Consider the following 72,089-nt stretch of genomic DNA (forward strand, 5'->3'; position numbering starts at 1 on the left):
TGGTTTATTATGAAATGGAATTCATGGAGTTGAAACGGAGATTGTAGTTAACAATGGTTAAGTTGTTAAGGAAGGATGTACATCATTGCGTATTAGTAATATGAACTAACCGAGTAGTACCTACCAGTTAAGATTCACACGTAATAGCTTAGTACGAAAATATTTATTTTGATTTCAAAATTCATATATTAAATATACATAAAATTTCTTCAGGAGAAATGAGTTAATACTTCATCGGTTATTGTTGCTGGTATTTCTTGGTAACTACGGTGTGTATGACGTTGATGCTCGTGGAACAGATTGTGAAGTTGAGGTTTGCGATGCGGATGTTGTTGGTGGTGGTAATGGTATTGTTGGTGTTATTATCGGTGGTACTGTTGATGCCGGTGATGCTGCTGGTGTTTGTAACCTTTGCACCATATTCTCCAAAGTCACTACCCGAGCACGAAGCTCGTTAACTTCTTCTACTACACCGGGATGATTGGTGGTTCGGACGAGCGGATGAATAAGATCCAAAATTTGAGATAGTATATTATCGTGACGAGATACTCTGGAAATGAGAGAGAAAATGGTGTCTAGAACAGGTTCACCGGTAAGTGCTTCAGGTTCTTCACCAAGAGGGCAATGTGGTGGATGAAAGGGATCGCCTTCTTCTTGTCTCCAATAATTAAGTAGGCTACGAACCCATCCCCAATTCATCCAAAATAGATGATGGCTAATTGGTTGATCCATTCCGGTTACACTGTCTTCGGAATTCAGGTGAATATCCATATCGGAATAGCTGTCAGAGTTTGAACTAGATACGGGATCCATCTTGTATAATTAGGGAGATGATTTTTGATATGAATTAGATTATAGAATTTAGTTTGGTATTCTTCAATACATAATTTACATATGTATATATAATACCAAATTCCATAAATCACGGAGAAATTTTCGGAAGATATCAGGAAAAGTTTACAGTAACAGATACGCTAAGATATGAATTTTTGTCTATACACTATTTATGCAATAAATGCAGGAAAACGTGTCTAGACTTAAGAATGATAAGCATGTAATTTTCGACAAGAAATGATAAGCAAAACTTTTAACATGCAAACACGGTCGAAGTCCAGACTTACTAATGCATCTTAACAACTATCAGTTAGACACATTCATGCAAGACCTGGTTCGCTAGGACCAACGCTCTGATACCAACTGTGACGATCGCTCCAAATCCATATGGACGAAAACGTCATTCATTGATTTCATTGTGAGGTATTTGACCTCTATATGATACGTTTTGTAAACATTGCATTCTTTTGAAAAGGCACACCATAAATGAATATTTAAATCAAAGGTTTTCGACATCTGATAATTTCTACATATAGACAATCACCGTATATAATAGTTTACAATAGTACTTCCGTTGACAATGCAGTCAAAATAAGGTACATGCTGATGAATTGGTGAATGCAACGTTTTCTTGAAAAATATGCCATATAAGACTCCATGCACATAGCTTGTCTATCATATAAGCAAACAGCGGAAGACTTCTAGGGAACCTGAGAATAAACATGCTAACAAGTGTCAACACAAAGGTTGGTGAGTTCATAGTTTGTATGTTTCGCATAATCTGTATATAAAGATGGATCACAAGATTTCAGTTGTTTCATCCAGAAACGTTTATCAAAATATTCTACGAAATTGAGCACCCTGGTAACTAAACTTAACGTATATATAATTTGTACCCTTTGTATAATCATCTTAATAATACACGCAAACCAACGTGTACGCTTCTCAAATAGCATACGCCCGTTAAAAGGCTAGTGCTCTAGCTCAGACGGGGATATCAAACCCTATGGATCCATACACTACTACTCGTGCCCACCAGTTCTTATAACTGGCAGTTAACAGTTACCAAAGCTAAAGGATTTTCGGTTCAAACTCAGTGTAGAATTTAGTATGTACTTGTATCCATTGCGTTTAAAATAAAGTGCATGTATTCTCAGCCCAAAAATATATATTGCAAAAGCAATTAAAAAGGGATCAATGAAACTCACCTTAGCAGCACATAAAGTTGTTCATCGTAATGTGACCGAAACTCGGTATATCAAATAATCGTAGATCTCAACCTAGAGAACATATGTTGGTCAATAAATGTCTATCAAGCTAGGTCAGGTCATAGTGTATCACAATCCTAATGCTCGAAATTGACATACAAAAGTTATTCAAAGTTGTTTCAAAAAGTCAATTTTGACAATAGTTCAACAAACGAGACGTACCTTATATAAGGATTCATTTACTCGGTTGGTAATATTCAAAAATCCATTTTATCAATCTCGTAAACAAGTTGTTTAAGTATTAATTGCAGATTCAAAAAGCAATTCCAATTAATGTCAATTATAATTCAGTTGACCATATCTTTTGATTCGTTCCTCGAAACTATTCGATATCTAAATGAAAAGTTATTGATTTTTCGCCAGCTTTCCAAAACATGTATATCATATACCTTTTACTCGTAATATATGTATTTAATTCGTGATCTATTATAAACTGTTTAAAGACGAAATTTAGCATACAAGCATGTATAAACATATATACTCGAGCACTAGACATGGATACACTATTAATTTATAAAAGATAAAATATAAATGCTTACGTATCAATATTGTGATTCAATATTTCAGAAAAGTACGTAGGCGCAACGAAGATGATAAACACTAGGTTTGACTTAAGAACAATACCCTTGAACATTACTCATAACCTCCATAGCTATAACCCATAGTTTTCTTATCTCTATCCCGCTCGAAAACCCATTTTGAAAGTGACACGCCCATAACCTCGTCGTAATATTTTATGTAATAATATTACTAATATTACTAATATTAATGATAAGATTAATAATAATATTAATCTTAATAATAATAATAATAATAATAATAATAATAATAATAATAATAATAATAATAATAATAATAATAATAATAATAATAATAATAATAATAATAATAATAATAATAATAATAATATAAATAATATAAATACTTACAGAGTAATATTAAGAAAAGTGTGAGAAAAACAGAACCAAAATCGATCAATTTATAGGACTTGGCGTGAAAAAGTACCTCATGCGAGTGCATGGGATTTTAGTGCAAATCTCATGCACTTGCATGGATTTTATGCCTATTTTCCATTGGATCGCATGGCCGTCAGATCCAGCTCACATATTTTTTGTTTTCTTATTTGTCGACATAATTAAATATAATATATATAATATATATAATTTAAATAATTAATTATATATTATATTAAATTCATGTGCATAGTTGACTTGTAATTTTCGCTCCGATGACTCGTACGTTGTCACTCGACTTATGTCCCGGTTCCGGTTTCTCGAACGCATTTTCGTACGCTTAGAAAACTCGCAATTTACGTTTTGTGACTCGTACCTTTGTCAAAATACAGTCTTAAATTATCAATAAACTATATCATTCAAAGTGTATCTTAAACTTTCGAGTGTTTTGGTCATTTACTTCTATAAATCATTGTCTCGCTATTTGTTGATATATATATATATAATAACAAATCGTTTTATGACCAAGTCAATATATATTTTCAACATTCATAAACACGTTTTAAATATACGTCACAAGTTATTCATACAATTAATATTCCAACTTCTCATATATATTCAAATAAATATTTAAACCAATAAGTTTAATGTACGGTATTAAACAATTAATACATTGTTACGTTTTCAAGTTATAGTATATATATATATGTATCTATATACATATAATTGTTCGCGAATCGTCGAGAACAACCGAAAGATATTTGAATAGTTCAAAAATTTTGATTTTCAGTTTTACAGACTTTGCTTATCATGTCGGAAATGTTAATCATACAAAGATTTAAGTTTAAATTTGGTCAGAAATTTCCGGGTCATCACACCATCTATCGAGGCTGGTGGGAACCGAGAAAAAAGGTGAATGTGGATGATAAGATCTTGTAACAAATGGTGAATCATCAACAACTTTAAGATATCTACAACAATATCTATTAACTCAAAAAATTAAGTAGTTGATCAATTATCAAGAAAACTCAAGATTCTGATGAGTTATTTTAAGCTCGTGAAACATATTTTTCGCGTTTTAAAGATCAGATGATGTGTACACACCACACACCGTGCACCACGTACCTCGCACCATGCCTTTAGGTATGTGCATGGTGAGTGTGTAGGGTTTAAATGTTGTAAAATGATCCAAATTGGGGTGGTGGTGACGATGTGTAATGGCGATGATGCTATTGGTGGTGGTGATTGATAAATGGCGATAAACAAGGAAGTGGTAGTGGTGATGATGCTGTTGGCGGTGGTGATTTGTGTGGTAATGGCAATGAACGGGAAAGTAGTGGTGGTATAGAGTCAAATTGGAGCTAATGAACATCACAACTGAATGAGATAAAAACAAATAGGAGCTAATGATGAAAATTGTTTATTCTAGAGCTACTGAAATACATCAGTTTATGTTAAACTTGTATTGGAAAAAAATTAAATGAATTGTATATGACTTTTAACATCAATAACATCATCATCATCATCCGACGAAAACAGATTTCTAAACCAATCCTGCTATTACAACTTCAAACAGAACCAAACCAACAGGTCTTGTTTTATCAAAATTTCCTCTTCTGCAAGTGGTCAAAAACTCAGCAATGATCACTGAGAAAGTGAGATACGAATACTTTAGGCTTTTTACATCATTGGAGTTTTAAGAAGTGACGACAAATGAAAATCACGAGGACAGTTGCCACTGCAAGGTAATTAGAAGATGAATGGAAGTGCTCTTTATTATAGCTCTCGATTCTCGATACTCAGGTTCCTAAATATCATACAATTACCAACCATTGAAAAAGCTTGTGCGATTCATGTTTGCTGCACCAAAGTAATAACGAAAAAGGTTTCATCAATAATGAGTCAAATATGGAAAAAGACAAAAACAAATTTTATAACAAAAACGAAACAACCGATTAAACTCTATTTTCATATCCCAAGCAGGTACAAATTCAAAGTTTTTTGCACAGAAGACTCATTATTTTTAACTCTTTATAACAATTTATTAAGTAATCGACTATTCCAAAACCACTTGCCGAGTACAATTTTTACCAAATTCAGTAATCAAAAGAAATATATATTGAATTTTCTTTTGGAACGGCGGTTAAGAGTCAGTGACGGGGTCCGAACGTGCTGTCGAAACCCACCCACCCGATCATTTCCTTAGACGAACTATAACAGTCCTACCGCCCCACAAGAAGAAACCCCCCACGACGAATCCAAATGGGCATCGCGTGTGGTAAAACCCCCTTGGGTGAGGCTCAAACGCATAGACGTCTGAAACCTCTTGGGCTCATGAAATAGACGGGTAACCACAAGAGAAATATTTTGGCAGCACATGAGAGTCGAATCCCTGACCTCCGTTATGGGAAGTCAGGTTTTGCGATTACTTTTGGAATACTTTGTTGGACGGTGGTGGCTTACTAGCCACATGTTTGGTGGCTCAATTGACATTCAATGAAAGGATTCCATAAAAGTAAAGGGTACTATTTTTTTGGTAGGCAATCTACCATTTACTTTGACCTGATGTTGATATGGGTAAATTACATTCATACGTATGAATGATTGGTGGATGGCAGACTCCTTTCACCAACCCCATTTCTATTACTATAAATAGATGTACCAGATAGCTCATTCAACATCCCAAATCAATTCATTCTCCTTGTACTAAAAACTTAAATAGAGAGTTTGTGAGTAATCTCCTAATTACAAGAGATATAAAGATTAGTGTTTATCCTTGTAATTAGAGAGAAGTGTAATTCCTATTATTCTTATTAGTGAAACGTTTCTTTCCTTGCCCGTGGTTTTTACCCTATTGGGGTTTTCCACGTTAAATCTCGGTGTCCTATTATTGTCGTTATTTCAATTATTACTAGCGGTTTGCTATAATTCGGTGTCGCTTTTCTCAACAAGTGGTATCAAGAGCTAAGGTCTAATATCTAGTGTGTATTAATCTACTTATCGTATGCTCTGTGGTTGCCACGGGAGTGGATCGTCCACATCAGAAAATAAGTAAGATTATTTTCACTCGATAAAAGTTTCCGGGTACTATTTCTCGGAAAAATAGTATTGTCGAAAAGAAGATTGTGATTATAGCAATGTCTACGAAATTCGAAATTGAAAAGTTCAACGGGAGTAACTTCTCGTTATGGAAACTAAAGATGAAAGCTATCTTGAGAAAGGTTAAGTGTTTGGCGGCTATCAGTGGACGTTCCGCCGAAGTCACTGATGAAAAATGGGAAGAGATGGACGGCCAGGCTATCGCAAATCTTCATCTGACACTAGCAGATGGCATTTTGTCTAGCATAGAAGAAAAGAAGACGGCGAAAGAGATTTGGGATCACCTCGTAAAATTGTACGAGACCAAATCACTCCACAACAAGATATTCCTTAAGAGGAAACTTTATGCGCTACGCATGAATGAATCTACTTCAGTTAATGAGCACATTAATTCTTTGAATACTCTATTTTCTCAACTCGCTTCATTAAGTTGAAATATAGAGCCAAAAGAACGTGCTGAACTTTTACTTCAGAGTCTACCTGACTCGTATGATCAACTCATTATTAACTTAACCAATAATTTTCTCTCGGAGTATCTAGTCTGTGATGAAGTTGCGGCTGCTATTCTAGAAGAAGAAAATCAGCGTAATAACAAGGAGGACAAACAGGCCGGTTCACGACAAGTGGAGGCCTTGGTGGTGTCAGGAGGGAGATCAACGGAACGTGGCCCAAGTGGGAGTCACAATCATGGTAAACCGAAGTCTAAAAAGAAGAAGACCTATACATGCTACAATTGTGGCAAGAAAGGTCACCTGAAGCAGGATTGTCGGAGTTTAAATAGCTCAAATCCTCAAGGAAATATTGCAAGCACTTCAGATGATGGGACTGCTTTGGTTAGTGAGGCAGTGGTAGCAAATGAAGGCAGAAAGACATTTGTTGATGTCTGGTTATTTGACTCGGGAGCTACTTTTCACATGACCCCTAGAAGAGAATGGTTCAAACAATATGAACGTATCTCAGGAGGATCTGTATATAGTTGCAATGATCATGAACTAAAGATCATTGGAATTGGAGATATCATTCTGAAGATGCACGATGCTACAGTTCGTACTATTCAAGGTGTACGACACGTGGAGGGTTTGAAGAAGAACTTATTGTCTTTAGGACAATTGGATGATCTTGGTTGTAAGATGGTGATACATGAGAAGATCATGATAATCAAGAAAGGCGCGGTTGTACTTATGAAAGGAGAAAAGGTGGGTGTTAATTTATACATTCTGAAATGCGAGACGGTACAGGAATCGGAAGCATCTGTTGCTTCGAATAGTTCAAGTGATAAAGTTGCTATGACATGGCATCAAAAGCTTGGACACATGTCTGAACAAGGTATGAAGATTCTTGTTGAAAGAAATCTTATTCCTGGTCTTACAAAGGTATCGCTACCTTTCTGTGAGCATTGTGTAATCAGCAAGCAGCATCGCCTGAAGTTTAACACATCAAATTCTAGAAGTAAATTGGTTCTAGAATTGGTTCACTCTGATGTGTGGCAAACACCAGTTCAATCCCTAGGGGACGCAAATTATTTTGTATCATTTATTGATGATTACACTAGGAGATGTTGGGTGTACCCAATCAAGAGGAATGCAGATGTGTTTGAGGTTTTCAAAGTTTACAAAGCACGGGTCGAATTTGAATATGGTAAAAAGATCAAGTGTTTAAGGACGGATAATGGAGGAGAATACACTGGTGATGAATTTGATAAGTTCTGCAAACAAGAAGGTATCAAAAGGCAGTTCACGACGGCATACACTCCTCAACAAAATGGAGTGGCAGAGCGGATGAACAGAACCTTGTTAGATAGAACAAGGGTGATGTTGGCAACTGCAAGCTTGGGAAAATCATTCTGGGCAGAAGCAGTAAGTACTGCCTGTTACGTGATAAATTGGTCACCATCAACTGCAATTGAGTTGAAATCACCGATGGAAATGTGGACTGAAAAACAGTTGATTATTCTGACCTTCATGTATTTGGAAGTCATGTGTACGCAATGCACAATTCTCAAGAAACGACAAAGTTGGATCCAAAGTCCAGAAAGTGATTGTTCTTGGGGTATGCTGATGGAGTTAAGGGGTATCGCTTGTGGGATCTCACTGCCCACAAAGTAATCATCAGCAGAGATGTTGTCTTTACGGAAGACAAAGATCTTAAAGATGTTAGCACTTCAAAAGAAACTATACCGATACAGGTCGGTAATGAATTTCATAAAGATTCTTCTGAAGCAATACCAGAGCACGAGGAAAATCAAGTAGTTGTTGATGAAGCTCCAGCGACTCGTACTTCTAATCGGGAAAGGAAATGTCCAGGGTGGCACTCAGATTATATTATGGAAAGCAATGTTGCATATTGTCTTCTAACAGAGGAAGGAGAACCAACAGCTTTTCGCGAGGCAATGAATCATTCAGATGCATCTCAGTGGATGACAGCTATGCAGGAAGAAATTGAAGCTCTTCATAAAAATCAAACATGGGAACTTGTGCCATTGCAGAAAGGTAGAAAACCTATTGGAAATAAGTGGGTGTATAAGATCAAGCGAAATGACGATGATCAAGTGGAGCGGTATCGTGCAAGACTGGTGGTTAAAGGATATGCTCAGAAAGAAGGTAAAGACTTTAATGAAATATTTTCTCCTGTGGTTCGACTTACAACAATTCGAGTAGTTCTAGCGATGTGTGCTACATTTGATTTGCATCTAGAGCAGCTAGATGTGAAAACTGCATTTCTTCATGGAAATATTGAAGAAGAAATTTATATGCTTCAACCAGAAGGTTTTAAACTACAAGAAAAAAAGAACTTGGTTTGCAGGTTAAAGAAATCTCTGTATGGTCTCAAACAGGCACCGAGATGTTGGTACAAGAGATTTGATTTTTTCATAATGAGCCTTGAATATAACAGACTTTATGCAGACTCTTGTGCATATTTCAAGAGGTTTGGGGACAATGATTTTGTCATTTTGCTGTTATATGTAGACGACATGTTTTTTGCAGGCCCCAACAAAGATCGTATTAATAAGCTGAAGGCTCAATTGGCTAGGGAGTTTGAAATGAAAGACTTGGGTGCCGCAAACAAGATTCTAGGGATGCAAATTCACCGAGACAGAGATAATAGGAAGATTTGGCTTTCTCAAATGAATTATTTGAGGAAAATCTTGGAGCGTTTCAATATGCAAGATAGTAAGCCAATCTCAACCCCACTTCCTACTAATCTCAAGTTATCCTCCGTTATGTGTCCTAGCAGTGAATACGAAAGGAAGGAGATGTCTCGCGTACCGTATGCATCAGCAGTGGGAAGTTTAATGTTCGCAATGATATGTACAAGACCAGACATTGCACATGCAGTGGGAGTAGTTAGTCGGTACATGGCGAATCCTGGTAAAGAGCATTGGAATGCGGTAAAGAGGATCCTTAAATACATCAAGGGAACCTTAGATGTTGCATTATGTTATGGGGAACCGGAATTTATTGTCAAAGGGTATGTTGATTCAGATTATGCAGGCGATATCGATAAAAGTAAATCTACCATTGCATATGTTTTCACACTTTGTGGTAGAATAGTAAGCTGGGTTTCAAAACTGCAGTCAGTTGTAGCCACGTCAACAACAGAAGCAGAATATGTAGCAGCTACTCAAGCTACTAAAGAGGCAGTATGGTTGAAGATGTTGTTGGAGGAACTCGGGCACAAACAAAAGAATATCACTCTATTTTGTGACAACCAGAGTGCCTTGCATCTTGCAAGGAATCCAGCATTTCATTCAAAGACAAAGCATATACGAGTTCAGTATCACTTCGTTCGTGAGAAAGTGGAAGAAGGAACCGTGGATGTGCAGAAAATTCATACTGATAATAATGTGGCTGATTTTCTAACAAAGTCAATCAACCGTGACAAGTTTATTTGGTGTCGTTCTTCATGCGGCCTAGCAGAGACGTAATCAACATCACCGGCAAGGAAGGATTATCGTGTGAAGATTGATTTGGTTACAATCAAATCTTCAAGTGGGAGATTGTTGGACGGTGGTGGCTTACTAGCCACATGTTTGGTGGCTTAATTGACATTCAATGAAAGGATGCCATAAAAGTAAAGGGTACTGTTTTTTGGGTAGGCAATCTACCATTTACTTTGACCTCATGTTGATATGGGTAAATTACATTCATACGTATGAATGATTTGTGGATGGCAGACTCCTTTCACCAACCCCATTTCTATTACTATAAATAGATGTACCAGATAGCTCATTCAACATCCCAAATCAATTCATTCTCCTTGTACTAAAAACTTAAATAGAGAGTTTGTGAGTAATCTCCTAATTACAAGAGATATAAATATTAGTGTTTATCCTTGTAATTAGAGAGAAGTGTAATTCCTATTATTCTTATTAGTAAAACGTTTCTTTCCTTGCCCGTGGTTTTTACCCTATTGGGGTTTTCCACGTTAAATCTCGGTGTCCTATTATTGTCGTTATTTCAATTATTACTAGCGGTTTGCTATAATTCGGTGTCGCTTTTCTCAACATACTTCATACTTTATATGGAGTTTCCACATAAGAATTCATAATATAGAACTTGCGAAAACTTATGATTGACCTCAAAAGTCAAACTGTATTCTTTTCATATAAGAAAAGGGTTAAGAGGCTAACCTTCGATGCTAAATGCCATGGCTGGCCATAGAAGTTGTAGCAGAAACGGTGATAATATACAACTTTACATTGTTGAAACACCTCAAGAGACCATCATTAACATATAGGTAACCGTGAACGTGCAATGCTGCAATCGGAGCCCCTTTTTCTCCCACCAATATAATTTAAAGAAATCGGGAAAAACAAGGAAATGTTTTATTTAACAGGTTTGACTGGAGAGTCTTTTATATGTTCTGACACGATATCGGAATCACTTGGTTTTGATAACTCGTTTGATGCTTCCTTCTCTGCCTTCTTCTTCTCTGCTTCTATTTGCTTAAGGTTTTCGTCATGTGCTTGATTGAACATTCTCACAAAATTCCGCAAAGTTGAAACAACTGAAAAGGAAATGGTAAGATGGATTTGTATGTCTAATTGTTGGTGCAACATAATTACTGTAATTGCACGGAATTAGCATATTAAGATGCTCAATAAGATCTAAAATAGCAAAATAGTAATACCATGTTCATAAGGGCAACGGGCTGGATCCTCCCCAAAGTAAAGAATTAAGGCGTCGACATTTTTACCCTATAAAACAATGTCAAGTTACAATGAAGATTGGAAATTAAAAGTTCCGAGAGACAAAATTAGTCATACCACTAAAGAGTACAATGAGGCCAAGGACCTAGCTTCACTTTCGGCTGTACAAAGAAACTCCTTTAATGCCTAATGGAAAAAAAAGGTATGCAAGTTATGTATCGATATCGATATAGTTATGCAAATGAAACAATTAATTGGCAACAAGTTTCATCATTATTGATACAAATATACAATCATGCAATTTTCTCTGTAATACTCCAAGATACTCTTGGATTACTAAGATATTTTTTTTTTAATAAATAAAAACTATGCATTATAAGTACACAAACTAGTTTTTGACCCATTTGAACTGTCCAACCCATTTGGTTCAGCTTACTTTTTTTTTTTTGGACAGCAGTTCGGGATCACCCTGGGGGACTAAACCACCCACGCGTTCATCTCTCGCAGTTGCATAACCCGCCCCCAATTGCTGCCCAGGAGGAAACCCGGCCCAATCCGAGGGCATGGACAGTAAACCCACCCCCACTGCCTCCACAACGCGATGTGCGGAAGGCACCCTTGGGTGGAATTCAAGGGTAAAGGGGCAACCTTGTGTGCAATGTTGCACTCCACGGAAGTCAAACTCATGACCTCTTGCTAAGAGGCCACTACCACATGAGCTACAACGCAAGGTTTTCAGCTTACTTTATTGCTCATATTCTGCATTTGACAGAAGTTTCACTAGTTATAACATCAACGGTTTATAAATGCAGCCTCACCTTTCGAAAATTTTCAGATACAGGACCATCATTTTCAGACGTAGACAATTCTTGGACAACTTTCTCGAGTCCTTTGCTGATAGCTTGCATTTCCTCTGCCAGATATTTCAGTTGTACCTGGAGATAAATATTCAGTAAATCTGCCTGCTCTTGTATCCATCTAAAATATGTGATCGAAAAACTAATTTACAAAAAAAAAAAAAAAATTAAAAAAAAATAATCACCTTTGATGCAGGTTCCAAGCTATCAAGATCCTTTGAAAAATCAAGGAGTTCAGGTAATTTGTCATCAAGCACCTAGAGGTATCCATCAGAGCTAGCATGAACAAAAGTGAAAATATGTAGACAATTGCATCTACTTCTTAGTTTTTTATTTAATATTTATTTTTTAACTTAACTGAACTGTTACCAATCTAGTGTTAAAGATGGGTTGTCCACTTGTCCCTTAACAGTAGACAACTTAAAAGTGTTAAAAAGTTTCACGGTTTACGTATTTAAAAAAAGGTGTTTTGGATTAACAAATACCTTACAAAGATAATGCATGAGAGTCATTTTAGCATTCCTTGCTGCACGAGTATCTGTAAGTTTGAGGAGGCTATCAAGTCTGAAACCAACCGCAGCACCTAACACAACAACCAAAATAGTATCTATCTTTTAAGTCAAGAATTAAATATCAAAGAGCTATGAACATGTAGATTTTAATCATACTTAAGGGTTCAACATGTCAAGCTGATGAGACAAAAAATGGGTTGAAAGAAAATTGATCTTGTTAATGTGTATTGTTAACATAACAAAACTTAGATCATATTGTACACTGAAACTGGAATATTGTATGATATGATTCTTAATTATATTTGACCCGTTACCCAACCTGCTCATTTTGCCAGGTTCTTAATGAGGTTGTCAAATGAAATTTTTTTTATCAATAATCTTGCTTCAAAACTATTTTGAACGCCTGCATGAAGCAAATAATGAAAAGTATACGGAATGTAACTTGTTTACGAAACAATTCAACTATCTCATCACATTTGTTTTAGAAATGTTTAAAAGAACTATAAACATTTTCCCTTAACGAGTAAATTAATAACATACCTCTTGCTGTTCCCTGGTTTAAAGCGTTTCCTAGCGTGAGAATTGTTTGCATGACCCGTTTGAATTTACTGGAACTCCTAACCTGATAGAAGCAACACACACAAAAGTTAACTAAATTATAATTTTGTTAACATTTGTATTAAAATAATAGGAAATAACTTGCCTGTTCAACAGCTGAATTTACTGAGTTTAGGCTTTTCCTTAGATCATTAACCTAAATCATACGAAAGCTAGAGCATTACATCAAAAAATCCGTAAACTATAAAAACCAGAAAAAAGTGTATGTAACCGTTTTTTTTTTTTTTTTACCTGTGACCCAAACTGTAACTTGAAAGAGAAAACTCGGAGCTTAGATTCTGTGCGTGGAACTTTCATTAGCTCCATGAAGAACTGTTACGAAAAATTAATGTACGCACGAAATGAGAGACTTAGATTACAGACACAATTTTTATATGCTGGTCTTAGTCCAGTAAAATCGTAAGATAGGCATTACAAACCTGTTCACATTTTCCTAACTTATCTGTCTCTCCTTTGTAGCCCTGAGATTAATTTAAACATGTTACTTATATTGCGAATAAATGTTGTTAATATATTATTCAATGAGATTTTAAATAAATAATGAAATGTAAAAATAGTCGTGTGACCTTTAGCGTTTCCATCTCTTCCTTTGTAGGACAAAACTTAATGAGGTTTTCCACCTGATCAGCATCCAGTGCATTTTCATCTAAAGCGAGTACGTAATCCTGTAATGTTTATAAATAAAACAATTTGAATTCATACCTTTTAGATCAATTATTTGTTATTTTCAGAAATGCATTGTTTGTTATGAATTATGTATCCAATACTTTAGCTTACCATCAGTTCACATAATGGTATCTTCACTTTTGAAAGCATAATCTCACAGTTGTATGCCCGCCGATGATCGATCTGAAAAAATTTCCATGTGTTATAATTACATGCTTAAGTATATTTATATAAAGGTACACACTCGTAGGCGTAGCACAGAGTGAAGATAATATCTTTACCAGTTGCACTTTTTCAGGTTTATTAGCTATTGATGCAGATTTTGATTTTGCAAGTCCCTTATCTTGATTCGGTAGTGCTGCTGAGAATAGATTCTCGAGTTCTTTTATATCAATTTCTGGAGTCCTAATGTAAATGAACAATAAAAACAATGAGACCAACAAAGAGTAAGTGTTAGTAGAATGTATCATCTTTTATGACCATGCCTTTATAAAAAAATAGAAAAAAAATAGAAAAAAAAAGAATGTACTCCGTATCATTTTTCATTTAAGAAAGGATAACTTACTTGACAGCTTCACCTGATCTTTGTGTTTCAGCCCACAAGCTTCCTTGAACTGCTCTTGTTAACTTCAACCAATGTAAAGGCTTCAGTTTCTTCCCTTGTTGATTTTTTGACATCGCCGTCGGTAGACCACGCCCTCTACCTAAAGGTGGTGGTGGTGCCGGAGCTCCCGGCAAGCCTCCTCCTTTTGATGGCGGTGGTGGTGGTGGTACGCCACCTCCCTTTCCGTTTTGATTAGCGGAAGGTATCGGAGGAGGAGGAGGTGGCGCGTTTGAAGCGGCATTAGGACCCGGGGGAGGTGGTGGAGGAGGCATTGGTGCTGCAACTCCATTGTTTGTACCGGGCCCTACAGGAGCTAGCGGTGGTGGTGGAGGCGGAGGAGGAGAGGGTTCATTAGTCTTTTCCGGTGTCTCTTTTAGAGATAAAATTAGTGGCGGCGGTGGTAGTGGTGGCGGTGGCGGTACGGGTGTATAAGATTTGGTTGTCCCTGTTGACGTTTCTTGTTTCTCTTTCATAACTGTCGAAGGAGGGGATGGTGGTAATATTGGTGGCGGAAATGGTTCGAGTGTCTTTGACGGCTTCTCGTTTTTGGGTGTCATTTGAGGAGGCGGTGATACTGGCGGTGGTGGAGATGGTTCGACTTTCTTTGTTGGCTTCTCTTTTGTGGCTTCAGTCTGAGGAGGTGGTGGTGTTGACGGTCCAACTTTTATAGTAGGCTTATCTTTTGAAGGTGAGGTCGGATGAGTCGGCGATCGTGGCGGAGTGGTCCCGCCTCCCGGAGTTACCTTTTCTTTCAAGGGTGGAGTTGGAGGAGATAGTGGGGGAGAGTACGGTACTCGTGTACTTGGTGTTTGTGCTTTAGGGGATTTTTCGTCTCTAGATGGTTCAACCTTATTATCTTTGTCCTTTAATGGCGAGATAGGTGGAAGGACGGATGGTGTGAACGGGGACGGGGACCGAGTGTGAGGACTTGTTTGAGAAGCTGGTTTAGGTGGAGGAGTTCTAGCTTCGATATCAGAAGTTTGGTTTGACTTGATCAACGAAGATTGATCCACACCGGGAACTAGGTTTGTTGGAGATGTTATACTCTCATGCAAATGTGAGTCAAAGTTTCCGCGAAGGTAAGGATGCATAGGTTCACAATCCAAAAGATTCTTAGGTGACATGGATTTAGAAGAAGATATGGATCTTCTTGAACCATCAAAAGAATTCGCCTTAGCCGATTGCGTAGAGCCCTTTGGATCGGTTTCTGATGATCCGATACGTTCTTTAACCTGATAAATTTTAGATGTAAAGATATTAAGCAAATTGCTAGCCCTGATTGGAACTATTGGATGTGACTAGATTGATGGGTTGGTTACCAGTCAAAATGGTCTCCGGAGGAAACGGGTTATTTAGTAAGGGTCAAAATGGATCGGGTACATTTAGGTTTACTGACAAACATTTTTAAATACATTCTTTAAGCATATTATAGACTGTCTCTGCTTTTATTGTGATTAGATAAACAACATTATTACAATAATAAACTAAATCTTTGTTTAAAAAGACATTATGTATATAAAGACTTAGTAAGCATAGAAAGTGGTTATGAAACACAACCCAAACTGACCCATTTATAGCAACATGGGTTCAAATTGACACCTTTAGTAGTATCTACTTTGTACCTTGTCATAGTCTGACGTAGCTATCGGGTGTAGCACGTTAATGGCGGGATCAATTTTGGGAATTAGCCAATCGACACTATTAAACATCTCTTGGACTTTAGAAAACGCTTCAATAGGAAGAGCCTCCTTATCATCAAAAAAGTATGAATCTAATGGCACTACAGAAGCTGCTGCATCCATTTCGGAGAAAAGAAACTGCATATATACAATTAAATACAAAATGATTACTTTGGGTACTGTAAAAATAACCCTTTTTATGAACCGGAAAGATTTTCAGTAAAAATACCTCAGCTTTAAAGTCTTTGGGGAACAGATCATTAGCATCCCACAGTACATCAATTTCATCGCGATTAAGAATTAAAATATTTGATCTAATAAATGACGTGTTGAACATAGCACGATACACAATATTTTCATGCTCCCAGTCATCATGTAAGTTTATACATTCTAACACAATGTCACCTTGAATATGGCAATCTATATCAATTATAACAACTTCACATTCTACCTGTGACAAATAGTAAGAGGTCATTAAAAACATAGATTTAAGTCACAGTTTGGTAGAGGTGCCAAAATGGGTGCTCTTGGTGCGTCAAAACAGATTTGGAAGTGAGACAGGTAATTTTGTAAAGTGTCAAAACGGGCCAGGTTATAATGCCTGAAAAACCTTCTGTCAATTTTTTTTTTCTGACGACGACCCTTAGGGCTGTCCTTAAGGTACAAAAAAGACTTGTACTTTTTAATAACCACCATGTAAAAGTCAACCTTAAACCACTTTGTACAACATATTAATGCAGTTAACGATAGCGGGTTGTGTTTAGAATAATCATTTTTTATCTCCTTTCAAGTTAATGTTTTTATCTATTTGACCCCAGAGATACTTCATATCCAAAATCGACCCATTAATAAGTAAATTGGCAAATTTTCCTCCTCTAAGTTTTGGCAGTGATACAATCCAGGAACAGAATTAGTATCTAGTAATTAGTATTGTGTACTAAACAGAGTAAGAGTAATTAGTACCTGTTTGTAATATCGAATATTCTTACTCCTCTTTGGAGTCGAGAACAAAAGTTTGGTAGTTTTGTCACCGGGCATATACGGATCTTGTCCATAAATCCTGAATATAGGACAGCAACCACCATCTCCATCAAAATCAGGAATCATTCGCATGATTACGCAATCCAAACTAAGTGCCCGATCCAACGGTGGCCATTCGGTAGCCACGTTCCTTCTCGATACATACTGCAAATACCTCAATTGAGATGGTAAAGGATTCAACGATGAAAACAAATGTACCATCTCACAAGGAGCTTGTTTATAAACCATATCCAATGTCTTTGATTCACCCGAATAATATTTTCGGTAAATCAACAATGCAGCTAACATAAAAGCCAAAACGGGCCAACCGCCAATCTCACAATGCATTAAAAGAACATTTTGCAGCCCAAATGAAAGCCAACTTTCACATGATCTTAAATAATGATGGATCGCTTCCATCGAAAGTAATGGGCAACCTTCATAGTGTCGAGGGTATTCCACTATAGTCATATCGTGACCCGATAACGCAGAGGCTAACGGGCTTATTGTACCACCCTCACGAAAATTAAAAATAAGAACTGAAGCTTCAGGGTAATGATCTTTAAGCTGACTTACTATGTTTCCTACATAACCTTTATAGTTTTCTTCATCCCATGCATCAGTAGTGAAACAGCAATCAAATACTACACACACAGAAACAGCAAACTTTATAATAATTCTAAAAATGAATGGGAAACATACGTAATTAATTAAACTTGCATGTGTATAATAAATAAATCAAATATCAAATAAATGAATATCACAGAGTAAATGAATTACCATAAACTCTTTCTGAAATCTCAAGAAGGCCATCTGGTGGTTTCTTGTAGCACAATTTACGTAACAATGCCATTTGTACAGATCAATTTCGTTGTGTAATTCTTGATTGAAACCCTAGAAATTACAATTTAGCATATTAAACAACCAAATCATGTGTATGTGTGTTTGTAATTGTATTGCTGAATTTCGGTTAGAAGCTGGGTGGATTAATAAGTTGTGTGTGTCCAGAATGCATGGTGATCGACATATAAATCTTAATTTTTAATCACAATTGATTTGATTTAATTTTGGTTGATTTGATATTCTGTACGGTGTATGTGTTATTGTTTTGGCGTAGAAGAAAAAGTTAATAGAAGAAAAAGTTTTAAAAATATAGTGAAATAAGTAATTATTAAAAAAATTGGACATTTAAAAATATTTGTATATTAAAAAAAAAAATCAATCACCCTCTGAATATAACTAGAATATGCACTATCATTTTTTTTTTGCACTAAATCAATTTTTAATTGACAACCCTTGTTAAAGTTTTCATTGTTGAGAAAAGCGACACCGAATTATAGCAAACCGCTAGTAATAATTGAAATAACGACAATGATAGAGACACCGAGATTTAACGTGGAAAACCCCAATAGGGTAAAAATCACGGGCAAGGAAAGAAAACGTTTCACTAATAAGAATAATAGGAATTACACTTCTCTCTAATTACAAGGATAAGCACTAATCTTTATATCTCTTGTAATTAGCAGACACACTCACAAACTCTCTATATTGCTTTTAGTACATGAAAGAAAGAATTATTGATTTTGGGATACCATTAAGAGCTTGAGTTGAGCTCTTATTTATAGTACACGATGATGGTGAAATTGTAAATAATCAGTATGCAAAATGGTTGGTGAATTTGCAAATTCAAACTTGTCTTCTCAAAATTGTAGGCTACCAAACATTCAATTCCCATGTGAGTATTGACTCACCTACTGCATTATTCAACAATCTCCCACTTGAAGATTCGATTGAAGCTCAATCAATCTTCACACGATAATCCTTCCTTGCCAATGATGTTGCTTACGTCTCTGCTAGGCCACACGAGGAACGGCACCAAACAACCTTATCACGGTTGATTAACTTTGTTAGAAAATCAGCTACATTGTCGTCAATATGAATTTTCTGCATATCCACGGTTCCTTCTTCCACCTTTTCACGAACGAAGTGATACTGAACTCGTATATGCTTTGTCTTTGAATGAAATGCCGGATTCCTTGCAAGATGCAAGGCACTCTGGTTGTTACAAAATAGAGTGATATTCTTTTGTTTGTGTCCGAGTTCCTCCAACAACATCTTTGTAGTGACCCGGGAATTTCCGACCAAATTTAAACTTTAATCTTTATATGTTTCCGACACGATAAGCAAAATCTGTAATATTGAGTCTCGAAAGTTTTGAAATCTATATTCATGTATACATTGACCTTGACTATTTCCGACGATTCACAAACCTTTAATAGTAAGTAGAAATATTTACATATAAGTAACTATACATGTAAATAATTATATTATAAACAAAAATAGATTAATAAATTATTTTGTGATAGGATATTATGAAGGAAAACTTAAAACATAATTAAATATGGGGTACTTAAAATATATATATATAATATGATATGAAAAACTTATAATATCATTATTTTTATCATTAATAATCTTATAATTATAAGCATTATTACTAACATTATCATTCTCAATATATACTTGATATATATATATATATATATATATATATATATATATATATATATATATATATATATATATATATATATATATATATATATATATATAATTTGATATATTATCATTATTATCCTTACAATTATTATTATTATTATTAATATAACTAGTAGTATTATTATTAGTAATTATTATTATTACTAAAAATAATCAATCGAATTATTACCAATATTCTTATTAGTAGTATTATTTTTATTGATATTACTATTATTGATGTTATTATTGTAAATATTATTATTAGTAAGTTTGTTATTTAATTATCGGTATTTTTTATTAATAACATATAATACTTATAAATCAGAATCATATGGAGACAATTCAGTAGGAAACAAATAGTACGAAATATGTGATCCATTATTATCTGCTTTTTATTTTCTTCCTCAAATTTCTTCCCTGATTGAAACTATCTGTACTTCCTGTCTCTGGTTTGTTACGGGTCAACTTCACACATCAATTTATGAATGAATCTAGACTATTACATCGTGTACTTAATCACAGCATATATATTTCACTTGTTGCAACTTGAGAAATTTAACAGAAAAATATATATATATATTAACCGTCGGTCACCTTACACACTTTTTAGTCATAATTTGATTTCAAACGAGTTTTCAAAATTTAAAAATACAGTTGTGTTAGGATTCACCCATTCAAACTTTCTGCAAGGATTGAGCTCTTAATCCCTCATAATGAGCTTTAATTTTCGAGTCAAAGTTTTCAAGTCAAAAGTCAACAGTTTAATTCACGGCAAAATTCGTGTTTGTTCTTATGTTTTAGGATAAATTGATGATTTCTAGAGTTTGTAGGAACGATTTGAAATACAATTCATGTAGAAACTTTCTTGCAAAACAGCCTCAAAATCTAAAATCTTTTTTTTTTTTTTGTTATACCCAGCGTCGCAGCTTACTGCTTTTTTTTTTATTTTTATTTTTTTCGTGTTTGATTTAACCAAATTATCCAACTTATGTTATTTACAAATTAATTTTAAGTCTTAAATCGTATTAAAGTTCGCGTTTAAGAAATTGTTTGGTTTTGATTAAATTGTGGAGAAGAAGGTGAAGGAGATGAACTCGTTTAATAGATAAAACAAATTAAAAACTGTGTTATACCAGAAAAGAGGTCATGGACGAGTGGTTAGATGGTGTACGGGTTAGCATGAGGTCTTGGGTTCGAGTCCCGTCCGCTACAATTCTTTTTACTCAAGGATTTTAAGGGGTATACTTTATTAATTTATTTATTTATTTATTATTATTATTATTATTATTATTATTATTATTATTATTATTATTATTATTATTATTATTATTATTATTGTTATTGTTATATCTATTAATATTATTATGATTTGTATCACTATTAGTGTACCATGATTGTTATTATGAAATATCACGATTAAAATTACGGATATGTTAATAATTGTTAATACTAACTTAATATAATGAATGTTATTATCATAAAATAAGTAAAATGGTTATTATTATTATTATTATTATTATTATTATTATTATTATTATTACTAAAATTAATATCAATATTAAGCATTAGTTATTATATTGGTAAATCTAAGCATAAACATGAGTGTTAGCATTAAAAATCGTTATTATTATATCATAGTTAATAATATTACTATCATTATTAATAAACGTTATTCGTATTATATTTAGCAAAACTTATCATTTTCATTTGTGTTACTAGCATTATCATTTAAGAATTTTTAGTAATATCATTACTAATATTATTACAAATAGTATTATTTTACTGTTAGTATTATTATTAACATGATTCGGAACATACAAATAACATTCATAGTATAAAATTTTTAATAAAAGATGATATGAAAAATATGAAAATGGTTATGAAATTAAGTTACAAGAGTTATAGTTAAGAAATTGGATAATTTAATCTGAACCTCATGATAAAACTGATTATTATTAACACAAACATTATTGTTATTATCATTGTTATTATTATCACTGTTATTATTATTATTTCAAATAAATATTTCAAAGATATTAATATAATGTTTTTAATACCTAATATGGCAATTTCTAAAACATCAATATAGGATAATTATAATACATGACATATCCATTACATTAAATCCATTATATATATACATATAGTTATACAAATCCTAAGTATTTAAAATATATAAACAAGTAGTTAATAAATTACTAATATAAGAAGTATATCAATATACAAATTTGTTCAATTTCGGTTATATGTTTTAATATATATATATATATATATATATGAATAATATTTTTTTTTTGAAAAGCAAGAAGGACTTATATTAAACAAACACGAATAGTACATGGTTGACTGGTCAACCTTAACAGCACGATACATCACGAAAGAAATAAGGAAAACAAATTACATCGCCTTAAGCTAATTGCAAAGATTGCAACTAACAAAAGGGGTTAAAACTAAGGGTGTGAGAACCATTGTAGCCAATCCATAATATGACCCTTGCAACGTCGTGAAATCCAATCATATGAAAGAACTTTAACCTCGCTAAATAAAGATGGGACCGTCTCGAGCTTATTCTTGAACACCTTTGCATTTCTATTCTTCCATAGAATGTCACAAACCACCCAACATACCACTTGCCATTGATTCTTTTTATGATCCTGTGCTACACAACTGAAAGTACCATTAAAAATATCCTCAAACCCAAATATAGCCGAATTATACCCCCACAATTTAAGAACTTTAGCCCAAATGTCTTTTGCCACTTGACAAGAAAAAAGTATATGCTCCACCGTCTCAATGTCACCATCACAAATCGGGCATCTCACACTATTCAAGTCGATGCCCCGTTTATCTAACTCGAATCTTACCGGTATACGTCCAAATCTCGCCCGCCAAATAAACACCTCCACTTTTTTTGGAACCAAACCATTTCGCAACGACTCAATAGAATTAACTGCACGTGGTAGAATGATTTTGTCAACAATAACCGAACATTCCTTGACCGTATAAATGCCCTTCGAATTAAGATTCCAGCTCCAACAGTATTTTTTACCTTCGGTCACCTGCAAGTTCCGAACAGTATCACGTAACTCATTTAGTTCACTATTCATTCGGCCCATCGATGGATAGGCCCAATTACCGAGCCCATCACCCTTAAATTCTTCAATTTTGCTACTGATGTTGATATCTTTGTCGATCTCTAGCCTGTGTAGTCTTTTGAATCTGTCCTTAAAGCTTGCGTTCCCCACCCAAATGTCATCCCAAAAAGAAGTGCTTTTCCCATCCCCGATTGAGCGTATGAAAGAATTAGAGAAAGAAATCCCTAACCCGTCCACATGTTTTCCTGCATCACAAATAGAATTCCAAAGGCTAGCGTTTGGATTCCGGGCAAGTCCGTTACCAAGTACAAGACCTCCATTAGAACCATAAATGCTACGAATAACGGTGACCCACAAAGTGTTAGTTTTGGTCTTAAACCTCCACCACCACTTACAAAGAAGAGCCAAATTTTTACTTTTTAAGGACATGATATTTAAACCTCCTTCTTCATGAGGAAGAAGGATTTTTTCCCACTTAACCCATGACATTTTAGAATTAGAACCCGTCCCGCCCCAAAAAAAATTCCGTCTCACACTCTCGAGAGAATTAAGCACACAAGTAGGGGCACGAAAGAGCGAGAAGTAATAGAGAGGTAGTTCGAGGCCAACCCTGATTTGTTCAATATAGTCATATGTATTTTTACTACAAAATACATTAGGTGAGTTTCATTAATCCCTTTTTTAAATGCTTTTGCAATATATATTTTTGGGACTGGGAATACATGTGCTGCTTTTATAAATGTTTTACGAAATAGACACAAGTAATTGAAACTACATTCTATGGTTGAATTATCGAAATCGAATATGCCCTTTTTATTAAGTCTGGTAATCTAAGAATTAGGGAACAGACACCCTAATTGACGCGAACTCTAAAGATAGATCTATCGGGACCAACAAGCCCCATCCAAAGTACCGGATGCTTTAGTACTTCGAAATTAATATCATGTCCGAAGGAGGATCCCGGAATGATGGGGATATTCTTATATGCATTTTGTGAATGTCGGTTACCAGGTGATCAATCCATATGAATGATATTTTTGTCTCTATGCATGGGACGTATGTTTATGAGAAATTGAAATACGAAATCTTGTGGTCTATTAAGATATTGAAATGATTGTTATGATAAACTAATGAACTCACCAACCTTTTGGTTGACACTTTAAAGCATGTTTATTCTCAGGTATGAAAGATAGCTTCCGCTGTGCAATTGCTCATTTTAAAGATACTATTTGGAGTCATTCATGACATATTTCAAAAGACGTTGCATTCGAGTCGTCAAATTCATCAAGATTATTATTTAGTCAATTATAGTTGAATATATTATGAAATGATTTGTATGTCATCAATTTTCGATATAAAGCAAGTTTGTCTTTTAAAAAACGAATGCAATGTTTGTAAAATGTATCATATAGAGGTCAAGTACCTCGCGATGTAACCAACTATTGTGAATCATTTGTAATCGATATGGACTTTGTCCGAATGGATTAGGACGGGTCCTTTCAGTTGGTATCAGAGCGGTGGTCTTAGCGAACCAGGTCTTGCATTAGTGTGTCTAACTAATAGTTGTTTAGATGTATTAGTGAGTCTGGACTTCGACCGTGTCTGCATGTCAAAAGTTTTGCTTATCATTTTTGTCGGAAATGATCTGTTTATCATCCTTAGGAAATTACCTGCTTATCATTCTTAGTCTAGACACATATTACTGCAATGATTGCATGAATAGTGTATAGACAAAATTCGTATCTTAGTGTATCTGCTAATTCATATCTTAGCATATCTGTTACTGTAACTTTGCCTGACAACTCCCGTCGATTCCTCCGTAACTTATGGGATTTTAGTGTTATATATGCATATGTAAATTATGTATTGCAGGGTACTAATCTACATCCTATAATCTTTTTTTTTTATCGAAAATCCTTCATCTGATCGTACGAGATGAATCCTGCAACCAGTTCGAGTCCCTCAGATTCCAATAGCTATTCCGATAGTTATTCCGACAGCTATTCCGACATAGATGTTCACCTAAACTTCGAAAACAGCGTCATCGGCATGAATCAACCAATCAGCCATTATCAATTCATTTGATGGGTTCGTAGTCGACTTAATTAATGGAAACGCGCAGAAGGCAATCCCTTCCACCAACCGAATTCACCTCACAATGAACCTGAAGCGTTTACCGGCGAACCTGTTCGAGACACCATTTTCAGTCTCATTTCCAGGGTAACTCAAAAAGATTATATTCTATCCACAATTCTGAACCTTATTCATCCGCTCGTTTCGATCGACAATCATCCTGGAGTAATAAGTCAACGAACTTCGCGCTCGAATAATCAATTCGGAGAATATGGTGCAAAATGTACCAGCTTCAGCAACATCACCGGCACCAACAGTACCATCAATAACAGCACCGGTACCATCAACAATCCATGCTTCAATATCATCATCTGTACTTTGAGTATGATCTTCGTTCTACGTATCATTCTACCTCATTTATCTTCGTTCGACATGGCGAATATGTAATCTCTAAAGTTTTAGAGATTATTTATTCTAGTTCCAACCGAAAAGCAAATGAGTTTAATATCATATTAACTCATTAAATCCATGTATACATCTGAAGAAAATATATATGTATATATGTTTTCATAAAGATTGTAATTAAAAATTCTCTTGTACAAACTGTTAATGGTGAAAATATTTTAACGGGTAGGTAATACCCGAGGAATATTTAAATTTCACATTAATAAGTTATGTTGTACGTTCTTCGAATCTGTCTCAACAGTCATATACTATCCTACTTACATCCACCGATACACGTATCCGTTCACCAAAGAATAACTATTTTCATTCAAATTCAATTTCCTATTTGGATTTTGACATATCAGAATCCAACAAGTGGCATAATGAAGAAAAATGGACACAATAAAAATTGATTAGAAACAGACTAATTAACAATATGAAATTTTGTTAAAAATCCACGCTAACAAAATCCTAGCTAACTGTTAATTCCATATTACATTTTATTTATCGCAATTTAATTATCGCAATTTATTTTATCGCAATTTAATTCTCGCAATTTTATTTATTGTTATTTAATTTCTGTTATTTACTTTACGCACTTTATTTATCTTTATTTAATTTCTGTTATTTTTTTACGCACTTTAAATATCGGGACATGTATACAAGGTTTTGACATATCATATCGACGCATCTATATATATTATTTGGAATCACCATAGACACTCTATATGCAGTAATGATCGAGTTCTCTATACAGGGTTGAGGTTGATTCTATAATAATATATATACTTTGAGTTGTGATTGAGTCTGAGACATGTACACGGGTCACGATACATATTAATTAATTCGCATATTATATATTAAATTAGTGAACTGCTAACTGTAGAATAATAACATTTGACAATTAAAATGAATTAAAATATTGATTATAATATATGAAACTAAACAATTCTTCAAGTTGCCACTTGATTTCATCTTAAACTTCATTTGTATCTTGATGATTACAATCAACGTTCAAACCTTTCATGATTCTTGAAAACACCTCAATCGAGAGTATGAACCAACCGCACTTCATCTATGGAAGAAGAGATTGACGCATATAGTTATGCACCTGAAAATACTCAGAACCTGAGTAAAACATTTAACACGTATCTGTGTTAGCTCCTTTAGCATTATTAATACCCAAAATAACTTGGTAATTCCTTTCAAAGTAGCAAATTTTGTCACAACTCCAGCAAGTCAACTTCGAATTTTCATTCGAAGTAGCCTTACTATAATCCTGATATATACAATTACCCTTTTTATACCGGAGGATTCTTTTATATTCCACCACATTACCAGCAAATGTACCAGCAACCTTGTCGCTCCTTAGTTTAAATTCCTCCGACAAATCACTATATTTATCTATTGAAGTCTCGTCATGTACTCATCCGTATCTTGTAACGAGAACTGCCATAACAATTACCAGGAATCAGCAATCAGTACTTTGAAAACTCACAGCATATCTACATCAACAGTTATATGTATGACATTTATCTCTTAGAATTATGATCTCTCCTTCTGGAATTCTGAAAAGCACTCAGTCACAAATCAATACTCTAAATGTTGAAAAAGCTGAATGAAGCAGCAGAAACCATAGACAACCGTAAACGACCATAATCATCGAAAGTTGATGATAAAGAATAGTATGTTGGAAAAGCTCAGAAAAGTTGGAACTGGAAAACGGATTGAGCTAACCACGAAGGAGACCAAGGACAAATACAAGGACCATACCATATATTCAAAGAATCCAGGTAATTCTGAATCCGATGAAACCTTCAACGAATATCTTGCTCTGTACTCATGTTAAAATCTTGCGGAAAATCTTCCTCATCAACCATCGAACTTAGAAATTCCAAAATATCATCATCAATATCTTCGATATTTCTGAGGATATTTTCATAAATATTCTCGTCCGAAATTATATACCTCTTCGTGCTTCATGTGTATCATTATGTTGGAAACATTCAATGGAAAATTTAGTACCAAAAAGCGAATTATGCGAAACTATGAAGGAAGCCGTGAACAAATCACAAAGAATAAGTTTGACTTCAAAGAATCCAAATGATTCCGTTTCTGATGAAATCTTTAGCGAATACCTTGCTTCCGAATCTAAACCCTTAAGAATAAATCTTCTTCATCATCCATCGATATTAGAAATTCCAAGATATCATCGTATCTTTCATTATAAATATCCTCCATATTTCTGAAGATATTTTCATAACTATTCTTATCTGAAATCAATAATCTATTCGTGCTATCAATGTTACATCATATAGAAACTGTTAGTTTCTATATTCTGTAAAATTTCGAGCTTAAAATATGAATGTTATTGAAGTAATGTTGAGAACTGATGCATGTGTTAGTATAATATAATGACACTTGATCAACGTGATTATATCATAGTAAGTCATGCTGAGTTTTCTATTGGAACGTGATGATTCACAGATGATAACGTCATCATGTGCCATGTGAAATGTCCCGTTCTTATTGATTAAAAACGTTCCATATTAATTGATTTCGTTGCGAGGTTTTGACCTCTATATGAGACGTTTTTCAAAGACTGCATTCATTTTTAAAACAAACCATAACCTTTATTTCATAAATAAAGGTTTAAAAAGCTTTACGTAGATTATCAAATAATGATAATCTAAAATATCCTGTTTACACATGACCATTACATAATGGTTTACAATACAAATATGTTACATCGAAATCAGTTTCTTGAATGCAGTTTTTACACAATATCATACAAACATGGACTCTAAATCTTGTCTATATTTTAGTATGCAACAGCGGAAGCTCTTAGTATTCACCTGAGAATAAACATGCTTTAAACGTCAACAAAAATGTTGGTGAGTTATAGGTTTAACCTATATATATCAAATCGTAACAATAGACTACAAGATTTCATATTTCAATACACATCCCATACATAGAGATAAAAATCATTCATATGGTGAACACCTGGTAACCGACATTAACAAGATGCATATATAAGAATATCCCCATCATTCCGGGACACCCTTCGGATATGATATAAATTTCGAAGTACTAAAGCATCCGGTACTTTGGATGGGGTTTGTTAGGCCCAATAGATCTATCTTTAGGATTCGCGTCAATTAGGGTGTCTGTTCCCTAATTCTTAGATTACCAGACTTAATAAAAAGGGGCATATTCGATTTCGATAATTCAACCATAGAATGTAGTTTCACGTACTTGTGTCTATTTTGTAAATCATTTATAAAACCTGCATGTATTCTCATCCCAAAAATATTAGATTTTAAAAGTGGGACTATAACTCACTTTCACAGATTTTTACTTCGTCGGGAAGTAAGACTTGGCCACTGGTTGATTCACGAACCTATAACAATATATACATATATATCAAAGTATGTTCAAAATATATTTACGACACTTTTAATATATTTTGATGTTTTAAGTTTATTAAGTCAGCTGTCCTCGTTAGTAACCTCCAACTAGTTGTCCACAGTTAGATGTACAGAAATAAATCGATAAATATTATCTTGAATCAATCCACGACCCAGTGTATACGTATCTCAGTATTGATCACAACTCAAACTATGTATATTTTGGAATCAACCTCAACCCTGTATAGCTAACTCCAACATTCACATATAGAGTGTCTATGGTTGTTCCGAAATATATATATAGATGTGTCGACATGATAGGTCGAAACATTGTATACGTGTCTATGGTATCTCAAGATTACATAATATACAATACAAGTTGATTAAGTTATGGTTGGAATAGATTTGTTACCAATTTTCACGTAGCTAAAATGAGAAAAATTATCCAATCTTGTTTTACCCATAACTTCTTCATTTTAAATCCGTTTTGAGTGAATCAAATTGCTATGGTTTCATATTGAACTCTATTTTATGAATCTAAACAGAAAAAGTATAGGTTTATAGTCGGAAAAATTAGTTACAAGTCATTTTTGTAAAGGTAGTCATTTCAGTTGAAAGAACGACGTCTAGATGACCATTTTAGAAAACATACTTCCACTTTGAGTTTAACCATAATTTTTGGATATAGTTTCATGTTCATAATAAAAATCATTTTCCCAGAATAACAACTTTTAAATCAAAGTTTATCATAGTTTTTAATTAACTAACCCAAAACAGCCCGCGGTGTTACTACGACGGCGTAAATCCGATTTTACGGTGTTTTTCGTGTTTCCAGGTTTTAAATCATTAAGTTAGCATATCATATAGATATAGAACATGTGTTTAGTTGATTTTAAAAGTCAAGTTAGAAGGATTAACTTTTATTTGCGAACAAGTTTAGAATTAACTAAACTATGTTCTAGTGATTACAAGTTTAAACCTTCGAATAAGATAGCTTTATATGTATGAATCGAATGATGTTATGAACATCATTACTACCTCAAGTTCCTTGGATAAACCTACTGGAAATGAGAAAAATAGATCTAGCTTCAAAGGATCCTTGGATGGCTTGAAAGTTCTTGAAGCAGAATCATGACACGAAAACAATTTCAAGTAAGATTTCCACTCGAAATAAGATTGTTATAGTTATAGAAATTGAATTAAAGTTTGAATATGATTATTACCTTGTATTAGAAAGATAACCTACTGTAAGTAACAAAGGTTTCTTGATCTTGGATGATTACTTGGAATGGATTTAGAAAACTTGGAAGTAAACTTGCAATCTTGGAAGTATTCTTGATTTTATGAAACTAGAACTTTTAGAATTTATGAAGAACACTTAGAACTTGAAGATAGAACTTGAGAGAGGTCAATTAGATGAAGAAAATTGAAGAATGAAAGTGTTTGTAGGTGTTTTTGGTCGTTGGTGTATGGATTAGATATAAAGGATATGTAATTTTGTTTTCATGTAAATAAGTCATGAATGATTACTCATATTTTTGTAATTTTATGAGATATTTCATGCTAGTTGCCAAATGATAGTTCCCACATGTGTTAGGTGACTCACATGGGCTGCTAAGAGCTGATTATTGGAGTGTATATACCAATAGTACATACATCTAAAAGCTGTGTATTGTACGAGTACGAATACGGGTGCATACGAGTAGAATTGTTGATGAAACTGAACGAGGATGTAATTGTAAATATTTTTGTTAAGTAGAAGTATTTTGATAAGTGTATTGAAGTCTTTCAAAAGTGTATGAATACATATTAAAACACTACATGTATATACATTCTAACTGAGTCGTTAAGTCATCGTTAGTCGTTACATGTAAATGTTGTTTTGAAACCTTTAGGTTAACGATCTTGTTGAATGTTGTTAACCCATTGTTTATTATAACAAATGAGATGTTAAATTGTTATATTATCATGATATTATGATATATAATATATCTTAGTATGATATATATATACAGTTAAATATCGTTACAACGATAATCGTTACATATATGTCTCGTTTCGAAATCATTAAGTTAGTAGTCTTATTTTTACATATGTATTTCATTATTAATACACTTAATAATATATTTACTTATCATTTAACATAATTAACCAAGTGTATCAATATCTTAATATGATTTATATGTACCTAGTAAGACGTTGTTATAACGATAATCGTTATATATATCGTTTTCGAGTTTCTTAAATTAATAGTCTCATTTTTATGTATATACCTCATTGTTAAAATACCTAATGAGATACATACTTATAATAAAATCATGTTAACTATATATATAACCATATATATGTCATCGTATAGTTTTTACAAGTTTTAACGTTCGTGAATCACCGGTCAACTTGGGTGGTCAATTGTCTATATGAAATCTATTTCAATTAATCAAGTCTTAACAAGTTTGATTGCTTAACATGTTGGAAACACTTAATCATGTAAATAACAATTTCATTTAATATATATATAAACATGGAAAAGTTCGGGTCACTACACCATGTAACATAACTCTTTCATTCTGCTTAACTTCTGAACATATCAAGAAAATATATTCTTGATAATTTTGTTCTCAGTAATTCTGAAAATTTGACAAATCAAATCATGCTACTACCTTTCTTTTCTACCTTGTATATCATGCTAATTCGAAACTCCATATCTATGAATTCTGGACCATTACTTGCGGAAAGAAAACAAAAGCATGAAGCTCCGAAATAGAAAGGGGGTATAAACCGCAGTAAATAAGAGAGCACATTAACTATGAATGACAATAATTATAGGAGACAGAAGCAGGGACATTGAAATATAAGGGAAGATATAAAATTCAACAACAACGCAGAAATTACAAACCATGGATATTAATACGAATAACAATATAAAGACACGGTATAATTAAGATAGTATCACCCCAAGGTAATAGTAGAAGTAAACAGATTCTTCTTATGGAAGATTGAAAAGAATGATGACAGAAATGTTGATTAGAAAAATATCAAAGGTTAGAACTGGATTAAGCATTTTCACAATCTTTTGAATGTATGAACTAAGAAGGAAAGCATAGGAATGGTGAGAAAAATAGAACGGAATAGCTTAATTTATAGTGGAAATATCAGACAGACTAATCGAGGCAGATCACCATATTTAATTATAGAGATCTTAATTTTCTTACTCGCCAAAGAATCAAATCTTTTAGATTTCGAAGATTTTCTCTAAATCCCTTGAATTCCGGAATTTAACCCTGACTCTGTCAAAAGTTAAGATGAATCTCCACTTTCCTATTTCACTCTTTGGTGATAGCTTCATTCGTACTCTTCGATTAATAGAATTGTTTTATCCATATTACTCAATGATGATAAAACTCTATTTATCAACTCATAATCATCATGAAAACATTTTTATAGTTAGCCATGACGACCTCATCAAATTTCGGGACGAAATTTCTTTAACGGGTAGGTACTGTAGTGACCCGGGAATTTTCGACCAAATTTAAACTTTAATCTTTATATGTTTCCGACACGATAAGCAAAATCTGTAATATTGAGTCTCGAAAGTTTTAAAATCTATATTCATGTATACATTGACCTTGACTATTTTCGACGATTCACAAACCTTTAATCGTAAGTAGAAATATTTACATATAAGTAACTATACATGTAAATAATTATATTATAAACAAAAATAGATTAATAAATTATTTTGTGATAGGATATTATGAAGGAAAACTTAAAACATAATTAAATATGGGGTACTTAAAATATATATATAATATGATATGAAAAACTTATAATATCATTATTTTTATCATTAATAATCTTATAATTATAAGCATTATTACTAACATTATCATTCTCAATATATACTTGATATATATATATATATATATATATATATATATATATATATATATATATATATATATATATATATATATATATATATATATATATATATATATATATATATATATATATATATATAATTTGATATATTATCATTATTATCCTTACAATTATTATTATTATTATTAATATAACTAGTAGTATTATTATTAGTAATTATTATTATTACTAAAAATAATCAATCGAATTATTACCAATATTCTTATTAGTAGTATTATTTTTATTGATATTACTATTATTGATGTTATTATTGTAAATATTATTATTAGTAAGTTTGTTATTTAATTATCAGTATTTTTTTATTAATAACATATAATACTTATAAATCAGAATCATATGGAGACAATTCAGTAGGAAACAAATAGTACGAAATATGTGATCCATTATTGTCTGCTTTTTATTTTCTTCCTCAAATTTCTTCCCTGATTGAAACTATCTGTACTTCCTGTCTCTGGTTTGTTACGGGTCAACTTCACACATCAATTTATGAATGAATCTAGACTATTACATCGTGTACTTAATCACAGCATATATATTTCACTTGTTGCAACTTGAGAAATTTAACAGAAAAATATATATATATTAACCGTCGGTCACCTTACACACTTTTTAGTCATAATTTGATTTCAAACGAGTTTTCAAAATTTAAAAATACAGTTGTGTTAGGATTCACCCATTCAAACTTTCTGCAAGGATTGAGCTCTTAATCCCTCATAATGAGCTTTAATTTTCGAGTCAAAGCTTTTCAAGTTAAAAGTCAACAGTTTAATTCACGGCAAAATTCGTGTTTGTTCTTATGTTTTAGGATAAATTGATGATTTCTAGAGTTTGTAGGAACGATTTGAAATACAATTCATGTAGAAACTTTCTTGCAAAACAGCCTCAAAATCTAAAATCATTTTTTTTTTGTTATACCCAGCGTCGCAGCTTACTGCTTTTTTTTAATTTTTTTTTTCATGTTTGATTGAACCAAATTATCCAACTTATGTTATTTACAAATTAATTTTAAGTCTTAAATCGTATTAAAGTTCGCGTTTAAGAAATTGTTTGGTTTTGATTAAATTGTGGAGAAGAAGGTGAAGGAGATGAACTCGTTTAATAGATAAAACAAATTAAAAACTGTGTTATACCAGAAAAGAGGTCATGGACGAGTGGTTAGATGGTGTGCGGGTTAGCGTGAGGTCTTGGGTTCGAGTCCCGTCCGCTGCAATTCTTTTTACTCAAGGATTTTAAGGGGTATACTTTATTAATTTATTTTTATTATTATTATTATTATTATTATTATTATTATTATTATTATTATTATTATTATTATTATTATTATTATTATTATTATTATTATTATTATTATTATTATTATTATTATTATTATTGTTATTGTTATATCTATTAATATTATTATGATTTGTATCACTATTAGTGTACCATGATTGTTATTATGAAATATCACGATTAAAATTACGGATATGTTAATAATTGTTAATACTAACTTAATATAATGAATGTTATTATCATAAAATAAGTAAAATGGTTATTATTATTATTATTATTATTATTATTATTATTATTATTATTATTATTATTATTATTATTATTATTATTATTATTACTAAAATTAGTATCAATATTAAGCATTAGTTATTATATTGGTAAATCTAGGCATAAACATGAGTGTTAGCATTAAAAATCGTTATTATTATATCATAGTTAATAATATTACTATCATTATTAATAAACGTTATTCGTATTATATTTAGCAAAACTTATCATTTTCATTTGTGTTACTAGCATTATCATTTAAGAATTTTTAGTAATATCATTACTAATATTATTACAAATAGTATTATTTTACTGTTAGTATTATTATTAATATGATTCGGAACATACAAATAATATTCATAGTATAAAATTTTTAATAAAAGATGATATGAAAAATATGAAAATGGTTATGAAATTAAGTTACAAGAGTTATAGTTAAGAAATTGGATAATTTAATCCGAACCTCATGATAAAACTAATTATTATTAACACAAACATTATTGTTATTATCATTGTTATTATTATCACTCTTATTATTATTTTTTCAAATAAATATTTCAAAGATATTAATATAATGTTTTTAATACCTAATATGGCAATTTCTAAAACATCAATATAGGATAATTATAATACATGACATATCCATTACTTTAAATCCATTATATATATACATATAGTTATACAAATCCTAAGTATTTAAAATATATAAACAAGTAGTTAATAAATTACTAATATAAGAAGTATATCAATATACAAATTTGTTCAATTTCGGTTATATGTTTTAATATATATATATATATGAATAATATAGGTTCGTGAATCTGAGGCCAACCCTGCTTTGTTCAATATAGTTGTAATGACCCGGAAAATTTCGACTATTTTAAACCAAACTCTCGATACGATTTTGTATTTTCGACCATACTCGACGATTCACGAACTATTATTTGTGAATAAATGTGTATATATATATAAATAAATATAGTTAATCTAAAAATATGGGATTGTTCTGAATAATTTTATCCGACACTGATTATCAACAGAGCACGAATTTCACTCCGTAAATGAAATAGTAGACGACGGCTAACTTATCCCACGTTTTAATTCCTAAATTATATTATAATATTATTAATAATTTAAGTTTCTGTTTATGTTTACTGAATAATTGTAGATATATAAATATAAGCTTGGATGTAGATTGATGTATCACCACCACTACAACTTGTCTCTCAATACAGAGAATTCAATTACTCATCAACCTTTTTATATATTATTAGACGTTCTGAGATAGATAGATAGATAGATAGATAGATAGATAGATAGATAGATAGATAGATAGATAGATAGATAGATAGATAGATAGATAGATAGATAGATAGATAGATAGATAGATAGATAGATAGATAGATAGATAGATAGATAGATAGATAGATAGATAGATAGATAGATAGATAGATAGATAGATAGATAGATAGATAGATAGATAGGGACTACAAATAAGGGGGAATTCACGTTTTTAAATTGATTAGATTCCTATATATTACTGTTTTTCTTGTGACTCATTTGATCAACTTACCACCTATCTATTCTTATATATATATATATATATATATATATATATATATATATATATATATATATATATATACATACATACATACATATAAGCTGCATATCAATACATACAACCTTCACCCTACTCTCCCTCATCACCTCACATGATCATCATCTCCTGCTTGTTTGATCGACACCCATTTGCATTTTATTTCTTGACTACCACTACCTTCAACCCATCATAAACACCCTCATCATCTTTAAATTCATTTTATGTTCTATACAAGCGAACCGGAAACCACCACTTTTATTTAACTTCAAAACCCACTCACCATACAATAAACTATCGACCATCATATAGCTTGTCTCTTCTACATTTGTTTTGCAAGACCATAAACCGCCATCTATCTTTCTCTTCTCTCTATTCCATTAAACTTCGTAAACCATTACCACTCCACTATAAACAAATACACCCACCACCTTCAATTGCTTTACTGCCGTCTGCTATACTTTTTCTGTTTCTAGTCGACGGATCACAATAAACCATCAAAGGTTTACTGCTGCTAATTTCGTGTATGTTGCTCCTGTTTCACTGTTGCTACTACGACGGGTTTTCTGTTTACGGCCACCACAAGACCCATCACTATTCCTCTTTCTTGTTATTCTTCGTTAACAACCAAACTCGTTTTGTTTCCACTTCGGTATAGACTCAAAATGCCACTTTCGATCTCTGGAAATCATTTTCTGCTGCAGGCCAAACACATCGCACAAAACTCTATTATTATACTTTCGTTTCAAAACAAAACCCACTTTAATCGATCACCACCTTACTACTTGTTTTATATTTTTCTAAACCCATTTCACCATCTTCACTCATCACCCATTCCATCATCACCACTGTTACCATTGTTTTTTTGTTTCTTGAACCGTCACCTTTCACCCCATGAACTACGATTGTATTAATATTGTTGCAGTCGTGTTTGAGTCGTGCCAGACAGACCCAGACAAACCTCGAACAACTGCTGCTGCTCACATTTAGATTGCTGCAAATATTTTAAAAACCGAGATATAAACTAGTATATCCTATACGAAGTGTTTCTCCTTGTGGTCTTCTTACACTAAATAAATACCTATTTTGCTAGTGGGAAGGGAATAATATTATTACAATAATTGTGGCATGTTCTTTGCTTTGCTTTTTGACCGACATTTTTTTTAATATCAACTAACCCACTTGATTATTTTAAACAAGTAAGGGTGGTATGTACAGACAAGTGGCCATCGAAGGTATTTGTGATAGGTTACTGTACAGTGGGTCTCGATCGAGCAATCAGTGGAACCCCATTTCAATCATCTTAGTATGTGCACTTGTGATTAAATATCCAACAACTACAATTCTGCAATAAACACCCATTTAACTTTTCTAGTTGGGTCTAGTAATCTAGTTCGTTTGTGGATTGAAGAATTGATAGAGAAGATGAGTTGGTGACTTAATATTATTACTAACTAATTCGGTGGAGCCAGGGATAACACACACGCATATACATCTAATAAAATATGGGCTGCAAATTTGGATCGGGTTATATGTTTAGACTTGGGCCTGATGGACCGAAAATAAATAGGCCAAATTAATTTGATGAAGCCTGGAGTCTAAGAAATACGAGTTGGATATATTTCAAGGAGAGATATAATCAGAAAATTAGGCTTGGCGGGATGGTTGAGGGTGTTAGGGTACGAGCCTGAGGTCAAGGGTTCGAAACCCTACAGTTGCCAATTCTTTTTATAACTTGTTTAAAAGGTAATCTACAATTATTATTATTATTATTATTATTATTATTATTATTATTATTATTATTATTATTAAGTAAATTATTATTTTCATTATCATTATTAAACTTTCATCTTTATTATAACTACTACTATTATCATTATTTTTATTTTTATTATCATTATTATCATTTTACGAATATTAATATTAACTCTATGAAAATTACTATTAATATTAATTTTAAGAACATTATTATTATTATTATTATTATTATTATTATTATTATTATTATTATCATCATCATCATCATCATTACTAACATTAAAATAATTATTTTCAAAATTATTCGTCTAAAATATACATAAAATAAATATAGCTAAACTATTAATAAAACATATAACTTACTAAAGTAACAATTAATAATAATAAATAAATTGTTCAATTACGATTATGTGTATTAATATATATACCTAATATAGGTTCATGAATCCGAGATCAACCCTATACTTGTTCAATGACGTCATATGTATTTTTACTACAAAATACAATACGTGAGTTTCATTTGCTCCCTTTTTATATATATATTTTTAGGACTGAGAATACATGCGCAACTTTTATAAATGTTTTACGAAATAGGCACAAGTACTAAAACAAATTCTATGTGGGTTTAAACCAGAAATATACCCTTAGCTTGGTAACATTAAACTACTTGTCTATGTACGGTAGGCGCGAATCCTAAAGATAGATCTATTGGGCCTGACAAACCCCATCCCGACTATGGGATGCTTTAGTACTTCGAAGTTATTTTAAACACACCTGGTCTGGTGTACTTCAGAGGGTAAAACATGAACGTTAAGGCTTGTTACCGGGTGCCTACAACTTATAGAATACTTTTATACACTTGCGAATGTACATATATTTATAAACGGAAATCTTGTGGTCTATTAACACATTGAAATGATTGTTATGATAAACCTATGAACTCACCAACCTTTTGGTTGACACTTTTAAGCATGTTTATTCTCAGGTATGAAAGAAGTCTTCCGCTGTGCATTTGCTCATATTACTTGGAGTCATTCCTGCATATTTAGGACAGTACCTCGCAATGGGACCAAATGTTGATGACTTCGTCCAGGTGGATTAGGACGGGTCGTTTCAATAGTCATATGTATTTTTACTACAAATTACATTAGGTGAGTTTCATTAATCCCTTTTTTAAATGCTTTTGCAATATATATTTTTGGGACTGAGAATACATGCGCTTTTTATAAATGTTTTACGAAATAGACACAAGTAATTGAAACTACATTCTATGGTTGAATTATCGAAATTGAATATGCCCTTTTTATTAAGTCTGGTAATCTAAGAATTAGGGAACAGACACCCTAATTGACGCGAACTCTAAAGATAGATCTATCGGGCCCAACAAGCCCCATCCAAAGTACCGGATGCTTTAGTACTTCGAAATTAATATCATGTCCGAAGGAGGATCCCGGAATGATGGGGATATTCTTATATTCATTTTGTGAATGTCGGTTACCAGGTGATCAATCCATATGAATGATATTTTTGTCTCTATGCATGGGACGTATGTTTATGAGAAATTGAAATACGAAATCTTGTGGTTTATTAAGATATTGAAATGATTGTTATGATAAACTAATGAACTCACCAACCTTTTGGTTGACACTTTAAAGCATGTTTATTCTCAGGTATGAAAGATAGCTTCCGTTGGCAATTGCTCATTTTAAAGATATTATTTGGAGTCATTCATGACATATTTCAAAAGACGTTGCATTCGAGTCGTCGAATTCATCAAGATTATTTTTTAGTCAATTATAGTTGAATATATTATGAAATGATTTGCATGTCATCAATTTTCGATATAAAGCAAGTTTGTCTTTTAAAAAACGAATGCAATGTTTGTAAAATGTATCATATAGAGGTCAAGTACCTCGCGATGTAACCAACTATTGTGAATCGTTTGTAATCGATATGGACTTTGTCCGAATGGATTAGGACGGGTCCTTTCAATCTTCAACCATACTGCCTCTTTAGTAGCTTGAGTAGCTGCTACATATTCTACCTCTGTTGTTGACGTCGCCACAACTGACTGCAGTTTTGAAACCCAGCTTACTATTCCACCACAAAGTGTGAAAACATATGCAGTGGTAGATTTACTTTTATCGATATCACCTGCATAATCTGAATCAACATACCCTTTGACAATAAATTTCGGTTCCCCATAACATAATGCAACATCTAAGGTTCCCTTGATGTATTTAAGGATCCTCTTTACCGCATTCCAATGCTCTTTACCAGGATTCGCCATGTACCGACTAACTACTCTCACTGCATGTGCAATGTCTGGTCTTGTACATATCATTGCGAACATTAAACTTCCCACTGCTGATGCATATGGTAAGCGAGACATCTCCTTCCTCTCGTATTCACTGCTAGGACACATAACGGAGGATAACTTGAGATTAGTAGGAAGTGGGGTTGAGATTGGCTTACTATCTTGCATATTGAAACGTTCCAAGATTTTACTCAAATAATTCTTTTGAGAAAGCCAAATCTTCCTATTATCTCTGTCTTGGTGAATTTGCATCCCTAGAATCTTGTTTGCGGCACCCAAGTCTTTCATTTCAAACTTCCTAGCCAATTGAGCCTTCAGCTTATTAATACGATCTTTGTTGGGGCCTGCAACCAACATGTCGTCTACATATAACAGCAAAATGACAAAATCATTGTCCCCAAACCTCTTGAAATATGCACAAGGGTCTGCATAAAGTCTGTTATATTCAAGGCTCATTATGAAAGAATCAAATCTCTTGTACCAACATCTCGGCGCCTGTTTGAGACCATACAGAGATTTCTTTAACCTGCAAACCAAGTTCTTTTTTTCTTGTAGTTCAAAACCTTCTGGTTGAAGCATATAAATTTCTTCTTCAAGATTTCCATGAAGAAATGCAGTTTTCACATCTAGCTGCTCTAGATGCAAATCAAATGTAGCACACATCGCTATAACTACTCGAATTGTTGTAAGTCGAACCACAGGAGAAAATATTTCATTAAAGTCCGTACCTTCTTTCTGAGCATATCCTTTAACCACCAGTCTTGCACGATATCGCTCCACTTGATCATCGCCATTTCGCTTGATCTTATACACCCATTTATTTCCAATAGGTTTTCTACCTTTCGGCAATGGCACAAGTTCCCATGTTTTATTTTTATGAAGAGCTTCAATTTCTTCCTGCATAGCTTGTCATCCACTGAGATGCATCTAAATGATTCAGTGCCTCGTGAAGAGTTGTTGGCTCTCCTTCCTCTGTTAGAAGATAATATGCAACATTGCTTTCCATAATATAATCTGAGTGCCACCCTGGACGTTTCCTTTCTCGATTAGAAATACGAGTCGCTGGAGCTTCATCAACGAATACTTGATTTTCATCATGCTCTGGTACTGCTTCAGAAGAATCTTTATAAAATTCATTTATAACCTGTATTGGTGTAGTTTCTTTTGAAGTGCTAACATCTTTAAGATCTTTGTCTTCCGTAAAGACAACATCTCTGCTGATGACTACTTTGTGGGCAGTGGGGTCCCACAAGCGATACCCCTTAACTCCATCAGCATACCCCAAGAACAAACACTTTCTGGACTTCGGATCCAACTTTGTTGTTTCTTGAGAATTGTACATTGCGTACACAAGACTTTCAAATACATGAAGGTCAGAATAATTAACTGGTTTTCCAGTCCACATTTCCATCGACGATTTCAACTCAATTGCAGTTGATGGTGACCAATTTATCACATAACAGGCAGTACTTACTGCTTCTGCCCAGAATGATTTTCCCAAGCTTGCAGTTGCCAACATCGCCCTTGTTCTATCTAACAAGGTTCTGTTCATCCGCTCTGCCACTCCGTTTTGTTGAGGAGTGTATGTTGTTGCGAACTGCCTTTTGATACCTTCTTGTTTTGCAGAACTTATCAAATTCATCACCAGTGTATTCTCCTCCATTATCTGTCCTGAAATACTTGATCTTTTTACCAGATTCAAGTTCAACCCGCGCTTTGTAAACTTTGAAAACTTCAAACACATCTGCCTTCCTCTTGATTGGGTACACCCAACATCTCCTAGTGTAATCATCAATAAATGATACAAAATATTTTGCTCCTCCTAGGGATTGAACTGGTGCTTGCCACACATCAGAGTGAACCAATTCCAGAACCAATTTACTTCTAGAATTTGATGTGTTAAACTTCAGGCGATGCTGCTTGCTGATTACACAATGCTCACAGAAAGGTAGCGATACCTTTGTAAGACCAGGAATAAGATTTCTTTCAACAAGAATCTTCATACCTTGCTCAGACATGTGTCTAAGCTTTTGATTCCATGTCATAGCAACTTTATCACTTGAACTATTCGAAGCAACATATGCTTCCGATTCCTGTACCGTCTCGCCTTTCAGAATGTATAAATTAGCACCCACCTTTTCTCCTTTCATAAGTACAACCACGCCTTTCTTGATTATCATGATCTTCTCATGTATCACCATCTTACAACCAAGATCATCCAATTATCCTAAAGATAATAAGTTCTTCTTCAAACCCTCCACGTGTCGCACACCTTGAATAGTACGAACTGTACCATCATGCATCTTCAAAACGATATCTCCAATTCCAATGATCTTTAGTTCATGATCATTGCAACTGTATACAGATCCTCCTGAGATACGTTCATATTGTTTGAACCATTCTCTTCTAGGGGTCATGTGAAAAGTAGCTCCCGAGTCAAATAACCAGACATCAATAAATGTCTTTCTGCCTTCATTTGCTACCACTGCCTCACTAACCAAAGTAGTCCCATCATCTGAAGTGCTTGCAATATTTCCTTAAGGATTTGAGTTATTTAAACTCCGACAATCCTTCTTCAGGTGACCTTTCTTGCCACAATTGTAGCATGTATAGGTCTTCTTCTTTTTAGACTTTGGTTTACCATGATTGTGACTCCCACTTGGGCCACGTTCCGTTGATCTCCCTCCTGACACCAATAAGGCCTCCACTTGTCGTGAACCGGCCTGTTTGTCCTCCTTGTTATTGCGCCGATTTTCTTCTTCTAGAATAGCAGCCGTAACTTCATCATAGACTAGATACTCCGAGAGAACATTATTGGTTAAGTTAATAATGAGTTGATCATACGAATCAGGTAGACTTTGAAGTAAAAGTTCAGCACGTTCTTTTGGCTCTATATTGCAACTTAATGAAGCAAGTTGAGAAAATAGAGTATTCAAAGAATTAATGTGCTCATTAACTGAAGTAGATTCATTCATGCGTAGCGCATAAAGTTTCCTCGTAAGGAATATCTTGTTGTGGAGTGATTTGGTCTCGTACAATTTTACGAGGTGATCCCAAATCTCTTTCGCCGTCTTCTTTTCTTCTATGCTAGACAAAACGCCATCTGCTAGTACCAGATGAAGATTTGCGATAGCCTTGCCGTCCATCTCTTCCCATTTTTCATCAGTCAACTCGAATGGCCGTTGACTGATGGCCGCTAAACACTTATCCTTTCTCAGGATAGCTTTTATCTTTAGTTTCCATAACGAGAAGTTACTCCCATTGAACTTTTCGATTTCAAATTTCGTAGACATTGCTATAATTACAATCTTCTTTTCGACAATACTATTTTTCTGAGAAATAGTTCCCGGGAACTTTTATCGAGTGAAAATAATCTTACTTATTTTCTGATGTGAAAGTCCACCAGTGTGGAAACCACAGAGCATACGATAAGTAGATTAATACACACTAGATATTAGAACCTTAGCTCTTGATAGCACTTGTTAAGAAAAGCGACACCGAATTATAGCAAACCGCTAGTAATAATTAAAATAACGACAATGATAGAGACACCGAGATTTAACGTGAAAAACCCCAATAGGATAAAAACCACGGGCAAGGAAAGAAAATGTTTCACTAATAAGAATAATAGGAATTACACTTCTCTCTAATTTCAAGGATAAACACTAATCTTTATATCTCTTGTAATTAGCAGACACACTCACAAACTCTCTATATTGCTTTTAGTACATGAAAGAAAGAATTATTAATTTTGGGATACCATTAAGAGCTTGAGTTGAGCTCTTATTTATAGTACACGATGATGGGGAAATTGTAAATAATCAGTATGCAAAATGGTTGGTGAATTTGCAAATTCAAACTTGTCTTTTCAAAATTATAGGCTACCAAACATTCAATTCCCATGTGAGTATTGACTCACCTACTACATTATTCAACATTCATTAAAGAAACTCTTATCCTTATCTTATACAGTATTATATATGTTATTATTACTCCATATTAGTTATATTTATATTTATTATATTCTTCCTATATGACCTTCTAACAGCAGCTACCCAATAAGTAATCGTTGGTGATAGTAGGTGAAAGGAGTCGGTGCAAGCAAAGAACGTTGATGAAAGTGAAATCATGGGAAATAGTCCATAGGAATGTGGTCTCTCTATATATTAAAGTAAACACACTGAGTGACAAATCCCCTTAAAAATAAATCCTACCAATCCAATCTTTTAATCACCTCTTATCCTAGCCATCCATTTAAAATTCCTCCCTTAATCACGTGACACCTTAATCACGTGACAATCATGAAGAGGTAATCAGACAAAATTAGCCTTCAAAACTAAAAAAAAAGGTACGCGGTTTAGCCCTAAAATTAGGCATCGATCCATTCACTATCAGATTCAAGCAACTCATCAATTCATCTTCAATCGACGGTTCCACCACCAACACCACCCGCTCCATCGATTACATATGTTTTCTTCCGATTAATTTCTCCTTCGTTACTACCATGGAGTTCACCGCGACGGTGGCGATGGTGAAGAGGTGAGCAACAATGGTGGGGCTCTGTTTGGCGACTAAAACAAACACAAGCTAAGGTAAAATTGAGTCTATGTTTTACATTTTTTTTGTATTATTGTTCTTAGGGTTTTATATATCCGATTTATGCTCAACTGATGAAACCTTATAATTTGATTGTTGAGCATCATCCCTGGTATTGCATAATCGTAATTGTTACTGTTTAAACTTACTTTATGACATTCCTTTTTTGGATTATTTTTTTACAGGTTTTCAATTGCTTCAACATCCCTTTCGATGTTGCAGGGCTTTCTTTTTGGTTTTTAGGGGTCAATTAAAAAAAACCTCATTTGACTTATCAATAGTTTTTTGTGTTTTCTACCAGATTCATTTCATCAATCCACATGTTAACGATAAAATCATCTCCGATCTTTTTTTACCATTTGATAAACCTACATTCAAGATTATAATACAAATCGTTGTTCAGGTAACCTCCTTCGAATTATGTGTTTTGCAATTAATGATCCACCTATCGTTTGTTCGTAGTAATCGATATAGCTATAACATAAACATCGACTTAATGAACAAAATCAAAACAACAACATCAACAATTAAAATCCGTCGATCTGAAAAATAGAGTGGTTAGGTCTTATTAGGGATATCTTCATTCCGATCTATGATTAATGGATCAATAAGTCGTATGCTCGGGTTTAGTGTCAATCTATCAATCCTTTACTTTCTAATAGTCCAATAATTAAATTACGATTGATGTTTATCGATCCATTGTCGTGTCATTGGTTTTATTAATGGGTTGTGTGATGATTGACCAAGCAGGTAATCCATTTTCGTTACATTGGTTTGTATCTTTTTTTTTTCTTTTTTTTTTTTGCATTCTACTAAAATTGTATTCAACTGTCCATCTTACTGTTCAATGATAGTGCTAGGTCGTTAATTGAAGATCACCAAATTCGAAGAACACTATAAACTAAAAATCAAGGATCCTAACCCTTAAAAAAAAGGAATTGCTGATCAATATTTAGCCAGGTACGACTATTTGCCATATATTGTGTTATCATTTTTTGTTTATTTTGGTCATCGACGTCGAGTATTGTTATGCATTAGAGTTTTGTTCATAACTTTCAAAATTAGTTGATCATCGCATTTCCTTTAATCTTAGAATATAAGTTTGACTTTTAAAATTCTGTTTTGAGTTACACCATTTATTGCATACATCTAACAGCTCATCATACGTTATGTTGACTATTTTAATTTAGGAAATTATATACGGTTTTTAAATTATATTCTCTGTCATTCTTACAATTAAGGAAAATCAATTTTGATCCAAAAATAACGAAAACAGCTTCCCAAAACTTAAGCAAATTAAAAAAAATTCCTCAATCAACATTTATGGATTACATATCTTCAAAACAATTTACCCATAATTTTAGCACAATACTTCTAATCAACTGTCTATTTAAAGTGTGATCATTGGACATTTCATTCATCTTCATCAAAAAACACATTAACCGGTTAAGCATCAAGAACTACCTTTATGTCAGAAATCGAGGTTTTTACTCCTCTCAATGAAATCAGAAAAAGGTAATGATGACTACAATGTCAAAGTGAAGGTGCATTTTGTATGGAAGAAGTACTGGGTCAACAATCCAACTACTGTAGCATCACTCGAGATGGTTTTGGTCGACCAACAGGTATGATCCTTGGATTCTAACAACTAAACTTCATCCAATATGACAATTGATTAAATGATCTAATACATAGATGTTTTGTGCATTTAGGTGAATACAAATATCATATTAAGTGTTTCATTTATATCATTTTCAATTATTTCATGTATGTCTTTCCAGTATTTAAAACACCTAAATATATGAGCAATGTCAATGTATGTAGGGTAATAAGATTAGGGCGTGCATGGAGAAAGATGTAGTACGTTACTATGAACCAACTTTCAAAGAAGGGAGATTTTTGATTCTGAGTAAGTTCGTGGTTGGAGATGTTAATGATCATACAAAGTTCATTGCTAATAGGATGAAGCTGTTCATTTACAATAGCAGTATAGTAAAAAAATGTCCATATTTTGAAATTGAAACTCATCTTTTTCGACTGGTGACATACGGTCAAGTTACTGAAAGGCTCCTGAAAGTGGATGAAGTTTTTGGTTAGTTACTCTAAATCCAACACAGAGTATTCTTATTGAATAATCCTTTTCATTAACTTTCGATATATATTATTAATTATTCTCAAAAACAGATGTTGTGGGAAGGGTTGTTAACGTTAGTAAGTATCGAAACATAAGGGACAAGAATGGTGTTAGGAAGAAGTTGGAGTTTCAATTGCTTGGTCATAGGTAACCATAACAACTGTTTTACACATTGATATTTTTCTTCAAGTTAATAACATTCTAATAATACTTTGTTTCGAAATAATATGTAGCGGGGAGCTTATTAGATGTGCATTGTGGGGCGAACATGGTAATCGTTTGCTAGAAATGGCTAAGATGCATCAAGTGAATGGAGTGGCCATTGTAGCTCTCATTCACATTTGTTTGCTGAGGAATTGGGATGGTATATTTTTCACAATCCATTTCATCACCATAAATGACAATCGAAATTATGAATTAAAATTATAATTACAATAAAGGTTAGTTGTTCTATTTTTTTTATTTTTGTATGATTTACATGTTTTAGGGTTCTATTGTAAATGGATGAATGTTTATGATAAAAAGTATTTTAGGGGTCGTTGTTTATGTATACAATTTTAGGGTTCGTTGCTCATCTATACAATCACCGATTATTCGTTTTACAATTTCCTAATTCACTACTCATCGATAAATCTGGCGTAATCTGATATCCAATTATGAGTTCTTATCAAATGTTCCCATCTGATTTCATCTGTACTAAAGGTTTTATTGTGTTACACATGTATTTATGTATTACAATCTGAATTTGTGTCCCATCTTATTTGTGTCATGGAAATCAGATGCTTGATTCGCTGAATGTTGATAATATACTTGTGTTGTTTTGCTTAGGTTAACTAAAGCTGTAGAAGGTTTCACTTACAAGGGTTTTGATTCAAGATGTGTTGGTTTGGCATTCTGGTTCATTAGCTTTGAACAACGCTGCCTGTAGATAAAGAGGTACAAAATAAGATATGAATCAATTTATGACTCATGAAGTTGATGAAGCTCTTGCATCTTTTATAGACATTCTGGTATGTGCAGTGCAATCTGACTTTATGAACAACGGGTACAATTGTTGATTTTAACATTTCTTGCCAAGCTATTAGTATTTTCCTTTATGTGTTTCCGTTAGTAAAGTTGATTCTTGAAAAATTGAGGGTTTGATAATTTTTGACACTGAAATTAGTAGGCCTACTTTGACATTTTAGATTTCTATGGGGCCTCCTAGAAACATACAGTACTTTTTACACTTGAAACTGGAAGACGTGAATCATGTAATCTAAAAAGCTGCCCATTCTATAACTGATATCTGTACTTATGTGTAAAAATCGGAACTTTATTTTTTGAAAGCTAAGCAATTGGCTAACTGATATATGTATTTATGTGTAAAAATCGGAACTTTATTTTTTGAAGGCTGAGCAATTGGCTAACTGATATTTTTGTATGTGCAAAAAGATGATTTTTTTTTGTAGGCTGGGCCTAAGATTTTCCAGGAAATAAATGGTTTTGGTAATTTGAAATGAACAATGTTGGGCATAAGCAACGTAGCTTTTTTTTAATAATCTCTTTTATATCATATGATAGTGTATGAGATCACAGTTCTCAAGTTTTTAAAACCATACTCTCTTCAGGCTTTGCCAATGACTGTGCGCTGGAACCAGTTGCTTATGCATTCTTCACTAAAGCATTCGTTTTATATGAGGTAATCACGGTACCTGCTGATGCTGCTACCATGTTGGTTTGGGACAAAAGTGCTTTTATTTTTTATGGGTCAAACTTGGTAAATGTAGTTGTAGTTGTACATACACTTGTACATACACTGCAATTGCAATTCAACATGCAATCTTGATGGTAATATGGATTAATAGATAAAATAGAATGTTTTTTTTTAGTTAACTGGTAGATAAAAATAAATACTAAAAAAAATAAAAAATAAGATTTTTATTAGTGTTTACCCCCGATGTCAATGAATAATTTATTTTAATTAGTATTTCATCTCTTAATTGCTTTTAAGACCGGAACCATCATCCAACGATGGCCATCATATTTGTAATTGATGTGAGGTCTGCCGATCGGTATCAAGATGGACTAACTAAAGTTTTTTTTTTTTTTTTTTTTTTTTGCAGATGTTTTAGTGAAAAAGATTTTGCTTCGTTTTGCTCCATTTTCGCTTCTCATACTTAAGGTAAGATAAATGCTGTTATTCAGTTGTTTTTATTTTTTATTTTTTTTAGAACAGCAAGCTGTTATTGAGTTCTATTGGGTCATACTTGGTCAATGTTGCTGCCATAATCATATTGTGACTCAAAGTTGGTTATTGTTACGATCATTTGGGTTGCTGATGCTGCTACCATGTTGGTTTGGGACAAAAGTGCTTTTATTTTTTATGGGTCAAACTTGGTCAACGTAGCTGCAGTTGTACATACACTGCAATTGCAATTCAACATGCAGTCTTGATGGTAAAATGGATTAATAGATAAAATAGAATGTTTTTTTTAGTTAACGGGTAGATAAAAGTAAATACTAAAAAAAATAAAAAATAAGATTTTTATTAGTGTTTACCCCCGATGTCAATGAATAATTTATTTTAATTAGTATTTCATCTCTTAATTGCTTTTAAGACCGGAACCATCATCCAACGATGGCCATCATATTTGTAATTGATGTGAGGTCTGCCGATCGGTATCAAGATGGACTAACTAAAGTTTTTTTTTTTTTTTTTTTTTTTTTTGCAGATGTTTTAGTGAAAAAGATTTTGCTTCTTTTTGCTCCATTTTCACTTCTCATGCTTAAGGTAAGATAAAAAAAAATGATAGTCATTAATTAATGTTGATCAGTTAGTAATTCATTTATCAAGTATGTGAATGGGTTGTGTTCTTGGCTACAGTTGGTTGGTGAATCACTTAAACAGCATTTGCCACTCCAAGAAGTTTGTGAATGGATAGTAGTTTACTGAAAAATAGAGCCGAACATGAGACATGGTCATTTGATCTAAATTGAGTCATCCATAATTTATATTCCTATATTTTAGCTTTTTATGAATTCGGAACACTGTTATAGGATTCAGTCCATGTTAATTATAAAATCTTTGATATTTTGTACAACGAATTACAGTAATGTTTGATGATTTTGTCCCAAAATTGTGGCTATACTTGCATGATATTATATGGGTTGTATTTCTTAATGGAGTTAATAAAAGCAGTATCGATAGCGGTATGTATTCATTGTATTAGAAGATTGATTACTTCTTTTGTTATCAATATATATATATATATATATATATATATATATATATATATATATATATATAGTAGAATAGTAGATATTCATATAACAAGATTTTATGCAGACCATCATTTATTTTGTTATCATACTTTATTTTCACCCCTCTTATATTTACTTTGCAGGAAGTTGTCCAAAAACTAATCAAAAATGTCCTTCACAGCCTTTAAGCTCCGTTGGGAGATTAACTTCTTATGTTTCAGTTTTAACTATCACAAATAGTAAGTATTATACTGTAATGATCTGTATAGGGCCTGTAAACATATTAAGTTACAATTTTATCGAATACAAGGAAGACTATCATTGTGTAAATATCCTAAATTGGTATATGTGGTAAGACACAACCAGTAATGGCTTAACTTTGTTTATTTATATAATTCTTTATATCACCACATATGAAAAACAAAAATTCAAGGATCAACGTACTTTGACCTTCGAGGTAATAAAACTAGATTTTATAAACATTATTTTGTATTCTAACCTTTTTAAAGTATCATATATAAATCAGAACTAAACACCTTAATAAATTTTGACAACACCTTTACGATATTTACAATAATTTTTTTTGAACCGTAATATCGCCGAACTTAATTATATAACCCATTACCATTCTTGAAGCTACACAACTATTTAATATTATGTATGTCTTATATTTAGATTTGAGTCACTAAGAAACATGTATTTAAACTTCAATGACATGTCAACTGCAGGTTCCCAAATTAATCAGTTTAACAGTCAAATTAAGTACGAGGAATCTAGCTCTACTCCTCAACCTAAGCGTATGCAGGTACAAAAGACTCTACGTGCTAGAATATGCAAAAGATTAAAAGGTGCAAAACAGAATATCCTGGGATGGATCTTGCTGGAACTGTTATTGGGATTGAATTAGAGATCCTACTGTATGAACAAGTGCCTTGCTACTGTATGAACAGACCTGTTACAGGAGTTTACCAAATATTTTGCCTGTTCCTGGAGCAACACAATCGAATCAGTACGCTGATTCCAGTAAAAATTTGAAATGTCCCGTTCATATTGATTATAAACGTTCCATATTAATTGATTTCGTTGCGAGGTTTTGACCTCTATATGAGACGTTTTTCAAAGACTGCATTCATTTTTAAAACAACCATAACCTTTATTTTATCAATAAAGGTTTCAAAAGCATTACGTAGATTATCAAATAATGATAATCTAAAATATACTGTTTACACATGACCATTACATAATGGTTTACAATAGAAATATATTACATCGACATATGTTTCTTGAATGCAGTTTTTACACAATATCATACAAACATGGACTCCAAATCTTGTCCTTATTTTAGTATGCAACAGCGGAAGCTCTTAGTATTCACCTGAGAATAAACATGCTTTAAACGTCAATAAAAATGTTGGTGAGTTATAGGTTTAACCTATATATATATCAAATCGTAACAATAGACCACAAGATTTCATATTTCAATACACATCCCATACATAGAGATAAAAATCATTCATATGGTGAACACCTGGTAACCGACATTAACAAGATGCATATTTAAGAATATCCCCATCATTCCGGGACACCCTTCAGATATGATATAAATTTCGAAGTACTAAAGCATCTGGTACTTTGGATGGGGTTTGTTAGGCCCAATAGATCTATCTTTAGGATTCGCGTCAATTAGGGTGTCTGTTCCCTAATTCTTAGATTACAGACTTGATAAAAAGGGGCATATTCGATTTCGATAATTCAACTATAGAATGTAGTTTCACGTACTTGTGTCTATTTTGTAAATCATTTATAAAACCTGCATGTATTCTCATCCCAAAAATATTAGATTTTAAAAGTGGGACTATAACTCACTTTCACAGATTTTTTACTTCGTCGGGAAGTAAGACTTGGCCACTGGTCGATTCACGAACCTATAACAAATATGTACATATATATCAAAGTATATTCAAAATATATTTACAACACTTTTAATACATTTTGATGTTTTAAGTTTATTAAGTCAGCTGTCCTCGTTAGCAACCTACAACTAGTTGTCCAACGTTAGATGTACAGAAAAAAATTGATATATATTATCTTGAATCAATCCACGACCCAGTGTATACACGTCTCAGGCTAGATCACAACTCAAAGTATATATATTTTTGGAATCAACCTCAACCCTGTATAGCTAACTCCCACATTACTGCATATAGAGTGTCTATGGTTGTTCCAAATAATATATACACATGGGTCGATATGATATGTCAAAACATTTGCATACGTGTCTATGGTATTCCAAGATTACATAATATATTAGAATACATGTATAATACAATATAAGTTAGCTAGGATATGATTAATATAGATTTGTTACCAATTTTCACGTTGCTACAACAAGAAAAATTATCCAATCTTGTTTTACCCATAACTTCTTCATTTTAAATCCGTTTTGAGTGAATCAAATTGCTATGGTTTCATATTGAACTCTATTTTATGAATCTAAACAGAAAAAGTATAGGTTTATAGTCGCAAATATAAATTACAAGTCATTTTTATAAAGGTAGTCATTTCAGTCGAAAGAACGACGTTTAGATGACCATTTTAGAAAACATACTTCCACTTTGAGTTTAACCATGATTTTTGAATATAGTTTCATGTTCATAAGAAAAATCATTTTCCCAGAAGAACAACTTTTAAATTAAAGTTTATCATAGTTTTTAATTAACTAACCCAAAACAGCCCGCGGTGTTACTACGACGGCGTATGTCCGGTTTTGCAGTGTTCTTCGTGTTTCCAGGTTTTAAATTATTAAGTTAGCATATCATATAGATATATAACATGTGTTTAGTTTATTTTAAAATTCAAGTTAGAAGGATTAACTTTTGTTTGTGAACAAGTTTAGAATTAACTAAACTATGTTCTAGTGATTACAAGTTTAAACCTTCGAATAAGATAGCTTTATATGTATGAATCGAATGATGTTATGAACATCATTACTACCTCAAGTTTTCTGGATAAAGCTACTGGAAATGAGTAAAATGGATCTAGCTTCAAAGGATCCTTGGATGGCTTGAAAGTTCTTGAAGCAGAATCATGACACGAAAACAAGTTCAAGTAAGATTTCCACTCGAAATAAGATTGTTATAGTTATAGAAATTGAATCAAAGTTTGAATATGAGTATTACCTTGTATTAGAAAGATATATTACTGTAAATAATAAAGATTTCTTGAGGTTGGATGATCACTCTACAAGATTGGAAGTAAGCTAGCAAACTTGGAAGTATTCTTGATTTTATAAAACTAGAACTTGTAGAATTTATGAAGAACACTTAGAACTTGAAGATAGAACTTGAGAGAGATTAATTAGATGAAGAAAATTGAAGAATGAAAGTGTTTGTAGGTGTTTTTGGTCGTTGGTATATGGATTAGATATAAAGGATGTGTAATTTTGTTTACATGTAAATAAGTCATGAATGATTACTCATATTTTTGTAATTTTATGAGATATTTCATGCTAGTTGCCAAATGATGGTTCCCACATGTGTTAGATGACTCACATGGGCTGCTAAGAGCTGACCATTGGAGTGTATATACCAATAGTACATACATCTAAAAGTTGTGTATTGTACGAGTACGAATACGGGAGTATACGAGTAGAATTGTTGATGAAACTGAACGAGGATGTAATTGTAAGCATTTTTGTTAAGTAGAAGTATTTTGATAAGTGTCTTGAAGTCTTTCAAAAGTGTATGAATACATATTAAAACACTACATGTATATACATTTTAACTGAGTCGTTAAGTCATCGTTAGTCGTTACATGTAAATGTTGATTTGAAACCTTTAAGTTAACGATCTTGTTAAATGTTGTTAACCCATTGTTTATTAAATCAAATGATATGTTAAATTATTACATTATCATGATATCATAATGTATTAATATATCTTAATATGATATATATACATTAAATGTCGTTACAACGATAATCGTTACATATATGTCTCGTTTCAAAATCATTAAGTTAGTAGTCTTGTTTTTACATATGTAGTTCATTGTTAATATACTTAATGATATGTTTACTTATCATAATATCATGTTAACTATATATATATCCATATATATGTCATCATATAGTTTTTACAAGTTTTAACGTTTGTGAATCACCGGTCAACTTGGATGGTCAAATGTCTATATGAAACCTATTTCAATTAATCAAGTCTTAACAAGTTTGATTGCTTAACATGTTGGAAACACTTAATCATGTAAATAACAATTTCATTTAATATATATATATATATATATATATATATATAAACATGGAAAAGTTCGGGTCACTACAAAATTGTAATTCTCACATTCACAAAAGTAACTAACCTGTTGGTACAATTAGACCGTCGCATGCTGGGAAGGTAGTTTCAAATTTACTAAATCTTCATAAATATTAAAATGAACATTATTTCTTTACAAACACTCTTATAGCCTCGCGAATTCGTGGGTCCTCCACTAGTTATATGAATGAGGAGAAGGAATTACTAAAATTATCAAAATAGCCTTGTATATAAATGTGAAGTGATTAAGAAGGACGAATTGAATTGAACAGTAGCTAAGATTTTAAGTTTTAGAATATAAGGTTAAAATCATTAGTAACCAATCTATATCCTTGTATAAAATAAAAAAGAGTTAAATTTAGCTTAGTTGTTATTAGAGGAGTATTAATAGGGATTATTGACATTTGGAAATTACACATGTCAACACAGCTAAATTTAAGCTAAAAATAATAATGATAATTAAAATAATCAAACCACGTTAAATGATAATAAAGAAAATTAATTAACCAAATTAATTACTTCGTAGCTAAAATATAGAAAAAGAAAACAGATATCTTTGACCTACTGCTTTTCTAAAAGACATATTCTGGTCCTTTTTTACCAATTCTCTATAACTCAAACGAAACTCCAAAATCACGATGCCAATAAAACGAGTAATTCAAATTTAGTAATTAAATTGCTTAATATCATCAGGAACAATCGTTTAAGTAGGCATCAATAAACTTATCTCGAGAGACCGTATTTCGCAAGGAACGATAATATTATTCTCATTATCAAACAAAGAAAGATTGAAAGAAATTAGGGTAGTTAATACGATGGTTTAGTCAATATTAAAATTTTGATTTAACGATTTGAAGATAAGAATTATTATTGAATGCAACAAATACTCCGTAGTGAATTGAGTTGCAGGTCAATATTGGATGGAAATAGAGAAAGATGATAACTTTGTTAATTTATTCAATAATACCCCTTAACTAATATCTATATTATAGTTTAATCCCTCAATCTAATAGTAAGTCAACAATTACTTAAACTCTACAAATCATACAAAAGTCAACTATTCGAATCATACATATTAAGTCAATACATTCCCATTTATAATAGAGTTCATAAATAACTTTTTTCGGATTAATGAATGAAGCAGAGACATTCAAGCTTTAAATGATAAATTTATAAGTTGATATTGATATACGTGTAAAAAAAATTTGTTCCTTTTCTTTTACTACATTAAAGTTTTGATGATGACAAAACTTCAGTTTATAAATATAAAAATTCACAATAATTTTATTCTCTAATGTTATAAAATATTCAGTAACCATCAGTTTACATAATTTAATGTAAAACACTCATGAAAAAAAAAATCTATTATAATTACTATGCTACTCCGTATAAGAGAAATACAAAATATAGTTTACGAGTATCAATACTAATTTCTTACATTTTTAAAAAAATTCCTTTGCAATTAGTTGCATCAATTCAGCTCTTTGTAGACTATAAAATCAAGATTTATATTCATTTATATTTATAGATTGACTGATTTGATGCTGTTATTGAGCAGTCGTACAACGCACTGTTAGACGATAGTTTAGAGTTAGGCCCAAGTCCAATTGTGGACTTGGGTCCGTTAGGGTTTCCTAGAGTTACCTTCTGTCATTATAAATAACGCACCAATAATACAGTAATATTCAGGGGTTTATATTATTTAACATGGTATCAGATAGGTACGATCCTGGTTGATCTGTCTCATTCTAAATTTCTATATTTTGGTCGATCACCACCTCCCTTCGATCATGTAACGACCCGTCCTAATCCATCTGGATGAAGTCTTCAACAGTTGGTCCCATTGCGAGGTTCTGACCTCTATATGCCATGAACGACTCCATGTAATATGAGCAAATGCACAGCGGAAGATTTCTTTCATACCTGAGAATAAACATGCTTTCAAGTGTCAACCAAAAGGTTGGTGAGTTCATAGGTTTATCATAACAATCATTTCAATATATTAATAGACCACAAGATTTTCGTTTATAAATATATGTACACTCGCAAGTGTATAAAAGTACTCTATAAGTTGTAGGCACCCGGTAATAAGCCTTAACGTTCATGTTTTACCCTCTGAAGTACACCAGATCAGGTGTGTTTAAAATAACCTCGAAGTACTAAAGCATCCCATAGTCAGGACGGGGTTTGTCAGGCCCAATAGATCTATCTTTAGGATTCGCGCCTACCGTACATAGACAAGTAGTTTAATGTTACCAAGCTAAGGGTATATTTCTGGTTTAAACCCACGTAGAATTAGTTTTAGTACTTGTGCCTATTTCGTAAAACATTTATAAAAACAGCGCATGTATTCTCAGTCCCAAAAATATATATAAAAGGGAGCAAATGAAACTCACAATACTGTATTTTGTAGTAAAAATACATATGACGACATTGAACAATGCAGGGTTGGCCTCGGATTCACGAACCTATATCATTTATATATATATTAACACACATAATTGTAGTCGAACAAATTTATATATATATATATATATATATATATATATATATATATATATATATATATATATATATATATATATATATATATATATATATATATATATATATATATATATATTATATCTTAATTTATATATCATATATATTTAGATTGTATATTCATTTAAAATAATTAATATTTAGATAGTTTTTAAATATATACGTGATTAGTATTATACTGAAAATAAATAATTTGTTATATGTAATTATTTATATAATTAGTGTTAATACATTTATTTTATAATTTTATGTAATACTAATATATTATATATCAGATATATTTTTATGTATCTAATATTTTAATATTTCTTAAATAAATAATGTTAATAATAATAATAATAATAATAATAATAATAATAATAATAATAATAATACTTGTATAAATAAGAATATTAATAATAATAAAAATAAGAATAATGATATACCATGTTTAGTGGGCTAGTTTAAAATGCCATTTCTACAGGTCTATTCAAATGATGTAGTCCAAAAATAGATTAGTTGGCCCGTTTAAAATAATAAACCGTTCCGGTATATGTTGTTAATCCGGATCAAAAACAGATCGAGCAGTCACAGTTCTAAAGCATTCTTAGATCTTCAATCACAACCATAGTGTGTGTTTTGAGGTTCTGGTCGTCGACAAAAATAGGAACCAGAATTTGATTAACACTCGAATTCGAGGAGTGGATAGTTGCAGTGGCATTAAATCGATCGAATGGGTCATATGTTCATCAATCGATCAATTAGGTCATTGGCTCCTCCAATAAATCAAGTAAGTAATCGATTTATTAATACTCTCTAAATTTCTTTAAATTTCTCTATATTCTCTGTATTCCTATTTGATAGAACAATAGCATCAATTAAAGATGTTTTTGGTGATTTGATGATGGTAATCGAAAAAAAAAACAATTTGATGAAATGGTTCGAAGTTCGATCAGGTTAAGATGATAGTTCAATAGTGGGTCATGTTGGGTGTCCTTGTAAATAAAGATGGAGATAGATGATGGTGGTGAAAATAAATAGTTTGATTTGGTGATGGTTTATAAACCAAAATAGTAACAGTAATATCAATGGTTATGGTGGTGTTTTGTTGTGGCTGTGATGTGGTTTCAAAATAGAAAATAAAAATATAGTAGCAGTTAGTACTCGATAGCAGTAGCATAAAACAGTCGAACATTATCTTTCTTGTTTCCTTTGTTCGCAGTTTTAAAAAAAAAATGAGTACTGCAGGAGCTTAAGTTAATGGCTTCATTGTTATTGTTGCAGGTTTTTGGACCGAAAAACAACAGCTTATGCTGCTGTGTTGTACAAGAAAATGGAACAGAAATAGAGTAAATGAGCAGTTTAGTCGATGGTTATTGTGTAGGTGTTATCATGAAGAAGAGGGTGGTTTATGGTAGTCGTGGAAGGTAACCAGAAGTGGTAATGATGAGGTGGGTGAGTGGTTTTGGGTGATTACCGGTGTCTATTGATGGATAAAGGAGATGATTGAAGAAGAGAGTTGATAAAGAGGGTGAGATGGTAGATGAAGCTCTTGTTCATTCTATATGTGTGTATATATATATATATTGAAATTGTATAAAGAAACAAGAAAATAGACAAGATCACATGGTGGTGATCGTGAATGATTAAGAAAGACAACAGGAAAGGGAGAGTAATTCTAGATGAATTGATCAACTGTTGTTTTGTAGCCAAGAGATGGGTTGATGAATCAAGTCACGGGTTTGAAGAAACAAAGAAAATATAAAGATGAGGAAGATAGTGATTAGATATTGAGATATAGATAGAAAGGGATATATAACATAAAGTTTACTAGTAGCCAAAAATCAATTTGTGTGATGTAGAGTGTCGAGTGGAAGATGGTTTAGTCATTGATTGATAAAGCCTGTGTTATAGAGATATAGATATATATTTATGTAATAAAGTACTTAATATTATAAGATTTATATGTTTTGAAACTCTTGTTTGTTGACTAGTCTAAAGAAAGAAAATGAAGAATTGGTTGATGCTCTTTGTCCATATGCTTATGTGTAAATGTGTATTATATAATAGAGGTAGATATTAGATGGATAGTGGGAAGCAAGAAAAAAAAATAGAGGAAAAGAAAGATAACATAAAGTAGTCTAAATTAAATACATACTCTATTATAACGGCATTCTATAGCTGTCACTTTAAATTAAATACATAATTCATATTTAAAAGAGTTTATTAAAACGATTGTTATAGAAAGCTATAAGAATATAATTATTAGCAAATCAATTATAGGTATGTGTAAAAGAATAAAATTACTTTAAGTGATTGCTTGAAATAGAATCTAATGTCTAGCTTATTATATATAATTTCGTATTAGTTAGTATTAATTGAAACTAAATATTAGTACTAGTAAATTGACAATAAATATTACTAGTACAGATATAGATATGCTTTAATAATAATTATAATATTATAATATCATATTTTATTTTATTTTATTTTATTTTACATAATTAATTTCTAATAACAACATCATATACTACCTTTAATTATATTTCAAATTAATATATATGTATCTATTTACAAATAGTTGTTAGTGAATCGTCAGAAATTGGTCAAGGTTAAATGAATGTATGGACATTGTTTCCAAAGTTTTCTAAACTTAACATTACATACTTTGCTTATCGTATCGAAACCATATAAAGATTAAGTTTAAATTTGGTCGAAAATTTCCGGGTCGTGACAGTACCTACCCGTTAAAGAAATTTCGTCCCGAAATTTGAGTGAGGTGGTCATGACTAACAATAAAAATGTTTTCCTAACGAATATGAGTTGATAAATAGAGTTTTATCATTATTGATTAATATAGATAAAACGATTCGGTTATGTGAAGCATACGAGTGAAGCTGTCACAAAAGATTGAGATAGAGATTTAACTTTTGACGTAGTCACGGTTGAATTTTTGGAGAATAAGGTTTGTCTTAACTTTTGACGTTGTCTCGATTGAATTCCGGAATTCAAGGGTTTTAAAAGAAAATCTTGGAAATCTATAGGATTTGATTCTTCGGGATTTATGGAAAATTAGGATCCTCTTTAATTTAATGCGATTATCTGTCTCGATTGCTTTGTCAGGTATCTTCTCTATAAATGAACTTTTTTCGTTTCATTATTTTCACCACTCCAATTCTTTCTTTCTCGATCCATACTTTCAAACGATTGTGAAAATGCTTAATCCAGTTCTAATCCTTGTCCTCATCCTTACTATCACAACATTCATTCTCCTTTTCCAACTTCCACCAGAGGAATCTACTTTCTTCTACTTCGCCTTTGGGGTTATAGTGTTTTTAATTCTCTCGTGTCTTTATGTTGCGATAAACATTGACATGCACGGTTTGTAATTTATGCGTTGTTATCGGGCTTTATATTCTCCCTTATATTTCGAAGCTCCACGCTTTTGTTTTCTTTTCCCGACTCCAAGTCAAGCGAATAATGGTCCAGAATTCATAGATATAGAATTTCGAATGATTATAATGTTCTAAGCAGGAAGAAACGTGATAGCACGATTTGATTTTCAAATTTATCAAAATTACTGAAGATAGAACTATCAAGAATATATTCTTCTTGATATGTTCGGAGGTTATGTAGAATAAAAGAGTTATGTGACATGACACATGATGATGGTATAATCTACTGTGAACCATCATCACATTTCATTAGAAACTCAGCATGACTTACTGTAATATAATCACGTTGGCCAAATGTCATTATATTATACTAACCCATGCTTCAATTCCCAATAATTCATTCATAATTCATACTCAGATTTTACAGAAGTTTCCAATATAATGGAATACAGAAAACACGAAGAGGTAGATAGTTTCGGACAAGAATATTTATGAAAATATCCTCAGAAATATCCAAGATATTTATGATGATATTTTGGAGTTTCTAATTTCGAAGGTTGATGAAGAAAGATTTTCCGCAAGATTTTAACATGACTTCAGAACATGATATTCTCTAAAGATTTCGGTGGATTCAGAATTACCTGGATTCTTTGAATATAGGGTTTGGTCCTTGTATTTGTCCTTAGTCTCCTTCATGGTTAGCTCAATCCATTTTTCAATATCAAACTTTCTATCAAGCGTTCCCAACACTCCATTCTTTATCATCAAACTCTTGGCCATTAAGACCATCTACAACATGCTGCTTCCTCAGCATTTTCAAAGTTAATGGATCTGGGTCATCGGTTATCAAACCGAGGTGGTTTCAGGATAATTGTGTTTTTAGATGATTAAACGCTGATGGTAATATGGTGGAATATAAAAGGTTCCCCAGTAACAATAAAGAGTACACAAATATATCAAGGTTATAATAAGGTTGTTTCGGATGAAAAGTCGGAGTTGACTTGCTGGAGCTGTGACAAAATTTGCTACTTTGAAAGGGATTAGCAAATTATTTTGGGTAATAATAACACTAAAGGAATTAGCACAGCTACGTGTTAATCGTTTACTCAGTTTTCGAGGGTTTTTCAGGTGTATAACTATATGCATCAATCTTTTCTTCCGTAGATGAAGTGCGGCTGGTTCATCCTCTCGATCGAGGTGTTTTCAAGAATCATGAAAGATTTGAACACGGATTGGAATCGTCAAGATACAAATGAGGTTTAAGATGAAATCAAGTGGCAAACTTGAAGAATTGTTTAGTTTCATATGTTATAATCAATATTTTAATTCATTTTGATTGTCCAAAGTTAGCAGTCCAATAGTCCAATTGTCCAATAGTCCAATGCATTCATATATAATTTAATATATAATATTCGAATTAATTCAATACGTATCGTGACCCGTGTACCGGTCTCAATATTGATCACAACTCAAACTATATATATTTTTTGGAATCAACCTCAACCCTGTATAGCCAACTCCAACATTCACATATAGAGTGTCTATGATTGTTCCGAAATATATATAGATGGGTCGATATGATAGGTCGAAACCTTGTATACGTGTCCCGTTATTTAAAGTGCGTAAAAGTAAATAACAGAAATTAAATGACGATAAATAAAATTGCGAGAATGTAAATTGCGAGAATGTAAATTGCGAGAATGTAAATTGCGAGAAATAAAATGTAACCAGTTAGCTAGGAACAGTTAGCTAGGAACAGTTAGCGTGAATTCTTAACAAAATTTCAATTAGTTAATTCGTTTGTTTCTAACAGATTTTATTTTGTCCAGTGTTTTGTTCATTATGCCACTTGTTGGATTCTGGTAGGTCAAAATCCAAATATGAAATTGAATGAAAATGGTTGTTCTGCGGTGAACGGATACGTATATCTGTGGATGTAAGTAGGATAGTAAATGACTGTTGAATCAGATTCGAAGAATGTACAGTGTAACTTATTAATGTGAAATCTAAATATTCCTCGGGTATTACCTACCCGTTAAAATATTTTCACCATTAACAGTTTGTACAAAAGAATTTTTAATTACAATCTTTATGAAAATATACTTACATATATATTTTCTTCAGATGTAATCATGGATCTAATGAGTTAATATGATATTAATCTCATTTGCTTTACGGTTAGAATCAGAGTACATAATCTCTAAAACTTTAGAAATTACATAATCGTCATGTCGAACGAAGATTAATGAGGTAGAACGATACGTAAAGCGAAGATAATCGATGTAGAACGATATGTAGAACGAAGATCATATTCGAAGTACAGATGGTGATATTGAGGTGTGTGATGTTGAGGCTTGTGTTATTGGTGGTACCGGTGCCGATGCTGGTGGTACTGTTGGTGTCGGTGATATTGCTGAAACGGTTATGTTTTGCACCATATTCTCCAAATTGATTTCTCGATCACGAAGTTCGTTATCTTCTTCTATTATTCCAGGATGATTGTCGGTAGGGACGAGTTAGTGAATAAGGTTCTGAATTTGAGATAGTATATAATCATGGCGAGATATTCGAGAAATGAGGGTGAAAATGGTGTTTCAAATAGGTTCGCGGGTAAGTGCATCAGGTTCTTCGCCAAGAGGAAAATGTAGTGGATGGAAGGGATCACCTTCTTCTCATCTCCATTGATTTAGTTGACTACGAACTCATCAAACGAATTGGGGATGGCTGATTGGTTGACTCCTTCTGGTGACGCTGCTTTCGGAGCTTAAGTGAGACTTCATATCGGAATCCGAGGGATTTGAACTAGTGGTGAGTTTCACTTGATACGGTTAGATAAAGGGTTTTCAATATGAAATGATTTTCGGATAGTGGATGATATTCTAATTACATAGAATTCCTATATTTAGGATAGAAGATCCCTTAGATTACGGAGGGAATTAAGGAAACGTGTTAGGCAAAGTTTACAGTAACTGATACGCCAGGATATAAATTTATCTATACACTATCTATCAAATAAGTGCAGGAAGTCGTGTCTAGACTTAGGAATGATAAGCAGGTAATTTTCCACTAGAAAGGATAAACAATACTTATAATATGCAGCTAAGGTCGAAGTCCAGACTCGCTAATGCATCCTAACAACTATCAGTTAGACATACTAATGCAAGACCTGGTTCGCTATGACCACCGCTCTGATACCACCTGTAACGACCCGTCCTAATCCATCTGGACGAAGTCTTCAACAGTTGGTCCCATTGCGAGGTTCTGACCTCTATATGCCATGAACGACTCCATGTAATATGAGCAAATGCACAGCGGAAGATTTCTTTCATACCTGAGAATAAACATGCTTTCAAGTGTCAACCAAAAGGTTGGTGAGTTCATAGGTTTATCATAACAATCATTTCAATATATTAATAGACCACAAGATTTTCGTTTATAAATATATGTACACTCGCAAGTGTATAAAAGTACTCTATAAGTTGTAGGCACCCGGTAACAAGCCTTAACATTCATGTTTTACCCTCTGAAGTACACCAGATCAGGTGTGTTTAAAATAACCTCGAAGTACTAAAGCATCCCATAGTCAGGACGGGGTTTGTCAGGCCCAATAGATCTATCTTTAGGATTCGCGCCTACCGTACATAGACAAGTAGTTTAATGTTACCAAGCTAAGGGTATATTTCTGGTTTAAACCCACGTAGAATTAGTTTTAGTACTTGTGCCTATTTCGTAAAACATTTATAAAAACAGCGCATGTATTCTCAGTCCCAAAAATATATATAAAAGGGAGCAAATGAAACTCACAATACTGTATTTTGTAGTAAAAATACATATGACGACATTGAACAATGCAGGGTTGGCCTCGGATTCACGAACCTATATCATTTATATATATATTAACACACATAATTGTAGTCGAACAAATTTATATATATATTATATCTTAATTTATATATCATATATATTTAGATTGTATATTCATTTAAAATAATTAATATTTAGATAGTTTTTAAATATATACGTGATTAGTATTATACTGAAAATAAATAATTTGTTATATGTAATTATTTATATAATTAGTGTTAATACATTTATTTTATAATTTTATGTAATACTAATATATTATATATCAGATATATTTTTATGTATCTAATATTTTAATATTTCTTAAATAAATAATGTTAATAATAATAATAATAATAATAATAATAATAATAATAATAATAATAATAATAATAATAATAATAATACTTGTATAAATAAGAATATTAATAATAATAAAAATAAGAATAATGATATACCATGTTTAGTGGGCTAGTTTAAAATGCCATTTCTACAGGTCTATTCAAATGATGTAGTCCAAAAATAGATTAGTTGGCCCGTTTAAAATAATAAACCGTTCCGGTATATGTTGTTAATCCGGATCAAAAACAGATCGAGCAGTCACAGTTCTAAAGCATTCTTAGATCTTCAATCACAACCCTAGTGTGTGTTTTGAGGTTCTGGTCGTCGACAAAAATAGGAACCATAATTTGATTAACACTCGAATTCGAGGAGTGGATAGTTGCAGTGGCATTAAATCGATCGAATGGGTCATATGTTCATCAATCGATCAATTAGGTCATTGGCTCCTCCAATAAATCAAGTAAGTAATCGATTTATTAATACTCTCTAAATTTCTTTAAATTTCTCTATATTCTCTGTATTCCTATTTGATAGAACAATAGCATCAATTAAAGATGTTTTTGGTGATTTGATGATGGTAATCGAAAAAAAAAACAATTTGATGAAATGGTTCGAAGTTCGATCAGGTTAAGATGATAGTTCAATAGTGGGTCATGTTGGGTGTCCTTGTAAATAAAGATGGAGATAGATGATGGTGGTGAAAATAAATAGTTTGATTTGGTGATGGTTTATAAACCGAAATAGTAACAGTAATACCAATGGTTATGGTGGTGTTTTGTTGTGGCTGTGATGTGGTTTCAAAATAGAAAATAAAAATATAGTAGCAGTTAGTACTCGATAGCAGTAGCATAAAACAGTCGAACATTATCTTTCTTGTTTCCTTTGTTCGCAGTTTTAAAAAAAAATGAGTACTGCAGGAGCTTAAGTTAATGGCTTCATTGTTATTGTTGCAGGTTTTTGGACCGAAAAACAACAGCTTATGCTGCTGTGTTGTACAGGAAAATGGAACAGAAATAGAGTAAATGAGCAGTTTAGTCGATGGTTATTGTGTAGGTGTTATCATGAAGAAGAGGGTGGTTTATGGTAGTCGTGGAAGGTAACCAGAAGTGGTAATGATGAGGTGGGTGAGTGGTTTTGGGTGATTACCGGTGTCTATTGATGGATAAAGGAGATGATTGAAGAAGAGAGTTGATAAAGAGGGTGAGATGGTAGATGAAGCTCTTGTTCATTCTATATGTGTGTATATATATATATTGAAATTGTATAAAGAAACAAGAAAATAGACAAGATCACATGGTGGTGATCGTGAATGATTAAGAAAGACAACAGGAAAGTGAGAGTAATTCTAGATGAATTGATCAACTGTTGTTTTGTAGCCAAGAGATGGGTTGATGAATCAAGTCACGGGTTTGAAGAAACAAAGAAAATATAAAGATGAGGAAGATAGTGATTAGATATTGAGATATAGATAGAAAGGGATATATAACATAAAGTTTACTAGTAGCCAAAAATCAATTTGTGATGATGTAGAGTGTCGAGTGGAAGATGGTTTAGTCATTGATTGATAAAGCCTGTGTTATAGAGATATAGATATATATTTATGTAATAAAGTACTTAATATTATAAGATTTATATGTTTTGAAACTCTTGTTTGTTGACTAGTCTAAAGAAAGAAAACGAAGAATTGGTTGATGCTCTTTGTCCATATGCTTATGTGTAAATGTGTATTATATAATAGAGGTAGATATTAGATGGATAGTGGGAAGCAAGAAAAAAAAATAGAGGAAAAGAAAGATAACATAAAGTAGTCTAAATTAAATACATACTCTATTATAACGGCATTCTATAGCTGTCACTTTAAATTAAATACATAATTCATATTTAAAAGAGTTTATTAAAACGATTGTTATAGAAAGCTATAAGAATATAATTATTAGCAAATCAATTATAGGTATGTGTAAAAGAATAAAATTACTTTAAGTGATTGCTTGAAATAGAATCTAATGTCTAGCTTATTATATATAATTTCATATTAGTTAGTATTAATTGAAACTAAATATTAGTACTAGTAAATTGACAATAAATATTACTAGTACAGATATAGATATGCTTTAATAATAATTATAATATTATAATATCATATTTTATTTTATTTTATTTTACATAATTAATTTCTAATAACAACATCATATACTACCTTTAATTATATTTCAAATTAATATATATGTATCTATTTACAAATAGTTGTTCGTGAATCGTCAGAAATTGGTCAAGGTTAAATGAATGTATGGACATTGTTTCCAAAGTTTTCTAAACTTAACATTACATACTTTGCTTATCGTATCGAAACCATATAAAGATTAAGTTTAAATTTGGTTAAAAATTTCCGGGTCGTGACAGATCACCATTCCAATCTTATTAAAAAAAAAAACCCAACGTATAATCGTGCATCTCTCTCTACCTATCCACCACATTATTTTTTATTTTTATTTTCCATAACTATGTATAATGTATAATCATAATCACGGCCGCCATAGCCTTTTTCAACATTACCATTCACTATTTTCTTTTTTCTTTTTGTTCCGTCGCATTACGTATCACTCCAAATTGTAATTTCCTACTTTCTTTCATTTAATCCTACCTCTATCTCGCACTAGATGCATCTAGCTTCTCAATTTATCCTCTTTTCTTCCTTGAAAGTGATTTTCGTACCCTTTTATTTTTTCCGTGTCACATATACATAATAATGATAAAAAAAAGAGTTCCTACCATGTTTATACTAAGTATCAAAAAAAAAAAAAAAAAAAAAAAAAACCTCTGATCTTGTTCTATGATCTACCGAGTCATCCCTTTTAATGAGGATAGTATTTCTTTATCTTTACAGTTTTATTTTTAAAAATAATCGGCGTGGGGATGAGCCGTATAGCTTGACTCGGTTCCAAACCCCGAAAAAAAGAGAATGTGTTCTTATATTTCATAACTATATAAAATCATAACTTCGGTCTAGATGTTGTCTATATCTATATATATTATATACTCCGTAATAGTTTAATATATTATAATATATTATTAATTGAATTCGATTTTCGATATTTAAAAAAGTAAAAACAAAGAATTGAATCGTAATTCAATTTCATATTTGGAAACCGAAACCAAATAGAATTGAAAGTTGAATTCAAACTCAGTTTTATTTTTTATTCATTAAATCGATTTTCGAATTAAACTGTCTTAACCGAATATTAAACACTCATATTTTAGTATGTACGGAGTAACAATTAGTGGGCCTATCTATATAATGCTCTAAGAATCTAACTTTTTTATGAAAAAATAAAGTCATAAACTATCAAATTATGTATCCTCTAAGGGGGATGATTCTCACACACACTTTTTTGATCCTCACACACCAATTGAGTATTATTAGAAGAGTAAAAGGTTAAAATAGGTGTGTGAGGATCAAAAAAGTGTGTGTGAGAATCATCCCCCATCCTCTAATGTTCAGTTATGATTTCTTAACTATGTTATGTTACTTTTAATTTTCAAATAACAACAAAGAATAACACATTACGTTGTTTTTCTCTGTATCTACGGCAAGGTTGTAAAATTGCTATTTGGGGATTAATTGATTGGAATTTTGGAATTAGTAATTGACAATTCAGAAATGAATTGAATTGTACTTTATACATTTAAATATTAAATTTTAAAATCATATATGCAAATATAGAAGAAAAAAAACTATAAACATACATTTTAACATAATTGTTTTAAAATCGTTCATTATGTTCAAATACCCTAAAATTCTATTTTAAATTCATGTTAAAATAGTAACCAATTTTGACTTAGACCGAATTTGATCAACAAAATCGATTTTGACCAACTAACCAACGTTTATTTTTTTTTTTACGGCCAAAAATTTGATTTATTCAATCAACAAAAAAAGATCCCCAGCAAGACACTAAAGGATTTACAAAGGCATAGAAAGCCATAAGTTCCAATTAGAAATCTTATGACTTCTATGTTTAATCCAACGATAAGAAATAGATCTAACTACTTCAAATAAATTACATCTATTACAAAAAACATCATCAAAAACGATCCCGTTACGAAAGCGCCAAATGACCCAAAGAGTAGTGATAACGATAGCCTTGATCCGATTCTTAGTATCATTGGAAATCTGAAACCCTTCGATCCAACTATAAAATGAATCCCATGAAGAAAACATGGGCATGTTGCAATTTAGCCATATACCTTACCCCATAATTCCTTAGTGACAACACAATCAAAAAACAAATGTTGTAACACTTCCGTACCATTAACACAAGTCGGGCAAACAATAGAAGATACTTCAATACCTCTAGCGGACAGATTCCAACGTAGAGGGAGGGTATCTAAACGAAACCGCCACAAAAAAATATTAACTTTCCTAGGAATGCTTTTTAACCAACACGTCGAAGTAGCTGAAATAGGCAGCAACCTAGCATCGATGTGTGACCTGGTATCGCAAACAGAAAAAATGTCATCCGCAGCCAGCTTAAACGACCAAAAGTCTTCTCGATCCGAAAGTGAAACGTAATCGATGGTTTCTTTAAGATCGCTAAGCTGCTCTTGATTTCTACTACCAATTTCATCACGAGACCAAGTCCAAACCCAATCATCGTCTAGCCTTTTGTTAGCTACCGTATCTTCTTTATTAATATCCAAGTGATAAAGTCTATTAAAACGAGAGGCGAGACTAACATTACCGCACTGTAACATCCCAACCCGTAATACAAACGATCACACGGAAATATCAATTAAATTTTTTTTTTTTTTGGCTGGAACAGCATATGGCGCGGCGCGCCAAACTGGCCTGTCCAAAAAGTCATGAAATGCCAAAATGTTTGACCACTTCCCGACGTATTTAGACAAAACGCTTTTAACCATACATTAATATATGTAGAACTATCACGTTCCATTAATAAAATTAGTTTTACGAAGACCGGGCCCACATCGGCCGTTTTACGACTTTCGTACGAAAATACAAGGTTTCAACCACATGATTTGTAATACAAAATAAAGGCCGAGCATGGCGATTGGGGATACGCTACCCAATCCTAATCAATCCAAAAGCAAGCCTTCGAAAACAACTACGCAAGTCCACTAGTCCCCGCTTACCCGAGCCTCAGCATCCATGCAATCTATAAAAAAGTCAACAACGAGAGTGTAAGCTAACGCTTAGTGAGTGATAACATACTACATACATATATATGCATAAAATGGACACGCCACACAAAACCAAATACCGCATACCGGAGCATCCAAGCATAAAGGCAAGCTAGTCTAAGCATACCGTAAGATCACTAAGCAACGAGCTAAAGATACATCAACAAAATATAAGTTCACCAACAACGATGTGAACAACGCCAATAAGCTACACCCGGAGGGTTAGCTACATCACGACAATACAACATTATATGTATACAATATATATATATATATATATATATATATATATATATATATATATATATATATATATATATATATATCTCGAATAACATAATTTGCTTACGCTTACAACACAATAACCATGGTTAACCAATCGCACAAGGGAATGGCGCTCGTGAAAACGCCATCGGTGTTCATAACATCCGTTAGGGTACTTAACACCTCGTATCACTAACCCCTAGGGTGGCACCTTAACACCTCGGCACTTCACCCCGAGTGGCATCTTAATACCTCGATGCTTCACTCATTATTTACGGAGTGGTGTCTTAACACCTCGACACTACACCCCTAGGTGGCATCTTAACACCTCGATGCTTCACCCCGAGTGGCATCTTAACACCTCAATGCTTCACTCATTATTTTACGGAGTGGTGTCTTAACACCTCGACACTACACCCCTAGGTGGCATCTTAACACATCGATGCTTCACCCCGAGTGGCATCTTAACACCTCGATGCTTCACTCATTATTTTACGGAGTGGTGTCTTAACACCTCAACACTACACCCCTAGGTGGCATCTTAACACCTCGATGCTTCACCTCGAGTGGCATCTTAACACCTCGATGCTTCACTCATCACGTGAAACGTGGTGTCTTAGCACCTCGAGACTTCACATCTCACGCTACAACAAATAGATACATTATATACCTACACATATAATTATTCCACTCACTATATTAACCCTTCGTCATTGGGGTTATATAAGTCCACATCGCACGCCCATGTGATAACGTACACACAAAGTGTGCACCTCGCCAACGTGGTCAACCAAAACGTACAACCGTGCCAATTGGACCTATACACAAGTCCAACAATTTCACCTATACGAGAAGCGAGCTCTACAAGCGAGAACCCCTTCTCCCGACCCGCACCCATCCTACACATACATATGCATATAGGATATTAACACTCACCTTGTCGCCTTGAAGAATGCTACCGAATAATCTGCAATCGCAGATGGAATGTACCTAATCCATTTATCACATAACAAGTAACACAATTAGGGTGGATATACAAATCAACCCAAATTGACAACTAGTGCAATTTCGACTCAAACGCACTTTCAAGCACAAACCGCGCTCAAACTAACCAATAATCACTAACACAAGTGAGAATGGTCCTAATATGCCAATCAAACCCAATCATAGGTGTTAAACACCTATCTTGCCCAAAATAACACTTAAACCCTAATTTGACCCATAAGAAGTCAATATCACGCCATTAGCAAGTTTTGACACCAAAATATATTTAACTCGGTTTTATACTTCAACTTAATCCATTTTAAGTTTATAAACCTTATTAAATCGACAATTGGGTCATAATCATCACCAAACCCTAATTTTGACTTTAGTCAAAATTAGTCAACCTAAATTCACCTAAAGTGGTTCCAACACTTCCATAATCACTAAACCTAGTGATTAAACTCAAGATTAAAGCCTAATCAAGGCCAAATCGTCAACCAACCCAAAACTCGCCAAGTGACAAGAATAACTAGTCACCATAAACCCATTTCATCATCTAAGAGGGTTTCACTATAAATCAAACTCAAACCCTAACTTGAATATCAAATCTAACAAATGTAATTCGGAGTTTGAACTTACCAATACCACCAAAACGATGCCGTTGACTAGTAGAACAACTTTAAAACCCGAGCTTTGGTGAGAATCCAACTCCTTCTTCTCCAATTCAAGCTCTCTCACTCTAGAACTCTTCCTCTCTCTCTAGGTATGGATGAGAGTGTTTGTGTGGGTGAGAAATGAGCTCCAATGGAGTTCTAGATCAGTTTTGGTGACCCTAAACCGACCCTAAATGAAAAGACCAAAGTACCCCTCATTTAAGCCTTTTAAAAAGGCTGAAAATTGCATCAGCCGGGATCGGCGCGCCGCGCCAAATGGTGGAGCGCCGCTCCAACCTGCAGGTCAGTTTTCAGAAACTTGTTTTGGCCATAACTTTTTGACCGTAGCTCCGTTTTCGATGAATCAAATATCGTTGGAAACATAATAAGATTTTCTTTCCAATGGTAAGGCTTTGAAACATCAACACAAACTTTATTTGGGGTTGAAAAGATACGTACACACCTTGTCACTTCAGACAACGTCCAGTTTCCTTCGACGTTCGAGCAAACAACACGTACATGCTTCGTACACTTCTTACACGTATCGTACACCATAAATACATTATGTACAATAATTATTTGGGTCTTACAACTCTCCCCCACTTAAACTCGATCA

The 72,089-nt window shown here is 32.7% G+C and overlaps 2 protein-coding genes across 2 annotated transcripts; one reads left to right on the plus strand and one right to left on the minus strand.

Moving 5' to 3' along the window:
• Nucleotides 1-10,979: 10,979 nt before the first annotated feature.
• LOC139887687 (formin-like protein 18) lies at nucleotides 10,980-18,112 on the minus strand. The gene is made up of 18 exons (XM_071870754.1): nucleotides 18,040-18,112; nucleotides 17,203-17,903; nucleotides 16,469-16,690; nucleotides 16,183-16,377; nucleotides 14,522-15,792; nucleotides 14,238-14,361; nucleotides 14,068-14,139; nucleotides 13,857-13,955; nucleotides 13,710-13,751; nucleotides 13,522-13,602; nucleotides 13,376-13,426; nucleotides 13,213-13,294; nucleotides 12,646-12,743; nucleotides 12,346-12,417; nucleotides 12,122-12,238; nucleotides 11,421-11,489; nucleotides 11,285-11,351; nucleotides 10,980-11,161 (listed from the first exon to the last, which is right to left on the minus strand). Exons 1-18 carry the CDS (start codon nucleotides 18,110-18,112, stop codon nucleotides 10,980-10,982), a joined length of 3,618 nt encoding a protein of 1,205 aa, XP_071726855.1.
• A 27,958-nt stretch (nucleotides 18,113-46,070) lies between these two features.
• LOC139887688 (uncharacterized) lies at nucleotides 46,071-47,633 on the plus strand. Its single transcript, XM_071870755.1, has 6 exons — nucleotides 46,071-46,196; nucleotides 46,396-46,663; nucleotides 46,756-46,852; nucleotides 46,939-47,069; nucleotides 47,193-47,229; nucleotides 47,534-47,633. Exons 1-6 carry the CDS (start codon nucleotides 46,071-46,073, stop codon nucleotides 47,631-47,633), a joined length of 759 nt encoding a protein of 252 aa, XP_071726856.1.
• Nucleotides 47,634-72,089: the final 24,456 nt, after the last annotated feature.

The sequence above is a fragment of the Rutidosis leptorrhynchoides genome, chromosome 2 (genome assembly GCF_046630445.1).
Source record: "Rutidosis leptorrhynchoides isolate AG116_Rl617_1_P2 chromosome 2, CSIRO_AGI_Rlap_v1, whole genome shotgun sequence".
NCBI lineage: Eukaryota > Viridiplantae > Streptophyta > Magnoliopsida > Asterales > Asteraceae > Rutidosis > Rutidosis leptorrhynchoides.

Excerpts from the sequence above, each read along its gene's own strand:
- LOC139887687 (XM_071870754.1), bottom strand. The coding sequence starts at position 18,112 with ATGGCATTGTTACGTAAATTGTGCTACAAGAAACCACCAGATGGCCTT. Across the intron at positions 16,378-16,468 it reads CCAAAGACTTTAAAGCTGAG|TTTCTTTTCTCCGAAATGGA; the intron begins GTATTTTTACTG and ends GTATATATGCAG. Across the intron at positions 12,418-12,645 it reads TCATGCATTATCTTTGTAAG|GTGCTTGATGACAAATTACC; the intron begins GTATTTGTTAAT and ends GGATACCTCTAG.
- LOC139887688 (XM_071870755.1), top strand. The coding sequence starts at position 46,071 with ATGAAATCAGAAAAAGGTAATGATGACTACAATGTCAAAGTGAAGGTG. Across the intron at positions 46,664-46,755 it reads GAAAGTGGATGAAGTTTTTG|ATGTTGTGGGAAGGGTTGTT; the intron begins GTTAGTTACTCT and ends TCTCAAAAACAG. Across the intron at positions 46,853-46,938 it reads TTTCAATTGCTTGGTCATAG|CGGGGAGCTTATTAGATGTG; the intron begins GTAACCATAACA and ends AATAATATGTAG.